The sequence below is a fragment of the Contarinia nasturtii genome, unplaced genomic scaffold (assembly GCF_009176525.2).
Source record: "Contarinia nasturtii isolate CC-2019 unplaced genomic scaffold, AAFC_CNas_1.1 Cnas_scaffold_78, whole genome shotgun sequence".
Taxonomy (NCBI): domain Eukaryota; kingdom Metazoa; phylum Arthropoda; class Insecta; order Diptera; family Cecidomyiidae; genus Contarinia; species Contarinia nasturtii.
In genome coordinates this window covers 4,622,931-4,695,019 of record NW_022197436.1, presented here as the reverse complement: position 1 = coordinate 4,695,019, position 72,089 = coordinate 4,622,931, and the positions used below count along the sequence as shown (strand labels likewise).

The following is a 72,089-nucleotide window of genomic DNA, read 5'->3' as shown; positions in this document are numbered from 1 at the left end:
TGTTTATTTAATTGAAAATACCAAATTTGTTACATCGAGAAACTTGTGGAAATTATGAAACCATTTTTTAGTTCAATTTACGGTCCTTTTAGCAACGAGCTCGAACATTTAAATACAAGTTAGACATAATAATTTTGAGGTAAACATTTCTGCATTACAAAAATGAAACTCAACCCTTATATGCCAACTAATATGAATCTTTTCGAACGTTACTTTTTTTCTTGGAGAAAATGATGTTAAAAGTGTAAAATATAAGGCTTATATAATTTTATTTCGATCGCTTCTCTTTTAATGCAGTGACATGAAATAAACAAAGGAATAACAAGTGGATAAATCGTATTGATATCAACATCTGTTCGTCTCTTGTACTCGTCTCCTCGTTCATATGATCCATATCAAACGATTGTGATTCATTACATTCCATTCCATCATATTAAAGTTTTGTTTCCCTTTTCAACTTTTGTTTGGTTCATAGAAAAGGGTACGACAGTTGAGTACGATTCGAATCGTTTATTTCGTTGAGTGCATTGATTTTTTCTTATCTCTATAATAAACAAAGTAAAAAAAAAATAGTCACCAAAGTTAAAAGTCAGATATCATGATACACTTCTTTTCCTGGTAAATTCGTAATGGACATGATACGGATATATAATCGCTTTCGATTTGGTGCATTCAATTGATATCAACTTCGGAAGAAGCCAATTTATGTCTTAACTTCTAAAGGTTAAAGACAAACATATTTTTTATTTCTATTATTTTAGTTTTTTAATTTTTTTCCCTGTTTTTTTTTTTTTTTAACTCGGAATCTGAATTAAGGAGATATCGTATTTTTGTTTTTACTTTGATATATTGTATATATTTTTCGATTAGTGAATGATATAGAATTCTATATGATAGTTTGTGCCTATTAAATTGTAAGAATATAAAGTGTTTTTGCTCTGAGACGTTCATATAACTATGTATAATGTTCAATGACATCAATAATCATTTGTTTTTAGCTCGCTGTGATGAAAGCAATGCATATATTTCCGATTCCGTACGACAAATGATCGGTTTTAAAATAGAGAGGCAACGAAATATGTTCACTGTATCACAATTATCACTTTTATGACTTCATTTGGTGTGTGTGTGTGTATTTAGTATGTGAGACGTACGTACGCGTCAGCGCTAAATGTTTGCAATCAATCTGCTTTAAAAAGGAAATTATGAAATGCCATCAACATTTACAACTAAAACGATTTGGATTTGAATCAACGATTTATGGATTTTTTTCGAAATTATCATTACGTAAGAGGGGAAAACATAAAACATATGTTACATGCACTTATGAGATTGTAAGTGAAATCCAGCCATATTCGAACATATTATTTGAATTTTTAAATTCATAAACGCATTATATGGGCATGAAGCGTTTTGTGCCAGGCAATATACATCAATTACACTAAATAACATAATTTAACACTTGAAACGCAATATGCAATTATTTACCATTCGAAAACAGTTTGAAGGATCTTGTTTAGAGTGTGTGTGCGTGCACGAGATCATCTCGATGGTGTTTATTTAGTTTCATAGTTGCCGAAATGCGTCTTGGTATTTGTTTAAGTTGTTGCGGCGTTTATCTTTTGAGTGCACGTCTGGTGTGTGTGCATTCGGATATAAATTGAATGGAGTTTTCTTTTGGGAGGGTGATGCGTGTGCGTTTGCTACCTTACTGCCGTATTTGTTTGGAATGTATTTGTGTGGCAAGCATAGACACCAGACAAACATAAATAAAATTGATTTTTGGCTTCTGCCACACAACAATAAATTAATACAGATACCTGGCTCAATAATCTTGACTCCGATCGAAGCATTACTACGCCGGCGTAATAAATTCGATAAAAAAGAGGATTTAATTAATCCCCCGCCAAAATACTTAAAATTTATAGGTTATGCAATGCTGCTTGTAATCACCTTTTAAAATAGACACATAATTACAATGCGCCATCACATATATTGAATAATTGATGATGACGATTTCTGAGTATGCGATGAATTTTGAACATACGGAATTATTTATATCAAATGAACTACTGATGCAGCAACGACTTCAAAAAAAATCAAGAAATGTTCAAATGAAGAAAGAAACTAAACCAAATGGAAAATTCGTTGCGATAAAAAAAATGAAAAACTTCTGATTTCCTCCTTTCATACCATTTGATTTTTTTCCTTCGTTGGAAAGGTTAATAATGCAACAAACATTTATCTTTGTTGACGACACAGTATTTTTTATCTGTGCGAGTCTGCACCAAAGTAAACATTCAATCTCGGCATTCTCTGGCATATTTGAATGCTTAGAATCGCTTACGAGTATCTTACTCTCGGATGAGAGCAGCAACATGGCCCAATCGATCCATTCGAAGAATGAAAACTCAATGCCATCAACATTTTACCCCCAAACAACACGCACAACATCAAACAAACACATGAAAATGGAATACAGAAGAAAGAGAGAGAGAGAGAGAGCGCACAAAAAACAAGGAAAAAATAATTTATCTTTTCAGATTGATTGTTTGAACGCAACCGTCTAATATCTACACATGCATGAGGTGAAAAGTGAAAATCTAATTTAAAAAGCAAGCATCATTTACGGAAGACCGTATTCGGATACTAAACATGCTCGTATTCCGGATCTTCTGAATTTTTCATAAATCTGTATTTTCTATTCGAAGCCGAAGGCGGCGACGGACTTACAATGAACACACATCTACGTACACAAGAAGCACGGGAAAACAGCGTTCGTAACCCGTTTTAAATTGAAATCCATCCATTTTCATTTTAGCCCCGAAAAAAGACGACCAGAAAATGTAGAAAAAGAAGAAGACAAAGATAAAGAGCGCTGTATGATGAAGAGTAAAAAAACAAACATAAATATATGAATGTATTTCCACTATTACGCACACTGAAATGTATCTGTCGTGTGCATCATTTGCTACAACTTTATAAATAAATCATTTATTTTTGTCGTGTTTTTGTACGCAATTTTCCGAGATCCTTTCGAAAAATCAGCGAACACGAACCGGTCATACTTAAATCGCTCCACGAAATAATATTATTGAGAAACGTTCATCAATGCAATGGATTTGTTCTCCTTTTTTGTTCGATTTTCGTTGAAATATAAGATGTAAAGTGAGACTGAAAAACCCTTTGGTCATTTGCAAGCAATTTTTTATAGCACATATACTTCACACCGTACAAGTGATTAATTTTTTTTTACTTTTCGAATCTAAAGTGCACGTATATGGTGTCATTAAACGAACCCGATCATTTTTCACATCGAAGAAAAATTCGAAAGAAAAATCAGCTGTCTATCTGACGCTGTTCATGTTCTATTTGATTTTGAATTTATCTATTCACACACGTTAACGTCATTCACACATGAACCAAGAATCGTATTATATGTGTTGCCATTCGAGTTTGAGTGGTGGCATCATGCTTCAGGGGTTGAAAAGAGCAGCAAAAAAACATGTAAGGAATATAGAACCTTCGGGTTGAACGATAAACGACAAACCGAAATGAAAACAGTGAAACAGAGTCGGAAAAAAATACATAAGAAATTACTTGACATTGATGAATGCTATTTCTTGACTCGTTCCACTCTTCTCTCTTTCTTTTTCCAATTTTACTTTCATTGGATGTTCGCATGCCAATCATATGTCTTTTGATTTTTCCATATTATTTATTTGTACTTTTGTTGAATGCTCAAAGTCCTTTAGCTGCCACATTCAATAGAAAAGTCGGCGTACGTCAAGAGAAAAATTGCCGGACATCAAAAACTTGTTATCTTCTTTATGATGGAATCAATCAGGTTTTGCACAGGTTTTTACTCTACGTCTGTTTATTTGGTGTTTTCATTGTACACACCATGATTGGAGCGCGCCTTTGAAATGGAATTGACTGGAGAAAATTGAACTGATTTAAATCATCTCTCAAAACCAATCGAATCAATGTCAATTCGATGTTCAAAGCTACTTTTCAATCGTTGTGCAAATATTTGATATGAAATCCTTTCACGCCAAACAAGATTTTAACATTTTTATCGTAGTTTTTGGAATTTGTGAATCTATTTTATACGTATAATTATTTATGCTTGCCAATTTCAAGCGATTCAGTCGAGCAGCCAACGTATTCGATGAAGTCGTACTAGAAAATGGGGAAAAAATATAAAAAAAATACTGTCGAACATATTCGTTTGCATAAACATTGACAAACGATCTCAATCATCAATCTATTTCTCTGACATTATCGATCGTCACAATGGAAAATTTGGTTGAACAAGTAAAATTTATTGTGAAAATGGTTAATAAACACATTTGTATAGGGTAAAACGAAGTTGAATCTCATTGCTAGTTTCTTGCATATTCCAGCTACTATTTCTACGATGAAAATGTACATTTCATTTTTTTAAAATATACAAGTGCACACTGCACAGATGGTATGCAAGTAATACACGTTACATATTTCATATGCAGCGGAAGTCATTTGTCGTCATGAAACATTACAACATATTTAAAACTCGCACAAATGTATCATTTTTCAAATTGTGAGAAATTTTTTTTGTATAATGGATAGAAATGTACGGCAACGACGATCTCGCGACTCGTCTCTAGTAATTGTAATGTTCGTTTTTGTTTGTGTTTATTAAAGGAATGCTGAATTGTATCGCTTGGAGACTGGCTTATAAATTACAATGGATACAGACAACAAAAGATTGACAATAAAAGTTCGAATCGCCAATTATTCGAAATTGAAAAATAAATCGTCGGATCGATTTTAATTTCGTTTTCTTTGCAACACATTTTCTGGAAGAATGATTATCGTACTACCTTTTAATTTATGCCAGTTAGAAACTAGGCCTTGAAATATCACGTTTTTTATTACTTATGACGTTTTAGCTTAATGAATTCAACATGTACGTGTACCACCAGTCAATTATCAAAAACATATTTTAGTGTGTTTGGTTCGGTTGTATGTGTATGGCGTTTCTTGTTAACAGTCATATGATTTACAACGGCGTATAAATTGTGTGTTGGTCGTATGATGTATAGTGCATTTTAATATTCATCCACTCAATTCATAAATGGGTGTTGAAATGCAGTGCATTCTGGCAGCATACAGTTAATTGCGCATTGCGCGCACACACACTATCAAACTCATATGATTGCAATATCCGTATTGAGGATTCGTATCATTTTCAAGGAATTGATATTATTATCTCTACCACAATTTCATTCTCTTCCAATAACATAACTCATCAATCAGTAGTAACAATAGAAACAATCATTTTCCGCCGTATAAATTTTCGTAAATTGCTGTGCAATATGATTTTAATGTTCATCAAGAAAATATGACAAAACAATAATTCAATATTCCGGAAATAGCTTTGCAGCGATCTATCAATTGAGATGAAAATACTTTTCATGCTTGCTGAATCTTCTTCCAGTTTTCTTACATTCGTCTCCCTCTATTTTTTCCGGTGATTTTATTACTATCTCTTGCTACTTAATTTCTGGGTATTATTAGAATGAACTGTGTCAACGGTGGCAAATTGCGATGTCAATGATTTGAAATCAAAACTTGACAGAAAGAAAAAAGCTTGCCCAATCACAATAATAATTTGGATAAGTTTTGTAAAGTACATAGTGAGGTGCATGCATATACAGTCTGAATTCATTGCGATTGCACGCAATTGCATTTCCGCTTTCCTAACGAATGGCTTGTATAAATCACTCAATTAAAATGTTTTCAACGAAAATTGTTTGCATCCTGTACGAATAATTTTTTTTTTATGTTCGCAAAACATGAGCTCGCTATATACATATAGACTTTCTAACAAATCCAATTGCTGTTTCCGTATAATAAATTCTAACAACCGCTCGGTCAATAATGTTTGAAGTGTATATTTGCAGGTGCAAAACAAATCAGAGCCACACTAAGGGGTGGAAAACGAACCACATAATTTATATCGATATAAAAAAAAGGTGGTTGTTCACATTTCCGAATAAAAGGCAATTATTTGCAAATTTTCTTTTTAATTTTTCTAATTGAAATTTTAATTGATATTGAAATGAAAATTATTTGTTACAACGTCGGGACATCGCAGCATCGAAAATAAACTTGTCGTCGGAACAGGCTCTGATCGATAATTAAGTGTGTGTTTCACTTACGCATTTAATTGCACTTTAATACACAATAATATCGTGCAAATTGTTTATGAATATTGCAAAACACGTTTCTACATGTATATGTACGAAGGTTAGCATGAAAAAGAGGGATCACATATATCGTAACCGGTTTGGTATTTCTCAGACAAACGAATTTTGGGAACAGTTTCATCGATTGGTTTCAGTTGTGTGTTTAGACTATAATCACACACACCGCTCTATTACTACTACTATATCAATGTGACAGTGCAAACAATTGTCGGGACGTTCCGTCTGCTTCGTGTCGTGCGGTAAAAGAAACCAATAAAAATGGTTTGATTTTGGTTCGCTTCTCTGATTGTTACATTTAGACATCTGACACATGGTGGTGCATGCACAACACAGGCACGTACTAATCCATTAAGTATTATTTTTGCATACAATATTAAAATGCACTCTTCAAGAAAAACACAAATTGCCCGAAAAAAAGTCCAAACCAAATAATTCTAGAAAGAAACTTACAACAGAAAAACGACTGGTTTTTTCTCTATTTAAAAAAAAAAATTGCAATTCGTAGTTAAATACAAAACTGTTTACTAACTTTTTCTTTCCTTTTGGAAAGTATAATGGTATGGCAAACGTTGTTACAACTTCATCGAAGGGCCAAGAAAACTATTTTCGAAATTTGAGCAAAATGTGAACTTTACCAGCAATTCGCTCAGCTTTCAATTCGCAAAGGAAACACAACAACAAAATGTTATTAGCAGTTGGCGCCACTACCATATTCATCAGTGTACTTCTTTTTTTCTTTCTCTCTCTCTGTGTATTCTTGTATTTCGAAAATTATGTTAAACGGGTTCGCATTCAATTTCAAGTTGGAAAATTCACACACAAGTATAAAGGCGCAATTGGAATTATCAATGTAAAATACAATAGTAGGCTGTCGAATGTCATTTTCCATGAGTTTTGCATCGAGAAGTCTTGTCAAGTTTCAAATTCAGAACCAAAAGATGTCCTTCTTTGTTGCTACAATAATTATAATCGCTTTAGTCAAACTAATTGTAATTTTCAACGTTGATAAATCGATTCAAAGTTAAATTTCAATATGTCTTGTTTTCTTATCACATTAAACTCAACTTGAGAATCAATAGAATCTCGCAGCAGAAAAAAAAGAAGAATTTCTCCAATTAATTAAAAGGAACAATATAATTGCATTCTAGTATGGTGACAACTGATCAATGTCTATTTTGTTGAATAAAATAAATGAGCCCGCACACAAATTTCCCAGCTGCACCTCACCACCAATTCCTTTTCTCTTTTAATCTTTTCTTTTTGAAATGCCCCGCAACTGACAATGCAAATTAAAGCCATGAGAAATTTCAACATAATTGAATTTCTTTAAATTACAACTGAATACCCATCGAGAAAGAGAGAAAGAGAGAGAAATTACAAAAAGAAAAAAAAATATTTCTCTCAGTGTCTGTCTTTAATGATCTCTTACATTTCAATGCGCCATTGCGTTTATTTTGCGACCAATAACCCTCCGAATCGAATGAAGTAGCAAGTAAAAGAAAAGAAAGCGCAGCGCACACAGAATTGAAATGAGCTACAATCAAAATCAGCAGACCAACTTTGGCACACTGGCGTCTAAAAAACCAGTCAAGCATAGTACGTGAATACCACGGAACACAAATGTCTACTTCATTTCATTAATTTTACACTAAAATGTAAATTTTCACAAAAGTGCACCATTATTTCCGTCCGGAATACGAAATTTTCTTCTCAATTAAAATGTGATGTGCAAAAGATCCACAGAGTTTCAATGAGATACGCTCACACACACACACACACACAACCATACACAGCCCCCAAAAAGAAATGGACCACCAATGGAATAATTGAAACGCACTCATACTCCAAGCTTATCACACCAAATGAATGGATTAGAACGTTGTTGCTGTATGAAAACGACCATCCGATCGTTTTCAAATTGGTTTGGTCTAATCGGAACGACGACCGTACAAAATAATCAATAGATTCATTCAAATTTTATGTACATATATGCATATGATCAGTAACTATTGTTCCTGTTTCTCATCTTTTATGCTCATCTCGAATACGAGCGAAAAGTCCATTATCAATTTGCTCGCTTTTCAATAGAAACCGAAAAAAAAATGAGAGAAACACGTATTGATGAAACAAATTGGATGAATTGGAAGATTTTCATATATGTATTGCAATGTTATTTCACCATTCTCAAAAGTTGTGCGAATATGACAAAATTCGTTACAATCATAGCGACGGAGTTACCGTTGTCAACTACTTTTTGTGCACCATCAAAATGCACTTTAGCGGTTCGCCATTGACCATTTAACACGATGCCAACATTTGCATACCTCAACATACTCCAAAAGCATAAATAGATTGTGGACGAGCATCCAATGAAAAAAAAAAGACGAATTCGTCGATTTGGATATACCTATAATAAAGTTGGGATAACGTGCACATACTCATGTAAAATGGCATTTCATGCGAACATTTTCGATTATTGGTTGACATCAGCTGGCATACACGCATCAAATACGATTAGGTTAATTTAATAAGACCATCGATGTGAATGCATGAATCGAAAAATTAGACATTAGCCGAAGTAATCTGGTGTTTGCGTTCTCATTTATTAATAGGATTGACGGACATCGGCTGCTGTCACTGGATTTGTGTTTCATTTTCACATCAATCAATTTTGTGAATGCGAATATTGAACATCAACACGAATTCAAAAGTGATTTTTTTTATCTATAATTCAATCCATTTCATTCATGATTTTAGATTGAGATAAATGTAATAATTGTAGACCTATTCAAAGAATTGAAAGGTGAGAAGTAAAAAAAAGTAAAAGGTAAAAAAGACGCATTGCGGTAAGGATGCTAACCACACCGAAATTATGCCCCATAAGAGACTGTATAAAATGCAAAACTGTAGCACTGCTAGCGCCACTACGGACAACTATGGAGCTCTAGTCCGTTGGTTGCAACTGAGCAAAAGTCTTTTCACTATTTGGCGGCAACTTAGTGTAGATTACATTGTAATCCGTCGTGGCGCTAGCAGTGTGACAGTTTGGGCATAATTTCGGTACGATGCTAACAGTTTAACATTATGTAATTAACCCTTTACCGGTCAGGTCAAATTTTTTTCAAATTTCATTGAATTTATACGACGAAAATTATTGTTTTAACATAAAAGATATTGAATTAAATATGTTTTTTGTAAAATATAACTGAAAAATTGAAAAAATAATCAATATTTATTCCGAATCGGATGAATTTAAGTTTCAGTTCAGTAGTTGTTTAGTACAAATTTATCACTTCATACATTTTGTATGGAAAACAGTCTATGTATTTCGGATGGATATCCATCCGAGGTATTTTAGAATATCTGGATATTCAACGCAACTGCACAGCGCCAGAGCTGTGTGCGTCGCAAATAGAATCTACGGTATGTCGCGACGTATATGTGTATCAAGTGTCGCACGTACACAGTCACACTGTGTCTGTATTTTACGTGTAGCGACATACCGTAGATTATATGTGCGACGCACACAGCTCTGGCTCTGTGCAGTTGCGTTAAATATCCAGATATCTAGATCCGAAATACATAGACTGATGGAAAATGTACGTCCGGTAGTTGTTCAAACCTCAATACAGCGCTACTTAGGAAACCAAATTCAAAACAACTTTTATCAACGATTAGTAGAAGAATGAAAGAATATATTACATAACAATTTGTTTGATTAAAATAATATTTTATGCGATTTTATGTATCTTTTTTTTTAAAAAAATTGCGCTTCCGGGCCCCTCTGAGACACGACCTGCCCGGTTAAGGGTTAAACGTTTATGTGTGAATATGTAGTTGTTATTCTCATATTTGCTTGCATTTATTTCGCACAAATCTTTTGATGTACTGAAAAGAATTTTGAATTAGTTTCAATCTGATGCGTACTTTCTGACCGTGAAGTCTAATTACCCACTCTCCTTCGTTCGGGTAAAAGTCTTTCCGGCATTCTATGTATGATAACACTGTATTAGAATTTAATTGATGGCGCTTTTCCTTAAATTCAATGATAGTATACATTTTGATATTCCTATAATTTACTTTTACCCTTCATTATGTTACCAATTGAGTTAAATAATTTTAATTTCGTTATAAATTCATGAACTATGTGACCACGAACACATAACGAACATTTAATCTCTCTTTCTTTAAGCTATTGGTCTTTTATTTCTCTCCCAATCACATGTTTTCAAATAAAAAGGCATAATTCATTATTCACTATCACGATACCCAAACTTGTCACTTGAATGCATGATAAATTAAGTACAAATATTCCATTTGAAAATTAAGAAGAAAAAAAATATCGTTCACGACAAAATCACATTGGCGTGTTCACATGCAAACCATTTATCAATATCGTTTATTTACAAATTTTCAAAAGAGTCCATTTCGATGTCGTTGCTCCACCACATTCTCGAGTCCATGCCAACCCAAGCAACGATATACCATTACGCGTGCTGCATGTTATCGAATTTGAATTTGAATAGCGAGAACACATATGAAAATTGCTGATCTGAATTACGATAATATTCTTATTTGAAAATTACTTCGAATATATATATTGACCAGTTTATCTTACACAGGAAGTCTGAAGCAATATTTATATACAATCGAAAAAATTAAAGAGTACAAAATTTAGTTATTCAAAGTAAATATTGAGACACTTCAAAAGAAACACATTTTCCAAGGCAATTTTCATAGTTTTTCCGGCTTTTAGTTGGTTATAACGCAGCAAAAAAAAGATCAATAATAATTTATTATTCTTTAACAAAGAGAAATTGGATTTGAAATAAATCGAAACTATAAATTATTTCTTTAAAATATAGCAACGCCATTAAAATACTCAATGGAGGCATAGGTTCGGGAGGGTTGTAATTTAACATTTTTAAATGACTTCTGGAGTGTAATTTTGTCAAACGAAAAAAGTCTTTCGGTTGAAAAACTAACATTTTAGCTAATACAAACATCATCTTTTCATGTGCAAGAGTTACAATTTTCAGAGAATCCTTTTTTCGGTGGGGGGAGGAAGTATTATGACCTCTGATCGGAAGCATAAAAATCGATTAAATAAAAGGAAATGTTGCATTTCAAATGTCCAATCATAATTTCACATTCAGTTAACATTCAGTTCGTCGCCAATGTAAAATTGCATGAATATTCAATTTGGTCGATATATTTCGAAGCATATGCTTTGTTCATGAGACCATATTTTACATTTTTACTCAATCGAGTTTTTTGGTTGAATGTCAAATAACGTCGCAATTGAAGTAACGCTTCGTTTGCAAAAATAACTTTGGCGACAAAAATTATCTAGGTGTACCTGCACTATGTGCTTCGAATCCTTTGGCAGACTAACGATGTGGCGACCAAAATAGAAGAGACATACACACGCATATACAAAAAAAAGTACGGTTTTTTCGACCGGCTTTTGTATGATACTGCAAGTATAGCTTTGAATATTTCAACAATAGTCTAACATATTCGTTTACATGCAAGAACCCAAACAAGAAAGTTTTCTTGTTGCGCTTGCTTCTTTTGTATAATGTTTGGATTTCAGGTCGCTGCTGCTGTTGCCGATTTCTTCTTCATTTTTTTGTTTTGTTCGAACACAGCAGACAGTCCATATTTGCCAGACGATTGTTAGCTGAAATATAAGAAAACCAAATCAGTTAACGCACATATCAGACGAACAATCTTTTGGGAACATTTTACATAGACTATGGCACGCAGCCGGAAATTCAAACCATATTTCTGTCAACATGCTACTATTTATCGAATCAATAATATCTTAATATTCTCTGCCGATGGCTTCGAAGAGACACTACAAACATGACGATAGAGAACAAACAGAAAAACTAAAGGAAAATTATAAGCATGTGTTTTTCACTTTCTCACTCAGAAGTGAATGTGTCATCGATTCGAACAAACCATCGATGTATTATTAAATATAATAGACATGCAGGCACTAAAAAGACATCATAACAAACATGTTATAAAAAAAATAGAGTTTCAGGTGAATAATATTGCACTTTTGGCTTTCCTAAGTATTCATATTCGGAATCCAAACGTTGACATTGTTTGTATTTTGAATATCCAAGTTGTTTTGAATCGATTTATTTAATTATCGTTTTATATTTAAAAAAATAAATAAGATTTCAAAAACTATTCAATTTAGGGCTGCATTGAAAATTCAATTTCGACCTTCCAAGAATATTTGTGTTTTTTTTTATTTTTTTTTGAGATAATTCACGTGTATTTTCGTAAATAATGTTTTTTTATTCATTTATTTATTGATAAATAATTTTAATAGTATTACTATATTTCATCATCAATTTTCTTCTTTAGCAATTGTTTATAAAAAAATTACCAGGCGCAATTTCAAAAAAATTTATTGGGCGCAATGGATCGGTAAACTATTGGGCTCCTCCATTTCTTAGCACATTCATACTCAAATTGTTTCTAAATATTTTCTTTTTAATTCAGATGTTTTCACAACAAGTCATTTTCAGTATATCCAACTGAAAACATATTGGGATTGTGTTCATTTTTGTGAACAAGACGAAACAGATATGAAAACTGGTGCTAATGAACTTATTACGTGTGTGTCTGACACAAACTGAATAAACAATCCAAACTTGAACAACATATTCAATTTTTTTTGTATACAAACCTATTTTTGAACACATAAACATTGTCCAATGCTTGTTGAAGGCTGAAAATGATAACGCCGGCGGTATTTTTTTTCCATAAGTTAATTTGTATTGTGTCTTTATTTGTAAATAAAAAAAATGCGTCTATAAAAAATGTGTGCGTTTGATGGATACATTCCAGAAAATATACGATTAAAGTTATAAAAGAATTCACAACCTTTTTCCGGTATATTATGCGATATTTAAGTACAATGTCAATGGTCGGTTCAATTTAAAGTCAAAATTGGAATTTTCACTTAACAAATTGAAATGATTGTTCACGTTTTTTTTTGTGTGGTTTCTGCAATAATTATTTAGGTCAATACTAACGAATAATTTGGCAAAAAATATTAAACGTTTTTTTTTGCAAATTAAACGCAAACGATTTTTTCTTTCAATATTTCAGTTCGTTTGTTTTTACCTCTTTCTTGAGACTATTGGAAGACTTTTCGCTGTTTGTTGCTCAAAAGTAGTGTTGCAATATAAAATATATATATATTATCGATATCAATCAGTACAAATATTTACACGTAGACAAAAAAGAGTAGAGGTAAAAACTAAATTTAATTTAGTTTCAATTAATGAGACACTCATTTGGTGTTGAGTGAAATTTGTTTCATTTCTATTGCCCGATAGTATATCAGATACGTGCCCGTCCATAGCCTCCTGTATTTATGTCAAATAATTTTCGCACAAAGTACACCTATTACAAAGTGAAAACAGTAAAAAAATAATGTATTGTTTGCAATAAAGCAATTAGAAAAAAAAACGAACGCAGGAAAATGCTCACCTGAATGGAACATGTCAATAAAATGACGAATATTTGTATTAGCGACCAGTTTTGCACATATGAATTGTTATCGACTAACAGCGCATAATCACGAGCTTCTGAACTACGTGTATGAGACTGAAACATAAGCATACTGTTTATGTTTCGTTCGACTATTCCAATTGCATGCTAAAATTGAGAAGAAAATCATATTTAGTACACACTTATAAAGTACATTAACAGCTTAACACACATACAGTAAAAAAAAATCATAACATGCGATTTAGCTTACCGTAAAATTTTGCATATTCAATTGTAATCCTTCGATTTCCTGAGCATATTTGGTCCATTGATCATATTTGATTACGGTGATATAAATGTTTACCAATTTGCTGGCAAAACGAGAGAATTGATTGTCTAAACAAATAGCATAATAACCGCCGGTTGACGACGGTTCCGAGTAATCGGATGATGGTAGCCATTCGTATGCTTTAACCAGTTGACCGTTTGGATGTCGTATCGCCAGGCCAGCATTACCATCACCGCCTCGAATAACCTGTGCATTATAATTGAAAAATCACGAAAATAATTAGATTTGTATTGCGTATGTGTGTGCCGGCGCATGTCGCTTCTATTTTTCCCAATCATGGTTAGCTGAACAGAGACGCGCACCGGCACTGTAAATTAGTTTCTTGGAGTCATGAGTGGACACATTTGAATGTGGATTAGATACATATGTTGTATGCGTAAACGATAAAATTCACATACAACACCACCGTGTACATATATGATAATAAATGGAATGGATGGTAAATAAAGGACAATGGTTCTATTAAATGAATTACCTGAAAGCTAACGTAGAGCGTTGCGCCTTGTTGGACGTATTGATAATAACAATCTTCTTTGCCAGCTGGTAAATGCACTTTATAATCCATGGCAACGGCTGGCAATGCTTCATACCATGGTTGGTTCTCAATTTGCGCGGTTACATTGTCAAATAAAAATATTGCCGACACAAAATAAATTATAAGAAAAACGATTGTTGTTCGCGAAGTGAATTGAATGTGCCACGTACTGTGCGCCATCATGAACACTAATGATTTTTTCAACGTTGAAGCTGTCAATTCCAATGTTGTATACAGACAACAGCAACAGCAACAATAATAACAACAACAAAGACAACCAGTATTTTAATCTATCTCTTGAATGCCGAACACATAGTACCACGTTCAAAGTGAAATGTCGACTCGATGGAATGGGCTGCGAGACGTGAAAGGCAACAAGACAAAAATAAATACAATCAAACATCAGTTTGCGGTTAAAACACACAAACGACACAAACGATTTTGATGTGAATGAAGTGAAACGTACATATGCATTGCTTATCTCAGCACATTCTCAAGAGTTTTCAAAAAACACTTTCACAACCATATACACACAGACGCACACTATTCTAACACAATCGAACGCGCGCTACACACTCTTCATCCGAATACCAAATGAAATGGAGTAAATGGAAGAAGATATGACAGAAGAATGCACACACACACATATATATATTCTCTATGCTTAAGTGTACACTGTACATAGTGCTTAAAAACAAGTGTCAAAAAGCGGTTTGAATGTGGTTGAAAAATCATTTCGAACGTTCAAAAGTGTTAAATTTTTATTCATCGACTTCGTTGTGAACATTTGTGTGTGATGTGTATTTATTATACATGATCTAGATGCGATTGTGTATGTTGCTAATGTTTACAGTTTAGGCTACTTGTTAAAAATTCATACTTACACGTACTTCAACTATCAATATTACGAGATGATTGTTTTGATTTTATTCGGTGAATATGTATGCTACACTTCTTGGAGGCAAATTTAAACTTTCTGAAATCAATTTTATACTTTCATTTTAATTACTGAAATGTATTCAAACGTATCGACTTTTGTGTCGATCCAAGTATTTGCATGATAAATGGAGTCGTATGAAACATAATATCGGAAATCTATTGCCTTCAGGACGTAAGGTGAAATGATCATGATACCCATATGAAGTATTTAATATTCGACAAATATTGTGGTTATGCTTAAAATTTAACCTAAAACAAACCGACAGATCATGAATAGATGGTTCAAAGGTAAGAAAAGGTGAAATGAAATTGAATCGGCCAAATCAATTTGACCAATTGGTATGCAATGCTGCAGCGACTTTCTCTTTTTTCCTTCAGTTTTATATCTGTATGTATGGTATCTGTATTATGATCACAATTTACGTAGCCAATTGATGTGAAAATCACCTCCACTTTAACTTTAAACTAGATTTAAATTTCAACATTTTCGGAAGAAGAATATATTTTACGTTCTCTCTTTATCTCTTTCTCAGCGTTTGTGTTTGCTTGATGGACATTTTTTGGCAAACAGAGACGTTTTGCATTGAAATGCGAACGTAGTCGTCGAAAGTAATTTAAATGGAAAACTTTGTGAACAACACAGAACATTGTAGTCACACAATGTGAATTTCACATCGAAGCAATTTCGAATGAGATGAGCATAGTTTGCCTTGTATGTTGGATATATTTATCAAATTGATTGCAAAAAGGAAAGATTTTGTGTTTGTGTGGGTGGAAGAGAGAGAGACAGAGACAGAGAGCAAAAATGTTGATGGCAATATACTAGGGGACATTCGTAGCAATTCTAGTAAGCTAGTTTTATTTACGTATTCGCTAATCGCTTACTAGTATTACTAGTGAGTACACTAGTGCTGCTAGTAGCTGCTAGTTTTTCTAGTGTTTTGAAATTACCTAGACGTATCGTATGATACATAAAAGAAACAACAGTAATGCTTAAGTCGCTTGTAAACGAACCAAGTGAATAGCGGAGACGCACGATAACGAAGTGAGTGTATTGCGGCAACGGATAGCAACGTTCGTTGTCGCTATTCACTCACTTCGTTTTCGTGCGTCTCCGCTATTCACTTGGTTCGTTTGCAAGCGACTTACGCATGCTACAATATATTTTACATGCCTCAATTCATTTGCTTTGGACTATAATACGCTAGTGCTTGCTAGTCGCTGCTAGTTGCTGCTAGTTTCACTAGTTTTTCTAGTATGAATGTCCCCTAGGCAATATATTTATACACACACTTCAATTGCATAATGGAATTCAAAATCCAAACAAAAATCGAAAGCGTAATTCATGCAAATTCTTTCTTATTATCTAACGATATATACGTATATTGAGACATTGTATCCAACCGAAAACTTTTCAGACGACGGCAAAACACTCAACTTTGTGCAAGCAACAACGAACAAAAAGATATGATAATGCATCGCCAAATGGAATAGAATCAAATTGCCTCAATGAAAACATACTTTTGCCAATAGACAGACGTAAATAAAAAAAAAATATACACTACAATATTTTTTGTTTGGGTCGATTTCATTTTATTTATTTTAAACATTTTTTGCCACTTTTCTTTTGTTTTGTTGCATCGTTTGAATGAGAAATGTTCAAAACTTAATCTAATCTTATGACGCAAATAATACAAGCCAAACGACATATTTTTTTTTTGTTTTTGGAAAATACAACGAGAGTAGACAACAATTCGTGAAGTCTAAGAAACTTAAACATACTGCTTTCCTCGACAGTGAAATCGAATCATGATTGCAATATGAATAAGATAATTAAATCAACTGCCAAACTAATTCTATTCTATGATGTATTTATTTTATTTTTTGTGTGTTTATGGTTTTAAGGCGAATGTTTATATGGTCAATATTAATCTTTGGTGATTTTGAGTTATCTCTCAACTTTGCAACTTCTTGTTTGAAAATTATAATGTTATTTATAGGATCTCGAAAAAGTTCAAAAGTTCGAATGAAAAATCTCAAAATGTAGATAATTATGTGCGTTATTCAAAAGTGGAGCTTGCGCTAGATTTGTAGTCTTTTTTTAGAAATGATTCCACATAAAATAACCACTTTACATGTCATATAATTTAAAATTCAAAAAGTTTTGTGAGAAACGCCAATTGAAGAGGTGAACAGAAGAAATAAGTGATAGAAAATGGTTTTTGTATCAATTCAAAGGTTGTAACATTCATTCGTTCGGATGGAGTAAATGTGTTCAACTGTTTTTGTCGTGGTCGATGTCATACACATGCATACAACACTTATATGTAAAGTAAATGCTGGTAAAATATTTAATAGCGATTTGGTGCATTGAACGTTGCTGATGATACGATTTTAAACGAATAAAATGAGCTGTAATTTGCAAGTTATCAAAATAAATGACTAGAACGTGGCTTAACATTCATGGTGGAAATTTAAATTTTCGAATTTGCAAAATGCTTAGACAAAACTGCGTATAACTATATCTATCTCACTCTCTCTCCTTTTCTTTCTATTCTTTCTAGAGCATGTATTATATGGAATTAAATTAGGATGTAAGCAAAAGTGAATGCGTGTTTCCATCCTTTTTATATTGAGATAGTAAATGGTGTTTTGGCATCGTATACAGAAGAAAGTCACACAAAAATGAATGATATCCATTCATTTGTGTACAACTCTCGTATTTATGGTGAGTATGTGTGTGTGTTCACAAATCCTAATGTCGGGATCAACATAGAGTCAGATCATGTATGGCTGTTTCTCTTCGTTCTATTTGAAGCGTTTGTAAGACGCAATTGACAATATTAGGAACAACGATGCGAATAAATGCACATTTGCTGGCAGTCTGAAGCCATTAATTCGTCATTCACACAAACGCTATTCAAATCACAAGAATGGTGTGTGTGTTTTTTCTTATTTAAATTCTTGTCGCCACTTCGATTTTCACTATGCAAAAAATCGTTCTTGTAGCGGATTGCGTACAGTTTCCGTTACATTTTTCCTCTTGAGAAAATAAGCAATGATTTTGTTGGGGTTGCCACACAATATCTTCTTGTGTATGTGCATCGTAATGGTGAACCGCGTTCCATCCCTCTTTGTTCTTCTTTTTTTAAGTGTATTTGAAACTCGTTTAACAATGAACCGTTGTTCGAGTGGAATGGCATAAGCCAATGAACGAAATCTATCTCCAAACAATTAAAAAATAAGGCAGAACTACACTTTAAATTCTTTCATTTTTCTCTTGCTCGTCCGCTGTACATTTCCATAAATGTTCATTCTCTGCCATCAAACGGATGGATATTTGTAAGATTTCATGAATCATATTCATTCATTATGTTTTTTTTATCATTCTGAATTTCCATCGGAAAGATATTCAGAGAATTTTTTAATATAGAAAACATTTATTATTTTTACTATTAAATTTATGGCATAACTTATTCATTTATTTGTATGTAAGTCAAAATGTTTCCTTCAACTTTTCGAGTTCGCCGGTGAAAAAAATACTGGCCCAATTGTTGGGTGTCCAAAATCTGGAAATATGAAAATCAACATTTTTTAACGAAAAAATGAACATTTCGATTGGCAAACACAATAAAGAGCTTGTATAAAAGAAACTAGACTTTCAATCATTCGCTCTTTTCTCTTTACTTCATCTCTCTTTTGCTTTGCTTATTGTTCGATTCATATGTGTGCATTCAGCTCTCAAGGGCCCCTAATAATCACCAACTCTCTCAAAAATAATATGAAAACGCAGGAAGATGCTACTTTTCAAGAGCTGATAATCTTATTTGCTCTTCAATTGCCCTGAGAGGGTGCTTTACGCTAGATAAAATTGATCGAAAAAAAAATCTTCAAGGCGGCCACTGTCATAGACAGCCACTCATTTTCACGAATTTGAAATATGTATGGTATTGTTTTTGTATATCGAAGTAGGAAACCGCTGTAAAAACAATAAAGAACTTAAAATTAAAACAAATTTGCATAAATCCGGTATTTGATTCTGGCAACTTCGTATACATCTACAATTCGCCAAGCATCAAATGATAAAGTGAAAGAACGTTTAAGACCACTTCCGTTACAAAGTACATACACTCGCTTGCTCACTCACTTCCTGCGGCCCGTTTATTGTTGGAACATTTTGTAAATTGTGTTAAAAGTACAATATATTTTGCATTTTATGCTGCGAATGTACCCAAATTGCAGATAAATACAATTTTCGATGATGAAATGTTTACTTTATGTAAAGATTTCAACGAACGTTCATATTCGTGTTCGTTCGCAGTAGCCGATACGAATAACATTGTTTTTCACATTTGGCTGTAACATCATTATTTAGAAACAACGGTAGCATTTTTTCATAGGTTTTTTTATTGAAATGGTTCACGCCTCCTGGTTATCATTTTCGAGTCAAACACCCGTTCATTTTTAAACTAGATAACATGGACTTTGGGAAAATAATTTCGATTGAACTTTTGCTTCTTCGAAAATATTCTTTAAAATGCTCGCCGCAACGATTCAGAGTTACAGTCCGTTGCAAGCATGAGAAGGAGTTGGACAGTTCCCAAGCGAACACGTATAAAATATGCATATTTCAAGTGAGAGTGTTCAAGAATTAACACTCATTCACTGTAGTAACAATGGAAAGCGTTTAATTTTTATCACCATCGAATGCTTAATTTATTTTACAAAAACTTAAACTAATATAAAAATAGATTTAAATTCAAGTGTGTCTTGCTCTGAAGCAGAAAAAAGAAAGAATGATTTATTTTGTTCATGCAATTTGCTTATTTACATTCGGTTGTATTCTAGATCATTGGCTTCTTTCTTACGCTCATTTCATTCCATTATTTCTTTGGAAAACAATCTTACACCCTTCTTCTTCTCCGAAGCACCACGTTTTCAACATTTCATCGACTTATTTGGTTTTAATTTGTAAAATGGACTTTCTTTCATAAGAATTTATCTCTTAAAATGGAAATAAAGTAGAAATTACATTGAAATCTTAGAAATTTATATTCGAATATTGAAAAATGAGGAGAACATAAAAATGAAAGAGAATTTTCACATGGATGGATCAATGGAAAGTGTTTCGTTAGCAAGATTTTAATTAATATTATATTCGAAGTAAATCCAAGTTGTTATTTTAAAATGGCACGTGTTCAAAGCGTTGTTGCTTTAATCTTTTACTTCAAAAACTTTCAAAATAAAGAAGAAAAAACCGTATTACATCGCTAACATATGATCGAATGCAGATGAAAGTAGCAGTATGTTGCGAGTCTTTTTTTGTATGATTTTAATTATTACACAAACCATACGGTTCCATTATAAACTGCATGATGTTTCCCAGTCTTTGTGTTTGTGTGTATGCATGTGAAGAACGAGATGTGTAACATCATCACGTAAAAGTGACTGTGTATTGAAAACTTTACAATTCTTCGAGACTAAATTCATTCATTTAAAATTGGCTCGTTGAATAGTTGTGAAAATTGCACCACTCACAATCAGACAAGAGAATAATATAATACAAAAATTACTTTGAAAAATTAAAATTTCTTCCATTTGGTGTGATTTTATTTTGATGCAGTCTTAATAATGGTATGTAGTAAGGACGAACGGAATGGATACGAGCGAAAAATTGAAAATGGAGAGAAAGAGTGAAAGACCGAGTCAGAAAAAGGAAGTGGTATTGGTTGAAAGCTCAACAAATTTGCACTCAATGCACTTTAAAATTTAATTTGAAGACGCGTGCAATGGATGGGTTACTTTCTTTCATCAAAGTTAATTAATAATAAAGCTTACAGATCGTAATCCATATGTATTGGTGGTGGTGGTGGCTACATATATGCAATTTGTTTGATGATACAACGTACTATACACATTCAACGATGCACAAACGAAAATCCATTCTTTTTTTGAAACCATTTCAATTTCTCTTACTCCATGCAAAGGCACTGACATTCATTACATCCCGTTGATGCTCCACACACACCGAATTATATTTCGAATAGAAAATTGAACAAAGGAACAACGCAAATGACGATAATGCATTTGAGACAATATATACAAACATGCAGTATATCTACTACGTGTTGATGGCAAGAAGTTTAAATTGCTGCTTCAGCTACTTTTGAAGAGCGATGATGATGATTTTGCATTTTGCACATATATTCAGTATATTTATATGTGAAAATTGATTGTTCTCAATGCATCTCATTGTGATTTGAGTTTAATTTTCTTGCCGAACCGTGTGTTTGTGTGTCAACTTTTCATTTTTGGCATATGATACCGAACAATTGTTTGCAGGCTAGATGAACGAATATTGGTAGAAGACAGAAAGGTTACTTTGCATATTTGATTACTTTATCGTGATAATAATGCTAGTTTTTGTGAATTTCTGGTGCCGAATGTGTTTTGTGTTTCTATTTGAAAACATGATTGTTGTTTTAGCAATAGTGTTTGTGGTGACATTTGACATATGGCAGACAGATCTCGTATGTATATGCTTATTTTCGAATGAATATGAGTATGTCATTTTATTCCCTTAGGTTGACACACTGTTTGACAATTGAATCCTTCGAAAATGAAATGTAAATTAATGTTTTAAAGAATTTTCGATTTGATTTCGAACAAAGACACATTTTCACGACAAAATCAAACGATTTGATTTTTGAGAATGGTATTTTAGTATGTTTTAGTGTGTATTGGTTGAAAAGTAAAGTAGGTTGTGCAAATCATCAAATGTTTCTGTTGTTGTGCAAATCATCTTTATAACCCAAAAACACAACGCTACACATAATGTAGTACCCATAATATGGAGAAAATGTTTATTTATTGTTAATTTCCAACGTACAATTGACTTTATAATACAAAAAAATGTTATCAACTAAGAATTGTATCAGTTTTCTATAATGGAAACATACTTGCGTACATATTATTTATCTTGAATAAATATTTTCGTGGAAAATAAACCGAATATAGTTTTAACAAATGTGAATGTGTCTTTAGCAGGAGAATACGATATTAAAATGTAATTTTCAAGCGTCTGAAGTAGGATTCTAGTTATCGAATATGATTTATTCCAAAATAAACATTTTTGTCGCCGTCAACATTGTTTACCATAATAATCGATAAATTTTAATTTAATCTCTGAGTTCAAATCAACAAACAATTCAAAACAGACTGTTTTTTTACATAAGATTGCTGGTTAATCACATTTTCTGTACAGATCGTATAAGTTGCTTCTATACCGGATTGGCTTTATATTACTGCAAATGAATGAAATCAAGAAGAAGAATAAAGAGAGACATCATAATGAAAATTGAATAAACAATATAACTTTTTGTATGCACAAAGTCCATAGTCCAGATTGTTCACTTTGTACATAACATATTTTCTTATAGTTGAACAGTTTAATCTCATACTGTTTCACTCTTCCTTTGTATATTTTTTTGCTTAATACGCAAATATCATTGGCGATATACAGTAGATTGCCAAATGTCGACACACGACCAAATGTCGGAATACCGAGAGGTGAATTGAAATTAAAAATTGAAAATTCATTTGAATTGCATTTTTAAAATTAAATTATGAAAGATCAATATCAAATCTCTTTATTATAATCCAAATTTTAATCAAAAATCTATTATTGCTTTCACAAATTACGTTCAAAAAAAATTCGGCATTTTTATCACTTTTTCACGTCAAAAGTTAAACTATGTCATTTTGAGACAAGCCGGTAAAATGCGTTTTTTTATATGAAAAAATAACTAGTTTGGAAAAAAAATTATATCGGCGAATTGTAGATAGTTTAATTTAATTATTGAACAGAAATTTTGAAAATATAAAGAAAAACAATTATATTTATTTTTCATTTTTCACTGTAATATTATTCCGGAATAAATCGTCCGATTGCAGACACATAAAGCACCGAAGTTTCAAGTGAAACACTTTGGATTTGACAGATGTGACAGTTAAAGTCGTATTTGGATCATTGTGAAATTCAAACCAAAAATATTCTAGATTAGTGAAATAACGTAATATTTTTAAATATTTTTGCCACTTTACTATAGAAAAATAAGTAAAATAAAATATGGAGCAAAAATATATCAATCTAATAATTTTAACTCCAATATTTTGTATTGTTTACCTCAATGTAAATAGTGCGTTCATGGGCTGTCAAAACTTAAAGTTTACAAGTTTCGTAGTGAAAATGCATGAAATATGTCGAGATTAGGGAGCCGAGAATTGGACGACGAATATCCGACATTTGGAATTTTCGATGTTATGACGAAAAAATGGAAAAAAATAATACATTTTTGGAAATTACTATCTTTTGAGAAACGTGAAATGAAGCACAATTAAATTCTGCATCGAATTGTGTATAAAGTGATATTTTTTCATGAAATCAAAAATGTTAAATATTAAATTGAAGTTGAAAATTCAAACAAATAGTCCGACATTTGGGCGAGTGTCCATACAAGGAATTCATTTCAGTTGTAGTCACGGACAATTTTATCCATCGAATATTCGAATCAATAACAAACGCATTTCATTCGTCTGTTAGCCATAGCAGTGACAACAATACTTTTGTGAACTAGATGAAAACATCTTAAAATTATTCAGCTTCTTATTAAATAAACATACACGCGCATTTAGTAAATATAAAAAGTTTTTAAAAAATAACTAAACTAAAAATCAAGGTGAATTATTTGTGAAAATGTTGTGGAAAAAAGAATCGAGCGATCAAAATGCAATGTACGTTGATTTATTCCAATCGACATCGCGTTATACTGAACCAGCGGAAACACTATATATTCTACATAAAATGGAGAAAATGCACCTCAATTCTAATGGTTTATATTATAAAAATGATATAATTGCAAATGGATTCCGACAACATGGCAATAGAACATTTGAAAAGCTTCAATTTATCAACGCAATTGAATGGTACAATAAATCACTGTGCTTTGCCGAAAACGGATCCGAAACAATTGGATTGGCGTATGCAAATCGTGCATCATGTTTTCTGAAATTGAAAATGTTTAAAAATTGCCTTGCTGATATTGAATTGGCCAAACAAAACGATTATCCAGCGCATCTGTTTGCCAAATTGGAAAAACGAAAAATTCAGTGCCTAAGTCGGATGGAAAACGAAGAAGATGATAGTGAAATTTGTGAGCCCAAACTGGATTTCGAGATCAACGAAAAATTCCCAAGCCTCGCAAATGTTCTGGACATTCAAATAAACGATGAATTTGGTCGTCATATCGTAGCAACAGAAGACATTGAAATCGGCAAAACAGTAATGGTCGATCAATGCTATATCGGTGTCACAAAATATGATCACTATAAATCATGTAAAATTTGCCTCAAACAAAACCAGAATCTCATTCCATGCAAGAAATGCATAAGCTCAATGTTTTGTTTTGACTGCAAAGAAAATGATTTACATGAAATTGAATGCAACATGAATTTTGGATGCCCAGCCGGTTACAAATTCATGGATGTGGTACGTTCAATTTCATTGGCAAAAAATGCATTTGCAAATGCCGATGAATTGATTACTTTTGTCGAAGATATGCTGCCGAGTAATACACTGGAATTGCCATCGAATCTTGTTGATTCACGATCAAAATATCGCACGTTTTTCAAACTTTGTCCTGATTTGCCGACAAACGAACTATATTTACAACAAGCATATCTATTCTATCAATTGCTTCTTGAACAAAAGGAAATGCAAACATTTTTTCACACAACCGCACACAAACGATTTCTAATGCAGTTGGTACATCATCATATCTGTGTGATTCTTCGGTACGTATAAAAATCAACTCCTACTTACATTTGACTTTTTGACAAAAGCTCTACTACTGGCGCCATCTCTTTACACGAAGTCTAAGTAATAGATTTTTTTGTGTATTTCTCAAGTTTGAGATAAACCGCACATTGAATTGCGTTGAATTGTAATTTAATAAATTGTTCATTTTTTTTTAAAAAACATTTAAGTAATAAATAATTTTTAAAATGATATTGAATTTAAAATACAATAGAATAAAATAAAATAAACTAAAAACAAAGAGAGAGAAAACAGTGGAATGACAACAATCAATGTTGTCACTCACACGAACTTTTTTCTACACGAACAGTATTAGAATGACAAAAACCGAAATGAAGTGCACATGTATTTGAACAATATTGATCGCTCACATTGAGCGTCTCTACATACATACATAGTGCGCATAAGCGAACGAATCAACGTTAAGAATTTTGAACATGTGATTCAATGAGAGCAATGTTATTCGCAAAAATACATGGGCATTTCACTTTGGTTTATGTCATCGCATATACCGGCTGTCAACGATGAGCATGTAAACAAATTGTCATTTTGTATGATGCTATGTTTTGAGATTTCATATTAAATTAAATTTTTTTCATCAAAAAAATTGCTAAGTGTGCTCGATTAATTTTAAGTGAAATTTGCAATCAAATTTTAAATGCTACGAAATTTCAAGTCGAAAGAAATATTGCTCTACGCTGTGTGTATATTTTTATTTTATTTTTTTGTAATGAAGAGAAGACCGAATAAAAAGGCGTTTCATATGACGTAGATTGGCGGCAGTAAACCATAAATATGTATATAATAACTGTTGTGACTTCTATAATTCTTCTCTTTGATTTCGTTGACATTTTTTATTACCAGTTATTAAATTACAATTCAACGCAACTAAATATGTATGTGAATATGCGATTTCTCTCAAACTTAAGAAATACACAAAAACTTTTATTACTTCAACTTCGTGTAAAGAGATGGCGCCACGTTGAGCGGAGTTCGGCACAATAACACAGAAGCCCATATGACGCAAGTCAGGGTTGATAAAAATTCATAAGAAAGAATTGCAATTTATTCCAATTTTAGTCATATAATCTTATTAATAAATTTTAATTATCGTAGCGGAGCCTATAATAAACGGACTGCAGCAATTGGTGGTGTAAACATTACTGATACGTATATTAACCTCATCGCCAAAAATTTAAAACATTCATGCATTCCGAATGTTTGTTACATTCTTAAAAACGGTTTTATCACTGGTATTACAACTCGACCGATCAAGAAAAATGAACAATTATTCATTTCATATACTATACTGGATACTTTTCACTCAGAGGCAGAACGACGAGCAACATTTAAAGACAGAAATATAAACTGCAAATGCGAACGTTGCAGTTTCAAAACGTTGCCATCCAATCTTCAAATGATATCTGACTCAAATTTTAAATTTATCGAAAAAAATTTCAAGATTCAAACTTTGTGTAATGGTTTCTATGTTCGACCACGAATCGAATTGATGAAAGAGAAATGTTTCAGTTTTTTGAAAATGTACGGACAAATGAAATGGTCTATCGAAATGGATCGCATTACAAATGTATTGTCTTATTTGCTAAACGAATGAATAATAACCTAAAACAAACAAATACAAATGATAAATTCAAATATTTGTCAATCAGAAATGACATTTCATAATTTTGTGAACAATTAACAAAAATTCATTTAACAAAAATGTATCAAATTGTAACTCAGAATATATTGGGTGTATCGATTAATTTTAAAGGATTGATAAGAGATGGCGTAACTTGAAATTGTGTGTAGCTTGACAGGTGAATCCCATTGCATTTTGTACATGTGACATTTGCCAATCTAATTCAGAGCAGAAAGATTTATTTTTGACACAGTGTCATTATTTTCTGATCGATTCAAAATGAGTGATGAAAAAGTGTTTTTCTGTCTGGCCCTCCTTTGGTTCAATTTTTTCACTTTAAATAAAGTGAAAATACATCTAAAGGTTATAAAATGTTGCAGGAGACGAGAACTCTCAATCGCCACAGAGAATGTTGAATTTGGTGAGAAAGAAGTGGTGAATTTGTTGAAAAACTGTGAAATCACCAAAAAAAATTGAATGTTGGGCTATTGGCGTTTTTTATTCGATAAAGATGCATGAAAATGCATCAGAAAAACATCAGAAGCATTAAATATATGCGAATCAATCGTTTTAAGATATTTGTAATGAGATAAGACCAAAGAAATTGTGTGCCACACCAGCTGAATCCAAAACTAGTTGTTAGATGTTTTTTCACATTTTGGCACAATGTTCCAAAAATAAGAAAGAAAGGAATTTTTGTATCGTATTGTAACTGGAAGTGAAGAGGGCATCTGCTACGATAACCCCAGGCATAAAAATAAGGGTTCAATCCCACACAATCATCAAAATCTACAGCATAGCAGGATTTTGATGATTTCTCGGTAATGCTCATTATTTGGTGGGGATAAGGTGGTTTGGTGTATAATGAGCTGCTGAAACAGGGTGAAACAGTCACGGGGGATCGGCTTCGATTACAACCAATACGTTTGAGCGGAGTACTGAGAGAAAAATTGAAAAAAACTGCGACAAGAAATAGTCGAAGGATTTATCAAAATTTGACATATTTCAAACATCGCAAAAAAAAGATAGGGGACTCTGGTCGGGATGAGCTTGATCAACCCGCGTACTCTCCAGACCTGGCTCCTTCTGATTGCCACTTGTTCCGATCGATGAAAATCAGCCTGTTCGATGAACACATTCAAAATTATGAAAAAGCGCGAAATTGGATCGATGAATGGATAGCTTCAAAAGATGAGGAATTCTTTCGACGCGGAATCGACAAGCTACCAAGAAGATGGGCGGAAGTCATAGCCAACGATGGGCAATACATTGGTTAAAAAATATTGTACAGTTGTTTTTAAATAAATGTATCTTTTCACACAAAAATCCTTTAAAATTAATCGATACACCCAATAAACAAACGAACATTTCACAAGTAAATAACTCGTGACACGAAACACTCCTATTATATTTAATAATAATATTTTTTATGGTGAAATAATTTAAATTTGATTTTAAAGCAATTGTTTATTCACATTGAATATTAATTTAAGCAAACAATATAGCTTGTAAAAAAAGTTTTTTATTTTAAAATACATTAAAAATACTATTAAGGCGAATGCTGATGAGATGTTTTTTTGCATGATTTCAATTACTACATAAACCAATCACACAAACCATACGGTTCGATTGCATGATGTTTCCCAGTCTTTGTGTGTGTGATATCAAGACAGTTACTTGACTGAAAACTTTACTATTCTTGAAGAGCAAAATCATTCTTTTAAAATTGGTTTGCAGGCTAGATGAACGAATATTGGTAGAAGACAGAAAGGTTACTTTGCATATTTGATTATTTTATCGTGATAATGATGCTAGTTTTTGTGAATTTCTGATGCAAAATCACCGAATTGTGTTTTGTGTTTCTATTTGATAACATGATTGTTGTTTTAGCAATACTGTTTGTGGTGATATTCGACATATGACAGCCAGATCTCGTGTGTATATGCTTATTTTCGTATGAATATGAGCATGTAATTGTATTCCCTTGGGTTGACACACTGTTTGACAATTGAATTCTTCGAAAATGAAATGTAAATTAATGTTTTTAAGAATTGTCGTTTTGATTTCTACTAAAGACACATTGCTACGACACAATCAAATTGATTCTTCAGAATGGTATTTTGGTATATTTTATTGTGTATTGTATGAAAAGTGAATGGTATTTTATCTAATGCGTGTTTATACCAAAATAAAACACACTTGTTTACATGGTAAATGTTCTGTTTCCGATGCAATAATATTGATACTATAACAAAAACAACAACATAACAGAAACAACAAATGTCGGTGAACCTTTTTCATTACCTATAGGTTATAATATGCAACGTGACTAATGTTTTTGTTATTGTGCAAATCATCTTTATAACCCAAAAACACAACGATACACATAATGCACCCATAATATGTAGAAAATGTTTATTTATTGTTAATTTCCAACGTACAATTGACTTTATAATACAAAAGTCATCCTATGGGCTTCAACAGCCAAAGTTCTACTTACCTACTTTTCTTTCTCTCTCTCTCTCTCTCTCTCTCTCTCTCTCTCTCTCTTGCTGAGATGGCAAACACAATTTATTTGGCGAATGGATCCATGTATTTGCCCTTTGATTTGTGTGAAATCCATTTGAACAAACGACAATGACGACGACAACGACGACGGAAACTACGATGTTGAAAGTATGGCAGCGAACATATGTGATTTTCCATTATGTGTTTGTATATCGAAGTGTATGTGGAAATTCAAGTGAAACACCAAGGAATAAATATTACTGTTGCACTCAAGGGGAAAAGTACTAAATCATTTCAATACCAGTAATACGATCTAGTACAAAAAAAACCAAGTAATACCGAAAAATACCAAGCTATATTGAAAAATACGATACAGTACTGAACCTTTATTTCGATCCGTCATAACTGGACAAAGGTACGTATGTTTACATCGATTTAATTAAATGTGTTGAAGTAAGTATGTGTTTCAATTTTGAAAGCATTTTGGATGACAAATTATTATTAAAATGCATGAAAATCTTTCAATTCGTTGGACAATTTATAATGTTTTTTCTACTTCTGTGAATATTTTAAAATTGAAAATCTTTACTTGAAAACATTCATAATCTTGTTTAAATAAATCGATGTCAATATACGTAATTTTGTCTAGTTGTAACAGATCGAAATAAATGTTCAGTATTGCATAGTATTTTTTTAAATAGCTTGGTATTTTTCGGTATTACTTGGTATTTTTTTGTACTAGATCGTATTACTGGCATTGAAATGATTTAGTACTTTCCCCCTTGGTTGCACTACATATACAGGGTGTCTCAAATAATAGGCTCGTTAGAAAAATTTGCAGAGGGGCATGTGAATTGAAATCATATTAGTTCGAAAGGTATTTATATGAAGGGTCAGCCAATTCTACGTACTAAAAGTCATTATTGAAAGTTATGCAAATGAGTGGAGACACTAAGAAGCCAGTGAGAGTGCTCTCTAATTACTCAAAACCTTCGAGACTTTGAAAAAATATTGAAAATTGTCGATTTGGCATGCGAATTGAAAAAAGATTAGTTCGAAATGTATTTATATAATAATAATAATAATAATAATAATGTATAGTCGCCACCAAAACTGGCTGGATAATAGATTGTGTTTGTACATAATGTTTATACATGTATTGGTGAGATAAAGGTATCTCCGTTAAAAACCACATCTTCTAAATGATAGGCTCACTGTTATAACTTATTACTATTCACAGATAAAATATTTATCCGTATCCGTGAACAATTTTTTTTTTGCTTTTATTCAACGTAAGTTTTTGTTAGTAAAAGAACTCTTCTCATAAGTGTACGATTTGGTAAATATAGAAAATGGCATTTGGCATACATTGCTTGAAAAGAAAAATTCGATGAAAATTTCCATCGACATTTCAACGATCTTTGAGTTCGAATTTGGCTAGTTACATTTTCAGTCTATTTATCGGTGGATTTAAATCCGAAATTATAATCACATTTCAAGCAATAATTAGTGCCGTTTAATGTCGTAAAAAACGGGACAAAAATCGAATTTTCTACTATATGTTTATTCGACCGAATTATTTTATTCGATTTAACATTTGAAACAATATCAAATTGTGGTTGCACCATTGATTTTCATGAATGGAATAAACGAGATGTAGAAAGACAAGTGAATGAGGGTATTATATGAATACAACCTCTATAACCTTAGCAATGTGCTCATGTTACGTCATATCACCATTTCTCTCTCTCTTCCTCTCTCTCTAACACGCATGCAAAAGTCAATTATGGTGTGTTTTGAAATTCGTTTTTCCACTTTTTGTTTTAAATCTGGATAGATCTGATCGAATATATGTGGCACGACACACATGCATACATACACAAACATATCGAATTAATTCACATAATTTGGGTTAGCAATAGATACAATGGTAAAGTTTTCCGTTCAATAAAATGAATTGAATGAATTGTAGGTGTAGGTGTGACACCAGTTTTTCGATTATTTGTCCACATCTATAAATATTTACAAGAATTGAAAGCGATAAAAGGCTTTTCGATTATCGTATAATCGAGCGCAATCCGAAGCAAGAGGAAACGGTGCCCAAGCGTATGAACGCACACGAGAACAGGACATCCGAACGAATATCAAATCGGGTAAATATATTCTTACATAAATATATATGTGTGTGTATATAAAGGTAACTTTAGCCAGTCATTCGCTCGATGTGCAGAACAGAAAGGAGATTAAGTCAATAAAATTGCTGTTTTATTCAAATTTTTCTCCGGTCGTATTTTGCATTTTGGTATTATGTTGGTGTGCACCATTCAATTCGATTGAAGTTTCTGTACTTTTTTGGGAAGGTGCAAACAAGAAGAGAGAGGGGAAGCAGGAGCTAAAATCCAATACAGTTCCGAAGCAATGAACAAACGTTATTTAAATGCAAATTAACGTCGTCTTATTCAGAGAAAGCAAATATTAACAATAATAATACAATAACGAAGTGTCTTAGTATTAATTACAACTCGTTCCGCAATGTGTTTGAGATTTTTCGTTTTATATTTTCTCCTGTCGCAACAATTAAGTTGTATGCGCGTTGTTTTATATATGAAAAGGTGACTATCGATTCGTTTGATTCATTCCAATCACATCCAGTTCGTATTGTTAATTCCAAAGTGTCTACCAATCGATTGGGGAGACACATGCGGAAGCACGAAGACGATTTCTTTCTCTCTCTCCCTCTCTCTCTCTCTACCATAGTTGTAGAAACAAGGCAATTCAATTAAACTTTTTTTCAAGTTGAATATGAAATGCACATATTAAGCGAAAGCTTCATGGAAATCCAATTTTCTTTCGGGTTAACGATTTTTCGATGTTATTTTCTTTATGATTTATTTATTGAAATGAAATTTCGTCAGCATTAAAGTCGCGCTACAACGTGGATGGCGAAAAATAGCGTTAACAGTCAAAAAGAACCAAATAATGCAGAACAGTGGTCGGAAAATCCACATTTTAATAAATAATTCAAAGGCGTCTTCATCTAAGAGTTTATAAATGTGTATGTTTATACTAATATCCACATGTGCTCGCATGTTTATTATTTGCCTTTCGAAATCCGAGACGAAATTGCGACAAATCACATCAGTAAATATGAAATGAGAGAAAAACTACTTTATACGACGACACGACGACCCCTGCCACACCGGTAGGTAATATATATAAAAGACCATTTGGAAAATTTATGATAAACTTGTGCTATTTACTGTAACTTGGTAACAAATAAATATTTGACTGCGTGAAGAAGACGTCGATGGTGAAAGTAACATCGAGAAAACGAAGAAAAAATATCCGGGGAAATACATTTCGGATATAGCACTGGCAATAGTTTTCAATGCGTACGGATTTGTATAAGAACAAAATCCTTGCCATTACCTTTCCTTCGTCAAATCGAGTCATGACATGGATTGGAACACAAATCGGTTATGTGACATATGAGATCATGATGTACTTGTACACGGTAAATGTAGAATCATTTTTACACGGCTTGGGAAAATGTTGAAGCTAACAATCTACAAATGATTGGCTTTCGAAGAAAATTTTATGTACCATCTATATCAGTAATGTGAGAAGGGAGTTTACCATCACCCCCCTCTTCTGTGATTTCGATGACTTTTTTTCCTCCGAGATATTGTTCGAATTTGTTGGGGTTTTTTGAAATTGAGAAAAATTATTCCGATTTGCTATGAATTTTCACCAAATTTTTCGAAAAAAAATTGAAATCTTCCCCTCAAAAAAAATATTCTCACACATTTCTGATCTATACAAAGAGAACGCCCAATAGTGTCGCCCATGAATCGAAAAATTAAAACAAAATCGGAAAATAATTGAAATTGTTTGTGCGAAATGGTTTTCGATTACAAATCTAATGTTTTCCAAAATTACATCTGCCACAAATGGCCAATGTGTTATTTGCCTTTTAAATTCCACAATTCTTTTTTCGGTTATTTTCTTTTTAAATTGTATTACATCCTTTGATTTCAATTAATTCAAAATAACTTTACCTAATGCCCTCTTATGTGCCGAGATGAAAATGAATTTTGTTGAACTTTCATTATTTACCGAGCTTTAATCTACTTCAAAAAGCAACACAGCCTTCTTTTTCATTTTCTACATAAAATTACATTCGATATGTTTCCGTAAGTTAAGTTTAAAGAACAAATGGGTTTTACCTTTGAATGTCTTCCATAAAGCGGGGGTTTGTTACTTGGCTAAAACGCTTTCGGTATACATTTATACAAACCGTTTCCATTCAGGCGAAGTTGACATTTGAAATGTCAAAACACATACATATCGTTCAGCTCAAATAAAGACTTCGATAACTAGAGGATTTTTTTTAAAATAGGTTTAATCTTTTTAATAGATTATACAAAATTCAGCAGCATACAAAATGCAATCAAAGGCATTTTGCCCGTTTTCAATAGTTATAGCTCTAAATTCATGCATCGCATCATGTCCATCTAATTACAATCCGGCACGGTTAAAAATTTGAACTTCAAATCCAACAAAAAAAGAGAAGAGAACTGTGACGATGAGGACGGAGATCACTTCAAAGAAGGAAACAGTTTATATCGGTATCTTACTCGTATTAAAATCAACGCCGTATTCGAATATCTAAAAAGTGAGATGAATGACATTTTTTGCACTTCAACTACTAAACATATTCAAATTTTTTTCAGGCAAAGCTATTTTACAGACTGGATGGTAAAAAAAGTCACGAAAAAACATGGACGTATGTATCAACATATTTCAATGATTTATTATTTACCAAATGTGTTGCTATTTTTTACTTTAGATTTTAATGAAAATGGTCAAAGGTCCAAGTCTCGAGTTTAGTGGTCAATCACACCGACATTCTTCAAGTGAAAGCAGAAGATTTTTTATCATTACAATTCGAACTAATCATAGAAAATTATGAAACCGAATCACGTAAACACGACAACTTCAAGATGTCTATATAGATGCATTTTGGTTGATCTGAATATGGTGTAATAAGTAGAAGATATAGACTAGATTATCAAAATTAATAAAATAATTATGAATCGTGAAAATTAAATTCAAGACCTTTCTTTGATCAATTGAAAAAAAATATATATTTTAAATTGGAAATAAATTTCGAAAAATATCTTTAAATCATGATGCTGCTAAAGTTGAAAAAAATGTTTAATAACTTCAAAAATGAGAACAAAACATTTTTTAATTAATCGGCGCACATTGAGTAAATATCTGTAAAGATATTTTCCTTGGCTGTCCTATCCAACATCTCTGGTGTTCTTCAAATATCAAAAGCAACAATTGCTCACTTATTATGAGCATAGTTCACACTCCCGTATAAAGTCGTACCTTCTTTACCTTACAATTACAGTATTAGTAAATTTTAGTATTATTGAAAATAAAATAAATGTTGTTTATTGCATTTTATTCAAGATTTTTTTGATTTTAGAACAATATATAATCAAAGTGTCTTTTTTTTGTGTATGATTCATTCAATTCATTGATTATATTCATTCATCCATTTTTTTCAATCAATATAACATTTGATTATATTTCAAATAAGGATTCTGCTACAATTTATATGAAGAAGTTTCAAAAATCATTCTAGTAAATTTAGCCATTGACAAGTTAATTAACATTATATCATAATACTACCTGTCAATAGGCTAACTTTTTCCCTCTTCATTCAAGAGATTATACATTTTTTTACAATTTTTTTCTCGTCAAAAAGCAATGAAATTTAATGTAAAAAAACAAAATTGCGATTATTAAACACCATTGAACAAATATTTACATTTTGTTTGGTTTTTTTTTTTTCTAAAACACTTATGGTCTCTATGGCGAGATCTCTAGACTTTGTTAAAATAATACATATATTTTCTAAGAGATCAATGACTTGGAAGTCGAAGATAAAGATGATGATAATGATGAAATGCTTGATGTTGCCGATGTTCGTGGCGATGTCATGTAATCATCCTCACTTCGATTACTAAAACAAAAAAAAAGAACAGAAAGATTTGAGAAACTAATTTCTTTTTCTTTTTCACACGAAAAAAAACTACACGAAATTGTTAAGATTTCAAAAAAAAAAAAAAAAAACAAATTTGTTAGTATTGAATTTTACCTTACTAATACAGTTAATAAGAGCAGCATGAAAAGAAAACACAAATATTTTTTTTATTAATAACAATTTGTTAAAAAAAACTTTCTGATACAAAAAAAAAATAAATAAATGAAATGTTGACAAACAACAAAACGTTAAATTTATTTAAATATGTTTTTTTTTCTCGATTTATTTGAATGAACCGCAATCCATCTGTTAAGTAATATTGATCCTAATTGCTTAGGTTTTAGCTCATTTCTACTTCAAATATATTGAATATAATTTTTATTGTTCGTTTGTTTTGATTCTCTTGCAACGGGTTGGTTAGCATTCATTAGAAAAAAAAGAACAGTTTTTTTGTTAAAGCATCACTATGAAATTCAAGTCTCATCAGGAATTTAATAATTATAACAGGTAAAAAAGCACCATCATGAATATATAGATTTTTTTAAATTTTGAAAATTCTAAAAAACACTAAATAATTTCCGTTCAATTTGATTATTTGAAATAACATTATAAATGGCACTGCATACAATTTTCTTTTAATTTTTTAAGGCTCTTTTGAATTGGTTGATGTTATAAAAAAAAATTCGCTGAATTAGCGACGAAGATTTTTTTTTTTGAATGGAATCAATTTAATTTTTCGAATCGTCTTTTTCGATCGATTTTAATTCAACCAATTTACAAAAATTATTTGGATTTTGCTATTTTTGTTACATTAGATGCCATAAACTGAGAGAATTGTGAATAATTTTTATGAGATTTATGAGTTGCATTCGCATTTGTGAGTAAAATAAGAAATTCGCTCAGTTAGTTTGTCATCATGATGATTGATTTGGAATTTAAAAAAAAAATGAATCTTAAGCGATATATGTAAATATATTGTGCGCACGCGAAATTTCAACAGTCTTTAAATTGTCTTGAATTGACACATGTTAGGCATAAGTACATAAAGCAAATGATATTAATCGAACATATCAATACAATTGATAGAATACAATCACAAAATAATACCTGTCCCGCATCATGTCTATTGCAAATGTCCGTTTGTTTGTTTTTATTTACAAAAGAGAAAAGAAACAAAACATTTTCAATACCCACATAATAATCCGTCGGTCATTTGTAGGTTCGTTAATATAGTTTTTATTTTGTTCGTTTAACCAGGCCAAATGCACGCACGCACGCACGCACACACACACACACAACAAAAATGCAGCGTGAAAAAAAAGAAATGAAAAGAATCATTGCCATTTTCGGAATTGATGTGTCCAAAAAAAATTAAATGTCTGTTTTGTAAAAATGTTTATTTACATGTGCTATAATAGAAAATTACAGTTGGTCGATGTGAATATTGATTGAATGGCAAACACAATATTGCTTAATAGATATGAATGATTTGTTGAACGGCCATTTATGTGAGAGTGAAAGACGTATGCAATTGATAATAGGCTAATGTTTGGCATGAATTTTCTGAATGCAAATGAACGGAAAATTGTGATGTGCTCATTGTATAATGGCATAGAAAGTCGGTTGACCATATTCATGGCTAGTGAATGAATTGATGTTGTTGACAATGGCAAAGAAAATGTTGATGGCAAAATTAAACGATAGTCAGTTGAATGCGGTAGAAGTTGAAAAATACGTTGCACATACGAACGAAATGTTTGATAAAAGTATTTACGATCGAATAACCAAAAATTGTTTAACGTAAAAAATATAGCGGTTGACAAATTTCTGGAAGAGAAAAATGCCAAAAACTCATTACTACGAAATGAAAAGAAAAATTAAATAATTAAATAAATATAATGTCTAGAAATGTTGTTTGGTGTTTAGGTGTTCAGTGATATAAACGGTTAAATGCTGTCAAATATGTTGGTATTTGTGTAAGGTAATTTATTGTGTGAGTGATAAAATTACCAAATCTTAAAAAGAAATAATAACCAAATGAATTTGTGACTCTTACCTATTCGATCCATCAAAATTCATTGAGAGTGGTCGCACCTGAAATCAAATTTTTGTCATATAGTTTCGTTCAGTAAAAACAAAATTCAATTCTATACGTACCCGATCGGTTTGTGTTGCCGTATTGACAGTATCAATCACTTGTTCGGTTTGTACACGATCTTTGCCATTATCCATTTCGGCTTCGAGTTTGTTTATCAAATTTTGCTGAATTCGAATTGTTCGATCCTTATCGTCGAGCTGACTCTGTTTTTGATCCAACAACCGCAAAAATACAGGCACACAAAAATTTAAGAATATTCAATTAATATACATTCATATAATTTTCCATCTAAAAAACTAAACAATGAAACTTTACTATCTTATATGATATGTTTAATGAAGCTAATTGTTTCTAAAAAAAATGTTCAGTTAATATTATGAAATTAATCGAAACAAATAAAGTATGAGCAAAAGTAATTGTGGAAAAATGCTTGTTCCACAAATTGGTTTGTTTATCAGCGTTCATTTTTTTTAAATATTAAATACATAGGAAAAAACTTCGCTATAGAGAATGGCATGCTACTATGATGTTTGTACAGAATTATTTTGAATTTAATTAAAGAAATAAATAAATAAGTACACCGAAGGAGACTTTCAAAATTTGAACAACATAAGGCTTTACAAAAAAAATGTGTGTTTTTTTTTACACAAAGAAAATGACATAAAAACTGAGAGTGAATTAAGAAACAGAAAAGGAAGAGATGGTTATTTATTGTAGCAAACCGCAATGACGTCAACTGACCACTTTTGTTGCATACATTTTATTTCATTTATCTTTTTTTTTTGTTCTTGTCGATCGATATTCGAATAGAATTGCATGCCAGCATTTTATTTATCCATAATGTAAATTAAATCATCTATATTTCGACAAGTTTGTTTGGCTTATTATAAAAAAGAATGGAAATAGATGTCACAAATGCAATTCGAGAAAAAAAATATATCAGTTTGTACGAAATAAAATTAAGTTGAAAACAAAAAAATTGGCAAACCAAAAATTAAAACCAAATCAATAGAAAAATGACAAAATTAAAAACAGGGAACGCGTGCTTAGTACCTGAAGATAAACCACCTGTCTACGTAGATCGACCAAATCATGCTTCGGATCGTCGGACAACGATGGTGAGTAATTATCACGTTCTACACTGTTCAGAATGCCTTCACCAGATGCATCGAAGAATTTCCCATTATTGCTTTCAAATGGGTTGAGAGAAGCCGTCTGCACATGAAAAATAAATGAAAAATTAATTTCAATTGGAAACCAGATGACTATTTTTTTTTCTAGAATATTAAATGAAAAAACAACACACAACTACAGATTGAATGAAAACAAGCAGAAAATTAAAACATACCCTCGTCATCAAATATTCCTCGTTCTGGTTCAACAATAATGTTATTAAATCAAGACAATCCACACAAACAAACAAAGAATTGCAGAAATGATATTTCCAAATGAAAATAAAAAATTAAACATGCGACAAAAACAATGCAATTAAATTAAATACAAAACAATACCGAAAATATGTAATTGAACACCTTCAACATGCCGAACATAAAAAACATGCAACACATAAACATTTTTTTAATTAATGCACTTACTTCCTGCAAAATGCTACGCAATTGTAGCAATTGCTGTTTACAGTATTGCACATCTTGTATCATAGAATTTCGCAGGGTTTTATCCAGCATAAAGAGTTGCTCATCCGGGGAACCATTGGCCGAGTCCCGTCCAAATTGTTGTGTTGTTACCGTTTTATTGATTGAATGTAAATTTTCGATCGAACGCGGACTCTCTAAACCATTCAAACTGGCATTATGTTGTAAACGAGATCGATTCAATAGTCGCGTTGATCGTGCTGGAAGTTGCGAGCTATTCAAATAAAAACCAACAAATTAAAATTATGTGGATGCATTAACGAAATAATCAGAATAAACATTTGAGCCACTTGTTGATTTAAAGAAGAAAAAAACAACAACATTTTATTGTTGAACGCACTTAATTGGCTTTAAATCAGTCTTTCGTACAATGAATGTGTCGGACGGTCTTAAGTCAGTCTTCAATCGCCTTGCACCAAGCGGCGAAAATAGATTCATCATGAAATTTCAATTGATTTTTTTTTTGTTATTGTCTTAAGCGTACACGCCGCAATTTTCGATTAAAAAAAATGATAATAATTCAATGATATATCACACAGCGATGGTGGGTCACAGTAAAATGAATCATTTGCACTGACTGATATGCGAGTGTCAAACAACTCATACGACCTGCTGTAACAATTCTTCAGTTTTTGTTTCTCTATCGCACAAACACCTAATCTATCTTTTTAAATAATTGTCTGGGTCGCAGGGAATCTATCATGACATCATGACACACAATTCAAATGTTTTCAACGGTACACAAATTTCGATTCGCAACGACAGAACCACACAAAAAAGAAGTAAATAAATATCCAAATGTCAATAGTCATTCACTGAAGAAAAAAATATTACAATATGGTGTGTTTTTGTGTTCTGTGCCTCATTTTCGTTAATATCATACAAAACAGACTGGGTCACACAATGATTCACATAGAAAACAAAAGCACACACGGCAATTCAATGTCAACGATAAAAAAAAACATTCAACGAAGTCGAATTTTATCGAACTAAAAGCACTATGCATTTGCGTTCGAACACACATTTTTCGCTGATAAAAATATTGACGATATATTTGCAAAAAAATTACGTAACAGAACAACACATAAGATGGCTTTACAATTAGGCACGTACACTTAACAAAAAGAAATAATATGGAACAGAAGTATTCTTCTTCTTTTTTGTCATATCACATACGTTTGCTGTCGTTCTGCTTCATGAATCGACCATTTCAAATGTGATCCACAACTTTCCATCAATTGAACATTTGAAATGTGGCCTCATAAAGTTTGTCACACTATCGTTTCATATGTTAAAAAGTGATCTTTTTTTAAATTTTTAAACGGTCAATAGCCAACCACATAAATAAACTGAACATAAACTGTAATGTAGATACAAAAATTCGTGTGGTTTGTTTTTGTTTTGACCGACACATATCATTCAAAAATGTGAAAAATTGAAACAAATAAATAAATGGAAATGGTAAAAATATGATTTGTCGGTAAAACGCACCAAAAACACTTCACTTCGATTCAAGCCAACTCACTTAAAATCCAATGTAAAGCCATCAAAATTAGTTCGTAGCCGCGTTAAAAAGCGAATATTGCGGCTACCGAATGCAGTGAAGTGTAAAAATCACAAAACATAGAAAAAGAAAAGAAAATTCCAATAAATGGCCACGCTTGCACACAACGCGGCAAAAAACGGCAAGTATTGTCTTCACTGAGTTATGTGTGTGTGAATTTATGTATATATGCTTTATGAGAGTATGCTTTGTGTGCATTTATGCAAGTGCAGCAAAACATGAAAATGCAAAATGAAGAGCATTGTAACTGTTTGGCTCATCGTTAGAATAATTTATATAATTTCTTCTTTTTTTTTTTAATTTTCGTGTGTTTTGTATTGTTGTTCAAACACATGGAAGTTGTATGGGAGAGGTGAAAGTAAACACATCGTGTATTGTATGGCTATAGATTTTTTTTTTTGAACAAAGCCAAACTCAAATTGTAATAAACGATCTAGTTTTTATTGCTGTGTTCCATTCCTCTCAATCGTCGATGCGGCAGTAGAATTTGATCAAACAATTTATATTGAACGCATTCTCGCGATCGATGGTGTGTTTTGTTCTTCGTGTCAAATTTAGTTACCGGAGCCACGTGCATGGAAAAAAATATTACCAACAACCAAAATTCCAATCGTGAATTTCGAAACAGCAAAAAAAAAAAAACTTTTTGTTTATTCTCATACTGTCATTCAAATTTTTCATTGATTTTTTTTTTCGTTTGACTTTTGCACAATTGTACAATGCACAAAGGAAATCACGATTATTAAGAATATTTGGCATTTAGAAGAAACGAAAAGAAAAAAAAACAAATGTTTATGAGAAATTGTCACGAATAAGGCGATAGAAGAATTCGAAGCCAAACAAGTGTATGTTGAGTTTGTTAATGTAATTTTCTCAGAATGCGCCACAGTTTATTTAAATCGTTTCGTTACCAGTCGAAAAGAAAACAATCACAATGGAAACCTCATTTAAAAGAAGCGAGCATTTTTTTCATACCGTACAGAGAAAGAAGAGACGAATTATAGACAATGTTGACCATAAATATCATTAATATACTTCGGAATTTAGTGTATTTTTTCGTTTTAGTTGAAAAAAAATCAACAAAAGTCATTATCATATTGAGGTTCGTTTCATTTCATCGCATTTCTTCTGTCAAATTGCACAGGAGCGAAAAAAATGTGTTCATTTGTTTATGAAATTCAGAAAGTATGACGAAAGTGCGAATTTTCATTAGTACAACGATTTTTATTAAGAAAACGATGAAAAAGGAACAGATTTATTTACCTAAAGATGAAGTTATTAGATGTTATTGGTCGATTTGGAGTCATGACGGTTACCGATGTTTCTTTGGTTATTGTTTTGAATTCCATATTGATGATAAACGTCAAATATAAGTCTACAATTTTCGCGTTATAAATCACACACACACACAGCTTCGAATGGAAGCCAATAATTTTCAAAAGATCACACAGCACATAAAAGAAGATTTTCTCTTTTTTGCATGCTTTTAATTCACATCAGAGTTTATTTCGACATTAAATCAGGTCAAATTACCACGATGCCGATCGAGAGAAAGGTGAAAGAACGCATTCCATCGCAGGTAAAAGAAGAAAAAACCGTACACAAACAATGGAATTTAAATGGAATGCAGCTGAACCGATCATTTGATCAAATTGTCATATTCACTTTATTATTATTCTTACTAGTTGCAAATTTTATTTATCCACAAATATAACTAGCACCATTCTGTCTATCTTCCAATTAGCCAAATTCATGTCAAATTTTTCTCACAACAAAAAAAAGAACAAATTTGGTTATAAACAAATGCACGAACAAATGAATTAAGAACTAAGAACTTTTAGTTAGTTTACATGGTTCTACACCGAGTTCGAATGAATCAAAACAAACGTTGATGTTATGCTTTGAGTTTAACGCATTGTAAGAGTCGCCCGCATCGCTGAACCGTCAACATCAAACCAACTGAGTCGAACAATATAAACATGAAAAGAAATGGTAAGAACTGAATGTACGCGTTACACAAGCACCGCAAACATTTCATTGTTGTTGCGCGGAACCAGCAAGCATACATGGACTGGTTGGTTTGAAGAAAGAAAGAAAAAGAGCAATATGTACGATTTCTGTGTACAAGCGATGGTCGGTCTTTTAATTTTGACTTTTGGGTCTCTTGAAACGACTGACTTTGGCTTTTGGAATCCGTTGCTGTCTCATGCAGTACATCGCATGCAGAAGCGTACACGCAACTTGCTACTAAACTATCGTCACAAAATATACGAAATACACTGTAGATTTTTTTCCCCCAACAATTACAAACACCGTTCATTTTTTGATACCTTTTTTTCGGTCGGTGTACTCAAAATGTGTTGGTATACGCGGAAACATGGAACATTGTTGTTATGGTATTGTTGAATATACTCATCTATTTCAAAAAAGTTGGATATGAATATGCAGAAACATAAACCATTTGACATGGATTTAGATTAGTACTTTACATACATTCGCTGGCTTATTTCGCTTTTCTTGCGTTGACATTTTTACAAGTTGACATACCGCGACCTAATGCCGCTCTGTTTTGGGATTAAATTTTATATATATTGTTGGTCTGGGGGGTATATGCTCAAATTACGCCAAAAACATCACTGTAATCACCAACGTTCGTTGGACGTTTTTAAATTGAAATTTTTATCGGTTTTGTCTAATTTCAAAGCCAGATCTATTACTATGCGACGAAATGTATGTTCTATTGTGGAAATGAGAATAAAAGACCGTTTGATATGTTGCTTAAGTTAATGACATCAACAAATTTCACAACTGAATTACGGTTTCTTGAACGTTTTTTTTTCGTCTTCCGACATTGTTAGTTTGTGAACACATTTAATTGCTTTTCCTCTTTCATTTGTGTATTTCACGTTTCTCTTTCATTCTATGTCTGTTTTTTATATCTTCTTCGCATTTAGTCAACTTGGTGAGAAACGCCGTATGCGATTTTTGTGCAAAACGATGAGTTGAACAAGTATCCGCGAAGCTAAAGAGATAACGGAATGCACTTGATATTTAATAATGTGTTGTTGAAATTAGCAAAAAAACCTCATTAGTATGTTTTTACCGTAAAAAAATCAATTTATTTGTTTATCACATTTTAAACTACTCTAACAATTATCTCTGTTTTTCTTTTAAATTGTTTCGGAGTAAATCAATGTTAAATGGAACTTTTTGTTTGATATATAATAATTTCGTCAGTTCAAATTGTATGATTTAAATATAAAAAATGAGACTTCATTCAAATCCAATTTTCTATCAAATCGTAACTACTTTATATTTCAAAAGTGTCGGCACAATGAATTTATCCATCATTTTGGAATTGAATGAGGTTTATCCAAATGCATTTTTTGATATATTGTTGAGCAGAGCACATTTTCCTTAGTGTCAAGAACACATATAAAGAACTTTCTGCAAGATAAGTATGAATTGCTCGAAAATTCAAATGAAGTTGAAGTAAGAAACTAAAGAATGAGGTTTTTCCGGCTCAAAAGCTATAAAAACCTCCTGCAGGTAGGCAAAATCGACTACCGCAACCGGTTGTTACCGTTGATTTATTTCATTTCGACGCGCGAATTTTCTCTCTTCTTTTTCTTTAGAAATTTGTGATTTTGGAGAAATGCATGTTTGCATGCGGTCTAATGATAATTCTGTGTTCTATTTTATGACTAGAGTAATGTGAATTCATTGCTGCGGCAGCGAAATAAGGTAAATATAAAAGTAAAAAGTATTACAACACCAATGGCATTTCTATTGTTCTTTTGTGCAAAAACCGCGTTCAAAATATCGATCGCATAATGCTTTTGTTTTGCTTTGTAATGGACACTGCATTTCTATTTTTTTGTCAATTTTTTAGGCTCAAATGGAAGGGGGAATTATCCAAGAAAAAAATAACTTACACAGAAATGTCTTGAAATTTATTCCTTGAAGTTTTCAATAGGTAGCTCCAATCCTTGAAATGTCCACCACCATTTTGTTCGAATTCAGTCCATAGTTGTGCTTCATCAAGTTTATTGACTTTTGTTGTACTGCCATTTATACTGTTAACATCACCAATGCCACTTCGATTCGATCGGGATGCACGATCAATTGAATCGATGCTGCTGTTGCATTCAAAGTCCATCATTAAATCATCCGAACAAATTGATTCGCATGGTGATAATGTGTCAAGCGATTCGGCTCTTGAAATTAACGATTGTCGCGGTCTTGCTTGTGGTGCATACGAATTTGTGGCACTGTTATTATTTGATGTTGTCGATGGCATACGTTTGATTGATGATTTTGCCGATGAATTTTCTTTCAACGTAGGCGTATCAACTAACGAATGCAATTGAGTATTTGATGCTGAAATGAAAAAAAAAAAAAAGAAATATGTTACAAATCGATTCAATTGAAATGTATGCATGTATTGATGTGGAATCTAGGTTACCCTGATTATCACCAAAACATAGTACAGGTTGATCGGCAATTTCGTCATCAATCAAAAAATCTCGGCCACCATCACAGTCCGAAAATGAAAATGAATTGGTTGCATGTGTTGGCGTTCCGTGCGATATAGGACTGGCCATCTCAAATATCGGTGACACTTCATTTATGTCCTTTTCATCACCATCTCTTATCGACTCAATCATTTTTTTCTTATTATTTTTTGGTTTTTTTGCTGCACTTAAATCGTCCGATGCGGTGCTACTGATTAAACTGTCCGATGGCGATGTTTCATCGTCGATTAAAATGTCATTCATTGCAGCGGTTATTGCTGCAAACTTTTGATCGGTTACCATAACGTCGTTTCCATTCATTGGTGATGACAATTCGTCGTACAATGGATCAAATTGCGATTGTGGCATTGTCGTTGAAGCTAAAATTTAAAAAAACAACTTCAAATAATAAAATGTTTTCGCACAAAATAAAATCAAAAACTCACAGATCGACGTGATTTTATTATCTGTAGATAATGTTATTGTACTGATATCATCATCATACTCATTTTGGTTATTATTTTGTCTGCTTGTATCCGTACTACTTAGGCTAATGCCATCTTTGCTTGCCAATTCTTCACCAATACACATTCCCTGTAATCGATTTTTTTTTTTACATTTAAAATTAGTTCAATCTATTTCACTGTGAAAATATATATAGCATGTACCGTTATTGAATTGGATGTTACCGATGGGCTTTTGCTTAGATAACCATATGCAGGAGTCAAAATGGTATGGTTTGTTAGTTTTTCCGTCGCCTTGTTGTCGATTTCAAGTTTTTCCTCTTCAATTGTTTCTTTACCATCTGAACTATGCGCCGTTTGTCGATTGCCCGGATCAAGTCGATTATTATAGCCGTCGAGTGAGTGTACAGAGATTTTTGCCTTATTACCATAATTATTGGTTGCTCTGATTAAACCACTGTAAAAGAGAATAAAATGAATTTTGAATATCATTTGATACAATTGCATACATGAATTTGCATACCTTATATTAGCGGGTTGAGCTCTTGCACTGAATGCGGTTGGTAATTGTGGCAATGCCAATGGTTGTACATTGTCATCGGAAAATGAATCTTCGGTTAAATCACGTACGTGGAATTTATTTCGTCCGCTGAACACCATTTCCAAATTTCTTGGTCGTCGTTGTCGCTGTGGTGATTTTTTCAAATCAATTCCACTGCCATGACTGCTGATGCTGCCAATACCCGAATCGGCCGAAATTTCACGTTGCGCTTGAAAGCCGCCACCGCTTTTTTTCGTCGTTGTATTGGCCGCTTGTTTTGCATTTTTCACATCCATTGAATGACGTGGAGCTAAACTAACTGGCACTGGGTACTGTGGCTTCGGTAAACTAGTTGTGTGCAATGTAAATTTCGAGACGATTGTCGTTGCCGCTTGTGGCGTCGGACGATGTCTGAAATTTGACAAGTTGAAAGAGAAAAAAAAAACACAACACAATTCCCAAAAAGTTAAAAACAACAACATTTCATCGGTAAAGCGCGACAAACAACATGACTTAATTGACACACGAAAATCGGTCGAGAAAGAGAGAATGTGTGCACAAAAGAGGCGCACATTTCAACGGATAAAATGCTTAAAGTGTTCCCTGTATATATCAAACGATAGCCCAACGGGTATATTTTTAGACACCATCATTGGAATTGTTTTATTTTGTTTTTTTTTATATATATATATTTTCATCTTGTGTTACACCTAATGCATTTCATCGCGTTGTATGTGTGTTTTGTTTGTTTTATTTTAATAAGATTCGAAAATTTCAATTTGTTTTTAGCACACTCACATTTCGTTTGTGTGCAGCTCTGTGTTGATGATCGTGTATGAACGTTTTCCGCTTGGTGGCTTATTCTGATTGAATGTATTTTGAATGGGATTTGATTGCATGAAAAACATTTTCCGTTGCATTTGTGTGGTTTGTCGACTATTTGCATAATTATTGACAGTTGTCGATTCGTTATCTATTTTTGGATCCGAGTTCTTCTTGAGCTGCTGCACATCAAATTGTTTTTGTGGAGATGAAGTTGGCGACGGCAATTGAAAATGTACAGTTGGATGTCTTTGATGCGATTCATTACTTGTTGTCGACGATGCAATCGAACGTCGAGAACCACATGCACTTTTTGAACGCGGTTTCACTAAAATTGAGGAAAAATTTGCTTTTTTAAATGAATATTTTCAACGACGACATCGACAAAAGTAGAAAAGGAAAAAAATCATTTCTTCTTTTTTTTCTCTTTAATTATCTAATTACCGTTTAGTTTAGCCTCTGAATGATTGTTGTTAATGACATTTTCGCAATTTTTTGATGATGCCGATATGCCAGTCGATGATGGTCTATTTATGCGAAATCCAAAGCGTGTACTTCGATATGGAGCACCTGCTGATTCCTTCTTTGGTGGCGTTAGTCGAGGCGTGGATCGACCAACCGTTGTACTGTCACTCAATGTCTCTATTGATTCCACTGAAATAGCCAATTTTTCGGATAATTCATTATTTTTTTCATTTTTTTGAATTGAATTTCAAAATCAGATAATTTGGTGATCAATCTTGCAACAAACCTGAATTTCCATTATCATCACCATTGATACAACATGCATTATCTGTTTTTAAATGATTTCCATTTATCGAATTTAATCCATTGTCCTTAACTCGACCATTATCGGTTAGTGTATTTCGTTTTTGTGGTGGCAATTTCTTTTTGAAGCCAAATGACATTGCCGTTCCCTTTGTCTCAACGGACCTGGAACGTTTTTTACTTTCTGTTTGACCCTTTTAACCAAAAAAAAAAAACATTAAATCAGTAATCAGAATCATAACTTGTATTTTTACGTCAATACGAAATCCAGTTCAGAAACAAACTCTTCATGTAAATATAAACACCAAACCAATTAAAACCAATTGAAATGAAATAAAAAATCAATAATTTTCTCTCTCACAGGGTTAATAGCAAATGAAAAATCTATATATCAAAAGAAATGTGCTTTGTTGTGTTCACCATTTTAAATCCAGTAGTTGCGTCATCAATATTAATTGTATCAAATTCACAAAAATTTATTACATTTTGGCATTCATCCATATTGGATATGCCAGATAAACGGCTGAATAAAATCAGTCACTTTGTCACTCAACAAATATGTTTCCGCAATAGATTTTGGACCATAAATATAAAACAAACACACACAATGGCCACTACAGTTATAGACGAAATCAAATGTATCGTCGAGAATGCATTTCTGCAGCGTACTTGTTTTTCTCGTGATTTCTTTTTTTTTTCTTCTCGCTTTTGTTCCTGTTTTGTACAATTTGTTGTTGTTGCTGCTTTTACTTGTCAATTTTAAGTTAAAACGCAATTTGCGCAAAAGATTTCATTGAAACTAACACCACCGACCATAGTTTTCAATGTCTGCTATTTGATTGTGTACACTTTTATCACTTGGAATGGATTTTTCTGTCTTTTTTAAAGGAATTATTGAATGAAATTTGAATATTCTTAGGTTTTTCATCGTTTTTGCGATGAAGTAATGATGATAGGATCTTTTTTAAGTTTATGGTTATACTGGAAAACTACGTTCGACGTACTACCCGATTGTGTGTACAGGCATGTTGTAAATTTGGTCTAGGGGAAAACAGCAAACAGATCCGTAATCGCGTGACTCAACTTATAATTTTTACGAAAGATATGTGGAAAACAGAGAAATAATGTATCTGCTCGGTGCCCTCGTGTATATTTCTTGTCCTCAAAATACGGCACTGTTCATACTACGATTGGCGTGTGTTGTTGAGGATACATGGCGCATGTGCACACCCCAGGGGTAGTTGTTTATTGGATCGATAAGTTCATTCGTATGCCATCTATAGCATTAAGAGAAGCTTTTATACCATTTTTTCGGAGAGAAAGCACGGAGAGAGAGACGATTTTTTTAGCTTTGTGCACATTTCAAAGCGTCATCAACATGCTTTAAGAACCATCTATTGACGAGAAAACGATACATGGTTATGGTTTGAAATATAAAGTTTTCAACGGTCGCATCAATTCAATATTTAAAAAAATAGAATATTATATGCATCCCATCATGAAGTCACAAAACAAAATGAACAATTGACTTATTTCATAATAATATAGAAAATATTGTAAAAAGTTATTGAACAAAATATAAAATTCATTGAATCGTCTTTAAACTTAAAACTTGCATGGATAAAAAGAGGAACGGAGCCATTGATTACGAGGGTCACTATCTAAGTTTTTTCAAAAACATATATAAGACAATGGGGTTTCATCGAAAATGGTTTTATTGTTTTTCAAAATATTCGCCATGATGATCAATACACTTTTGCATTCGCTCGAACCATTTGTCATAGCATTCATGCCACTCCGAAAGTGATATCTCCAAAACGTGTGTTTTGAACGCATCAACTGCTTCTTCGTTTGGAGTGAAAACAATAAAAGTGATTGTAGCAATATACACAGAAACAAATATCCAAGTACGGTTACTCGCACTCGCGGTGTTAGCAGTTCCAAGTGAACGCATCGTAGTGAAAGAAGAGATACATGTGTAGTCATATATGTACGTTGAACGCATGCGGCTATGACTACACATGTATATCTTCTTTCACTATGATGCATTCACTTGGATGAAATTAACACCAAAAATAGAGTAAAATAGAGTGCGTAACTCATTTTGAGGGGTAGACTCTCTGCTAACACCGCAAGTGCGAGTCACCGTACTCGGATATTTGTTTCTGTGTAAGTTTAATTATAGCCATAACAATCACTTCTATTGTTTTCACTCACATTCAGCGCCTGACGATATCAGGCGGAGCTGATTCATCTGGCTGAAAATATCTTAATATAATGTCTGAAGAAATTGATTTTCATTTTCAAAGATAGACTTTAATTAAATTTGGTTCTTTTTGAAGTTTTCTTTGATTTAATTGAGAAATTATGTTTGATTTAGAAGATATTCAAGAACCAATATAGTAAGTGAACATAAGTTTTCCAAAGCATTGATTGTACTTTTCACGGTAAACAATCTAAGATCAACAATGAAACTACTATTTCCACCATCAAATAACTTATAACAACATTTAAATATAGTTCAAAGAAACGTCCGACATTTAATTTAGCCACCTGGTTCTATGGCAGAGCAAAATTTCTCTTGGCTTTAAAATTGTTTACCATATCGAAAAAGTTCAGAGACTTTTTGAAAACACTTTGATTTAATCAATTTGAAGAAAAGGCGTAAAACATGTACGTTATCTATGCATTGGGAAATCAGAAATAAATTGCATGCATTCTTCCGTTTTTTATCAGGTTTATTTAACCTTTTCTGCCATTTGTCGTTCGTTGTCTTTTTATTTTCATGAATGAAAATTAGCGTCATAAAATTAGGTAGTGTATCTTGTTATTCGGTTATAATTGGAGAAAAAGTATTTTTTTTTTTCATTTTTCTCTTTCCTCTTCATATCCAGCTCAATGTGATTCATGCGATTGTACATAATCTACAATGTATATTCATTCAACGGATTATTTTTTTTCTCTCTGATTCATTGATGTGTATGCAATGTATGTGGGTTTCACAATGTCATAGAAACTGAATTATGTACTATTCAAGTAGATGGATCTGAGATATGTGATGTTTGCCGATGGTATGATGAGTTTTGATTTGTATTATAAATCTCATTATATGAATATGAGGATTTCGTTCGAATGAAAAGAATTTTGATTTGCACATAAAATCGTCATTGCAAATGACGAGAAAACACGATCTTAATATATAACTATCTAAATGAAAATGAAAGAAAACGCCGTACACATGTTCTCTCTCCCACATTAAATGATAATTTAATGTGACTGTTTCGTTTTGATGTGTTTTCTGATTTTCCCTTTATCATGTCGGTGTGTGTGTTTTTTTCTCGGGATTTTCGATTGTTCGTTTCTCATAAGCAGGATTTTAATTCAAACATTGCGAATAGATCTCTTTTGCTTTTAACGATTGTGTTAAAGTTAATCATTTTTCGGATGGAAATGTTTTATGCCAGTCGTTGAAGCTGTCGGCGTGCATGATGGGCGTGCGTGCGTGTGTATGCGTGCATCTCTTTGAAAGTGAAATCGAATTGTGTGTGTGTGTGTGTACTTTGTTTGGGATTTTAGCTAGGGGGTTCCGACTTAAACGAATGATCCATATGCGAGCGAATTTTTCCTATATATTTTGCAAATGTAAACGAATGGTCGCAAATGTTTCTTACAAATTGTACGAATGGTGGCGGATGTTTCATACAAATTTGCGGACGGTGTCGAATGTTTCATACACATTTTGCGGATGGCGCATATGAAAAGTCATATTTTTACATTCAAAAAGTCAAAGTGACAAATTAGGTGACAGAGATTCAAGCCGAATTGATATTTTTTTGGTAATATTGAGTGAAATTTTTCTAAAATGGTAAATAAATCCTTGCCACTCGTAATATTATCACTGTAAACGGTGCCTTGTGAAAGGTTTTTATTTTCATTGACGTAACTTTCAATTTCTTTTATATTATCTGAATTTATTTCTAAAATCTCACTTTTCGAATCGAATACGTCTTCTAAAATAATATTCAACAAATAATCTTGTATTTTTTTCTTTAACTGTTTTTCAAATTTAGTTGAGAACAATGACATTGTGTTTGAAACTTCCACGACAAACTGAACACAGCAATGTGTATGTACAAATGTCAGACGACAGTTTGTCGCATCTAGCAAGACGTATGCGGCATCCGCGAATGGTTGCGAATGAAATGTACGAATTTTCATAGATGTTGATGCGGATGAATATACTTTACTTCGTATATTTCATGTATGAATAGGAAAATTTTCATATATTCCGTATAAAATGGCATTCGCATATAGTAAAATGCCCCTTGGATTTTAGTATATTATTCATGTATGTAAACATTATATGTGAAAATAACGATGAAATTGTTGTGTTGGCAATGCCATCGATTAATGCTGTAATCCCCCAATTATTCGACTTTGATAGGAAACAATGAAAATTCCACCATTATACGAACGTACGGCCATATCAAAATGTACAACATAATTCATATATTATCATTGAATCATTTTATATCGGGTTTTGAAAGATTTTTGCCACGCAAAAGGATAAAGTGTGTATGAGATATATGTAGAGAGAGAGAGAGAGAATGATGACAGAGTGAAGAAATAAGCTTGTAATATAAACATCGCATTAGTACACGATTGTTAATGTCAATAAATCATGCTAAATGCGAAAATAATTAATTTCATTTGTGGGTTTCAAATCGAAAAATCGTTTAGTCTTTCTGATAGAGATATACATGCAGAAAATCATATTATGCGGCCCACATACAAATTGTACAAGTGCAAAAGTATTTCAATTGCCGTGTATTTTTGTCTCATTCAGTTAATCGGCGAGTTTGAAAATCGGATTTAATTTTAGTAAATGAGCCCGCGATTTATTCTCTTTACCCTGGATGTATAATGTCCCAAATCAATTTAATTTCCACACTGAAATAGACATAACATATAATCACATTCGCATTTGAACAGGGAGAAATCGGTCTTTTCTATGTCATCACCATCGTTGGCGTTGCCGCTGTCGTCATACATTCAAACACACCATTTAATTGGCTCATAATGAATTAAGGTTGTGCGCTGTTGTACATACTTATTTAAACGGGCATTGGAGAAAAACAATAAAAACGTAGAATGGAAAGAAATAAATTCCATTTATTGACGAGCATCAATTCTGTTTCGACATTTTTCGTGATTAGAACGAGATTGCAGACAACTAACTAATCGAATCGAAGCACATTGACGACAGGACACGACATAAGCGATACAATTCTTGATTCTTTAGTTTCGGACGCGTTTGAAAAATGTACTGTTTTTTTGACATTTTCATTCGACTTATTCACTGCAATGCGCGCTAGTGTGTGCGCCACTCTGAATGACGGAGAGATTTGCAGAGTGAACGACAAATAAACAATTACAATTGAGAATATATATATACGAGCTACTTGATAAAAATGGAATTACCTCATTTTCAATCAACAGAAAAATGCTTTGTTCGGATATCGATGATCTAGTTTTTTTTCCATTGACCGTCGTTCGTCCATTGCTCTTATCGCTCCAATTATATTTCGGTTGCAAAAACTCCCGATGATGCAATTGCTGTTTTGATGCACACTTTCCCATGAATTGAACTATTGATCGATTGTTGTATCTTTGGTTGGATGATGTTGGTGTGTGTGTGTGTGGTCGTTTCTTGGACACCGCTCACATTTAAAATCGATTGATGACTGAACTGAAAAGATAAAAACAAAAAAACAAATACGAGTTGAAAAACCGCAATTATGTTGTAAGTGATAAATTTACTTAATTGGATTTTTTTTAGCTTCCGATTTTTTTTTTGTTCATATTGTAATTGTTTATTTTTTCGGCGTGGTTGGTAACGGTTATAAGACAAATATGCTATATATATATTCTTCTTGTTCGTAGATAATTTTTTTAACTGTGTGGTTGAACAAATTACCGCATTCAATTCCGACAATAAACAACATTGTGTGGACATAATACGGTACTACATTCCCCTCCCACCCCTTGCCACTACGCGAACATTTGTTTGGGCGCTCTGGATGCTGTGCTGAAAAAAAAACCTCGTAGAACTTTTAATTCCATGAAATCCCCATTGGTTGCAATTTCATTTAACAGCATCAATTTTATCGTTAAATAATGCGGAATTAAAGCATTATGCAAAACGTGTTGCTTCGTTTATTAAAAATAAAAATTCAACTACTGCGCTCTTTTTACCCTACTGTTTTGTTTTATTTGTGCCATGTAGCAAAGTTGCTGCGGACGAGAGAAAAAAAAAAAACAGAAAAAAAAATTCAGCCGGAAGCAATCGAGTTAGGCATACCGTCAGCTAATGTTACGATGCGATGATGGATCCAGACGGACATTTAAAACTCGCATAAAGGGTGTTATTGTAATGCAAATCGTCGTCCTTACTACAGACAAACTGCAATAAAACCAGGGAAGAGACTCTTTATGCCAGTTTGCGTTCGATTTATCGCTGCATTTATCACTGACGGTATGCCCTGCATTCAAATGAGTAATTAAGTAAATATTTGTATGAACCATAAGAGAGTGACCAAAATCCGTAAATCGTTTGAACATTGATGAGAGTAACAAATCTATTTAAACACACTCTGACACACAGGCCTATCGTTCGGTGACACTGTCATCATTATCATTTTGTTTGGAAAGTGGAAAGACACAATTTGGGCGGGCATTTAAACTCAAAATTAATTTATAAGTCATAAAATTTGTTATATATTCATTTGCAATATGGATTTATTTATGGTTACTGGATTTTCGATGTGTAACAACATCAATGAGAAGCGGTAATTGCATTTCATGTTTATGATCGCTGATGTAATTTGAAAATCAATAAGAAATTGCAAAAGCACTAGTTCAATTTTGATGTACAAACAAATGCGAAGAGTGCGAGAGACAATGTAAATAGGAACTGTGCTGCCATCTATTAGCTCCAAAGGCTAAGATCTAGAAGAACGTCTTGAATAATTAATCATAGTCATCATGATTAACAATTTGCCTCACTCTGGATTGAGATCATTTAATAGTGATAAGGCAACATACGACATGCTCATTCATATAACAAGATATAATTTAAAAACAATCAATATCGATAACAAGAGTTATAATTTACAATAAAAAACTAATTGATTGGATTTTTAAAATCAAACTGTTGTTTCGTTTTTTAAGTTTTAATTTTTTTCTATCATCAAATTTTTCCTGTTTTAATGGTTTTAATTGATTTCATAATGAAGTTTCTGTTTGTGAGTATTTTAATTGTCACAATGTTGTTTATAACGGTGAATCTTTTCAGTGGGTTCGATGTCATCGTGTTGCACACATCAAACTAATTTATTTACCTGCTGAGCATCATCAAATACGCTTCAATGGCTGATGATTAAACAATCCGCACAAAATATGTTATGCCCTGTGAGAAAATTGAATAATCTTCAATCAGTCGTTTGCATCAATCCAAAGCGATCCAAAGTAATCAACATCGTTCGGTTTATCTTTCATAAAAAAAAAATGCTCATACGCTCTGTGCAAATAAGTCAAGGATGGTTTTTCTTTTCAGATGTGTGTGTGCTAAGTTTATTTTTTCACGTGAATCAAATGGAAGAAGTGAAGGAGAAAAACGCAACAACAACTTTGCTTGACTTAGTAAAGATGATGAAGCGCTACCGTTTGTTTTAATTTGGCCATCACACGCATAGTTATATTCATGTGCATCGAAAAACTTTTCTCGAATTTCGATTTTTCGCTGTTGCAGTACAGGTACACGGTAACGACAACAACAAAAAACAAATTAACTTGAGCACAATAACATCACAGCAAAAACCGATTAACTGATTGCCCGAAGTGCAGATACTTCGAGTGCATGGTTTGCATTGTTTTCATTTGTTATTTTGCTGGTGTATGTGTTTTCTCCCATATGAACAAACTTACGCGAAATATGTGTAGGTTGTGCACATGCTAACATTTCAATCTCCTTCTAATTTTCGTGCTTCTCACTACGATTGCAAATATGTGTAATTGAACAACAGCACATTTCTCATTCCATTCGATCACACTTGCTATCATTCGCAAACGAAAATTAATTGAATTACCATAAGACCGATAACCAGTTTATTGGTTTTCACCATTTTTCCAATGTTGAATGTATAAAATGGTGTGTATGTATTTGCTTGCGTTCACCGACTTTTGAATATAGCTAACTTTACCATTGTTTTCGTGCTGCATCGTGAGTCAACGATATATGTTATCGATATCGTTTTCTCAATGAGCAAGTTCAAATGCTTCCACCACGCATGGTGCACAGAAGAATGGTACAACATAAAAGGTTGCGAGAGTAGAGGTGAAATATACATACGCGCGGCGAAGAGCGCGCGCACGCGAGTAAAACATAATATGCACATCGTACATTCCGCAATGTTCATATACATTTTTATTCCGATGTTGAGTCCCATAATTACGGTTAACCAAGCGTGCAATGCAACGAACAAAAAAAAAGAAGATGCAAAAGAACCATTTTAAGCATAACCATTTTAGAATCAATTTTTAAGCAGAATCATTTTAGTTACAGCATACTCTCAACTATATATGTTTTTAAAAAAAAACCAAGCAACTCATTCCCGAAATGACAAGCACATTGATGGTATGTCACATGGAAATTCAACATAAAATGTCAACAGTGAAAGCATTCGCTTATTTTACTGGTAATTTGCAGAAATGTCCACTCACACATATTACCTCAGTTATTAAGAAGAATGCTATCGTCCTCCCTTCACACTGGAATGCTAATCAAAATCCACCATTTTCTAAGTATTTCACATATATATAGTGAACATAACCCAAACATTTTTGGCAAGAATATTCTATATATGGAATATTGATTTGAAGGCGAACAAAAATATGTTATGATTGCATTCTTTTTTGTCATTGTCTGTAATGTTCACATGCCCGCCATGCCCACATGTATTTCACAATTTCTCGATTGCCATTTTGTACTGTGGCTTTATCAAGGGGGTGCTTTCTATTTTGGTGTTTCGATGCTATATTCACCTAAAAGCAATTTAAGTTATTTGCATTTCTATGCATAAATTCTTTTGTGTTTATTTGAAATGTGGTTGTCCCTCGCAATTCTATCTCTTTGCCCATCTTTCTCCGTCACTCTATATGGAAATTTCAAGAAATAATAAGTGTATATACATTTACTAAACAATCCGTAAATCTCAATTCAGTCTACATTTCAGAGATTTAGTATGTGTGAACACATCGGAATTTGAATTTTTATTTAAATTTTTCGTATCCAATTTTTTTATTATTGATTAGCTTCAAATTATTTTTCGGCCTTCGAAAGGCGCTGAGAAATTCAATATGGCCAGGCGGCATACAATGTTGCTAAAATAATAATTATTATTACTATTTTGATATTGGGTTTGCTGCCATTTTAATAATATTATGATTACTATTTATGTCGATTCGATTTGCGTTTTCATTTTCTATTCATATTATTGAAGTTCAGTAATATTTCATAGAAATAATCAATCTTTCCGACAAATATTAAATATGTCATAATTAATAATTAAACCCAAAATTGATGGCGAAATATCGTGGCTATGCAACCACAACGGGGAATGATAATATATATATATACCGACAGACACGTTAGCTAATCAACAACGCATTTTTTGCATCATATGGGATCTACCACTTCATCATCATTAATTTATCTATGTGATATAAAATTTGTTGCACATTTTTTTTATATATTACTTTGCTGTTTATGTCAACATTTGCGAATATTGGAATATTTCACATCTGTCACGGTGGACAGATGATAGAGTTGAATGTGTTCTGCGCTCTCAGTAACATGTTATATTTAGAAATGATTTTGTTTTCAGTGCATTAACAAATTGATTTCACTTTTTTTAGATATATTTACAGATACATCTTCAAATTATCATAATAACAAACAAATGATTCACGTGATATAAAAATTTGTGATGTGATATATCATTGTATCGCATGTTAATTAGAATGTGCGTCAATGAGTTTGTTACGAGCTGAAAAAGTGTCATCACAATTTGAACACAATTTGAGAGATGGAATCATGATAAATAATTAGCCAGAAACATTTCGCAAAAAAAAAAAATTCCATCCAATTTTTCCACCGTTCATTTTGAAAATGAGTGAATATATAATTTTCAATCGGCGGTACGGTTACAAAAAATAATTCAACAATTTCAAGTGCAATTAGAAGGAAAGTACTTATTGATTATTATGTGCTTGCTGAACAATTTAGATATCTCAACTGAAAAATGATCCCAAAAAACGAACCCTAAATTAATGAAGACATTCGAATTGCTCGGAAAGACGAATGAGAAAAAAAGAGAAGAAGAAAAAAGAAGATGAATGAATGCGAGGGAAACAAGCTGAATAAAGAAATTCAAGTGGCCATCAAAGCTCAATTTGGTTTTTTTTATTGATTAGGATGAACTTTTGTTATTGTCGCCAAGTTTGAGATGTTCTTGTGATTCTTCAGTTAGGCCCATTCGAAAATTGGTTATGCAACAGCATAAAAATGAACGTGACAATAATCAATTTGCGTAAAATTGAGAAAAAGGGAGACAAGTGAAAAAAAAAAGATGACATAACAAACGAACAATTTCAACAACTTTATCTAATTGTTTATGCAGATGAATGTAAGGATAAATGAATGAATGGGCATTCACTTGAAATGGCAAGAAGTATGAAAAGAATGCACAAAATTCAAAAATTTTACCGAACTGACAAAAGGCAACACAATAGCCGACAAATTTTCGAAAATGAAAAGATGTACGCGGTCCCATCTAAACATCACTTCAGCCCAATTATACAATACAATACAATATATCTGAAAAGACGATAAAAGTCCATGCAATGTGAAATAGGCATAACCGAATATTAACGAGAAACATAGAAAGAATAGAAAGCAGATTCGAGAGATTTTCGCAGAGAGAGAGAGAGAATTTCGCAGCAAAAATTCATTTTTTGTATGGGGAGGCAGGATTTTGTGTCTGGGGCTTTGCATGACGGAAACGGGCAATTCAAAACTGAATTGAATAAAATGTCCAGTGAAGCCAGCTTTCAACTAAGCTAGCGCCTGTCTTATCTTATTTACAATGGTACGGTCAATGCGTAACTGTGTGTCATAAATTATGATTAATACAAGAGCAACAATTAATTTCGTTTGATTGTTCACATGAATATAATCAAAATAACTTTCTCCGCCACGACTGTTAGACACGTATACACCAAACTGACCTTTGTATTTTGAACTGTTGCGATGAACATTTTTTTGCATAAGTATAAAATAGAAACAAATGGCCTCCATTAGATAAAAAAAAGAAGAAGAACAACAACCCGTAGATTTTTCGATGTGCAATTTTCGGTTGCATGAAATGTAAAATGTTGGAAGTCAAATTAAGTGAAGAGAACCATATATATGCTAAACATTTTTCAGTTCGTGAGTAAATATTAATGGTTGTCACGCAATAATTTAATATTATGTCGGATATTCAATGAGTTTTTGTTCAAGCATTCGGCCATTGTAATGTTTCGACCATTTATAATTATACTTTTGCTTCGAATGAACAACATTTCAATGCACAAGAGAAAAATAATAATAAATTTTGAACATCTTTCAGAAAGATATATCTGTATTGTATTGTTATGCTAACAAAATAAACATGACATGAATCATTTTGTTCCAAAACTTTTATCAAGATTCAACATCGCAACAAAAAAAAAAACAACAAACGTTGATATGAATTTTTCAAATGAAAAAATAATTTCAAACAACTTTGCCTAAATCAGAGATCCAATTTCAGATGAATTCGGAGAGTAACGTAGGTCATCCCAAAATGCCACACCGTGTCTAGACAATTTCCAAAATCGAAACAAATCGTATCGTGGATTAATTAAGAATTTGAATCGAAACCACTAGAACTTACTGTCTTTTTTATACAAATGAAGTTAATTTATCAAGATCAATATTTTTCTTTTGTGTATGTATTTGGAATTATTTTTTCGTATTATATTGCTGCCAGAGGAAGGTTAGAGAATGTTCGGTTAAATTCGCCAAATCACCACAAAAGATGTTTGGTTCGGCTTTTTATTGAAACTTTCTGAACCAAAAAGAAAAATAGTATTTGGATCCTTGATTAGTCAACTTAAATGTTGAGTTCGCGTGGAATTTGAGACGAATCCAAAATCACAACCGACAAATTCATTCGCCTATTTGGTAATTTATTGATTTAGGCAAAAGTATAAGTTTCTTTTCTTTCGCTGCGTTTCTTCTTGTTTACAACTTCATTTCTTGTGGTGTATGTGTGCATGAATAATATATAAATATGATTGCGAATTCTGATTACTATTTGCGTATGCAGATTCAAAAACCGAATACAACAAACAGTAACGGAAATCATTTTGCTCGTCTGTTTTGTTTGTTTTCTTTTGATTTTAAATCGTTTTAAAGATTTGGTGCTCAGCCTAATTCCGTACTCCAAAAAATATTTTTTGCGGCTGGATTTTACTGTTGAATTTGAATAAGATCATTACCGATGAAGTTTTTTGAGCTGTTAATGAGATAAAGACTTGTGTGTGTGTCAGAGAAAGACAGCGAGAGCGAGAGAGAGCGAAACTGGAGTGAGAAAAAATAAACTCAAATTACTCAAATTGGCGAACAGTTATAAATTTTCGCTGGTCTTTGCGAATAACAAATTGGTAAAACAGTTTTATTCGCTTTCCAAAAGTCGGTGGAAAAAAAATCACGGATTTTATAAATGCGCTTTTGAAACATTCTATCTCAATTAACCACAATTTTAGAATTGGATTGCGACTTATTGTCGGAAATTTAAGAGAGTTGTACGTGTGTCTGCGTCAGAGGAAACAGAAAAGGCCTTTAATTTCTTCACAATTTACCACAAGGTAAATAACAACATCATTTATAATCGATGCCGGAACATGAGACCGTGTAGTTGTCAGGTTAATCAAATCCGATTCGTTTGCGCGTGGATTTTTTTTCATTTCAAGTTTAAAATAATTAAATAGTCAATTCGTCAAATAAATTAAAAGGTTCCGACCGAGGGTCACATTACGCCGAAACATTTTCGAGTTTTTTTTTGGTCAGCCGAATGGTGAATGTGCAAACAATAGGCTTATTCTCCCATTCTGATTTAATATGAATGGATGAGCTAGCGAATTCAGTTCCACTGTGATCGAATTTTTTTTTAGAAAGTTCCATATACATTCTATCTTTATTCAATCGAAAGATATGAAGATATTTTCAAAACATTTCATAGATTTCGTATATACATTCTATTTTACACTGAAATTTTGTTTTTGTATTGTGAGCGATTCAAAATCCAAGTGATAAGATCAAAGTGAATATCAAATGGCTTCTTTTGGCGCCCGATGTCTGTATGATTGCATCGGATGTATTTTGATTGGCATTGAACTTATTAGTTATGAATGATGCATGCAAATCGATCTTTCAGGCTACTTTAATTATGAATGTTATTTGCTTTGATATAACAATTTTCCCATCCCTCTCTCTCTCTCTCTCTCTCTCGCTCTATTCTCAGCTTATGGAGAAATAAGAAAAAAAATCCCTGTAATTGAGGAAGAAAAACGTAAAAATCATTGGCAAATAGTCGATGTTGAATGGTTTTATCGGTTAGTTAAATAATAAAAAAAAAATAAACAAAATAAATGATGGTGTCCATTTTCAATTCCTGCCCAATGATAGCATAATACCATTCGTTGTTCTCTTTTATTGATCTCGATATCTTTTGGAATGAGTTCAACTATTTAACGGTTTTATCACAAAATATGCACCTTATTGCTGTATGTGTGTGTGCATGGTGACTGTGTTGTTCTGTGAACAATAGAGAATACAAGACTACATAAATTGCATACAAGATGCTGTTGGAGCCAAATAACAAGCAAAACAAAGCGAACGCTATTAACTCCCCAATGAAGGGGCATTAAAGAGATTTACTCATTGATTTGGCATACATTCGAACCACGATCCAAAGAAAAGAAGAACAAAAAAAAATCGACAACTTCGTTTTATTATTGTTGGTTTTATTCGTATGCACATAAGTAATAGTGATAACGAAATCTGATCTTTTTCTCTTAAACGATGTTTGTCTGTGTGCGTGTTTTTTTTTCCTTTCCTTCTTGGTGCTCGACGGGATAAACACAAAAAAAGTGCCAATTTACTTATTGCTGTACCGATTCCGTTAGCTGCATTCCGTTAGCTATATATACATATCGAGTCCAAATTGTGGAGTTTATGTTCAATGCGGCATATCTGGGATATATGTATATTGTATATATGCATACGTTTCAGATAGTGTGAATGGGTATTGTTCCAATTGCACATAAGAAAATATCGACTTGAAACGAAATGTAGAGAAAAAAAAAAACACAATTCTGTTTACATCTAAAATAAATTGACTTTTAGTGAACGTTGAATGCGGCACAATGATTTTGTTTTTCGGTGTGTGTATATATGTTGCCACGTTTTCCAATTCCGATGATTATGTTATTCAGTGATGTTAGAATGCATGGCTGGATGGATGAATCTCGTAAGTTACGAGTTGGAACTGCATACAAATGCACAATAAAGAAGAGAAATGCATACGGCCATGTCAACAACTGTACAGGTTCATTCAAAACTCGTTTGCAGCAGCAACGGCATCGCCATCCAGCCAATAGAAACAACAAAATTGTATTCATTTCGTTCTAGGCTCGCTTCGATCAAGCTTCGTTTGCTACATGTAATTGTCTATTTCGATTCGTGTTTTCGTGTATATGCTCCTAGTTATACAATCTGGATGCGGTTGTGTGACGACGGCACAGGCAAATTGGCATTGGCGTTGTGTAAAATGGTATCGAATTCAAAATTAAAATGAATAACATTACCATGCTACTCATATACATGAGACTTTTTCTCTCTCTCTCTCTCGCTCTCACGAACTATCGCGTGTGCCTTTTTTTTCTTATTTCGATACATATATTTTTGATGCAACAAACGGTATTGCTCTTTCTCTAACGATTTTGTCAGCAAGTAGAACATGAAACACGCAGTCACACAACAACAGGTGAATGTAAATAGCAACGGAAAAAAATCAGCTGTGATCAGTGAACGCTATAAAGCTTTTCTTAAACAATACAACGGAAAAATACCTTTCCCATTTCTTCCTCTGGAAATACCAAAAAATGACATAAGATATACCAATGTATTAAAATTATTAGTGCTGCGCTATGGTTCTCTCACTCATTCGTATTTTTTTTTTTGGGTTCGTTTTGCGCTGCTGCACGAATAAATCTTTGATAAATCGAGTTTATAAAGTCAGCATGAGAAAATCAGAAAATCACAATCGAAATATCAGCCGAAATGAGAATGGCTCACATTGCTGAAAACCATGAATGAAAACGATGCAAACACATGAATCTATAATAGAATGTGAACATTCCCAAAGTTTCTTTTTTTTCGTGTGTATTTTTGCATGTGATTTTTTATGCATCAAATACCCGAATTTATCTCATACCGAATATTCAAGCATCGATTGAAAATACTTTTATAATGTGATCTATGTGGTGCTGCCATAGTTGTCTTCTTTACAGCTATCGTCGATTCGACTTTGGTGCCAGTGCGTGAGCGAGCAACTACGAATAATTCTCAAACCGCATTTTTCCTCTCTCTCTCTCGCTCGACTCTTTTGAATTGCAATCTAGCGGAAATGCTCTATGGTATTTATTTTAATTATTCTCATTGTTGAAGCGAACTGGTTTTTTATTAATACATTACAATTTCTGTGTATGCTGACACCGGCCATTCGTAATTTTTTTTTTTCATTTATAATTATTATCATTCACATTATCGGCATTGTGCAAAATTACAATAATCGTTCAATCAGTCGTTTCTCTCTTTCTCTCTCATTCGATTGGAATGCATTATGAAAATGAAATTTGACATAATAATAAACTACAACCGCACCGGCCACCCCAAAAAATTAAATGAAACGCATTTTATTCGCATCGATTTACCGTTTTATTTCTGGACGGGTGTCTCTCACTCTCTCTCTCTCTCTCTCTCTCTCTCTCTCTCGGTGTCTCACTTTCTACCGTGTATAACAACAGCGAAACGCACGCACTCAATGTTTTATTTACATGAAACAACAACAATTCTTTTATTGTGTATGACATGAAAAATACGAGCTGTTTTATTGTCGAAAATGTCGGACGTTTTTTTTTGTTTCGCGTAATTTTTATCGTAATTTATGAGAAAATGACAACACTGTGTTACTGAAATACGGAATATTTTTTTTGATTCATATGTGTCAATAAACCGGCATATATGCGGTAAAATAACAACTGCTTTTTAAAAAAATGTATCACTTATTAACAATATATTAAATTTACTCAAAAGAATAACTGCATAACATTCGTTGTTTCACCAGAGGATGTTCAAAACAAAAAAATATATATTCCCGCATAAAATGATTGAACAAAAACACTGTTCATCAACCGCATTTGACGATGAAAATGAAGATAAAAGCTGATTAAAGCCGAAGCTAAAAAAATATCAACGTCAATTAATGTGCAGAATAGTTTTGCATCTCTCACACAAGAAAACTACGCGAATACTGACACTGTGAGATCTTTTACGTTTGTTACCTCCGCAGAATCCGGTGCGCTCTGCAACAACAAAAACAACAACATTAATAACAAACGGCGAGAGAAAAAAAAAACACACACACACACACCTACATAAAGACAGAAAGAGCGTATGCACAGCAAAAACCGCAAACGAAACGAAAAGCAAAAGAATTTATAACTCGTCTATTAGATTGTACTGTGTGTACCTGTGAGTATTATGTCAATACACTTTTGTAAGATACCATTGTATTCTTGTCAGAGTGAGCGAGAAAGATACGAAATAAATTATTAAAAAAAAATGATAAATAGCGAGCGAATGGAAGTGAAATAGACACACACACAAGTAAAAGACAGAGAGAACGGGTGAGCGGGCATACAAATGACAAGCGGGCAACACATCCGATATAATTTATCTGGTGTTGAACGTAAGCAGTAAAATGGATAAAAATGGATTGTAATATTGATGATGATGAAGAAGACGAAGACAAAAATGAAAAGAAGAGAAAATGCCGCACAATATAAAGCAAGTACAATAAAAAAAGAGTTGAATTGTATAAAAATTCGTGCATAGTTTATTCTCAGTACACACTAAAAAAAAAATCACGCCGTGAACCTCTCGTCGTTTGAGTTTTTGTTCTTTCTCTTTCTTTCTCGCTCAGACGCTATTTTTCGTCTTCATTCGCCACAAACGCTCACACTCTCTTTGTATGATATAAGACACTTTGATTGTGTTTGTTCTTTTTTTCTTCTCCTTTGGTTTTATTGTATACAAAACCAATTACATGTATTTGATAGAGAAGAATTTAATGCCGGCAAATAATATGTTCGGCAATATGGACCTATATTGGTAGCATATTTATCAACATTTATGCATTGTCGTTGTTGATAGCGATGAGAACTTCAACAAAACACAACGACGAAATCACTCTTAAATCATCGCATTTAATTTCGATGTTTTTTTCTTCGTTCCATTTTGGATTTGAGAAAATGTGCACTCAACAAGAAGTATGTCTGTGTATGAATGTATTTATTTGATAGAAGCAAGAATGGCAGCGATATCGTTTGGAAAATTTGTTGAAACAGTTAAAATGTGTATGTAGAATGCATGTTCACATGACTGGTCCTGCAAGCAATACCATTCAAATTATTCCGAATAGCTAATTTATATTACAAATGTAAAATCACTGACTGTATACCTCTTGAAATTCGTTTCATGTTTTGCATCGCAGTTTCTTTCACCCGCAGAGTTCATTCTCTCTTTTTTTTTAACGTTTCCACTTGCGAGAGAGTCATAAATGCTTATATATATTTTTTTTTGTGAACGAATTCACCAACCATTCGACACAAAAATCGACATAACAAGAAATTCAATCCTCTAAAAAGTCGCTGAATCGAGTTATTTGGTCGAATTACAAGAGCATTACCAGTCTGGTAATACCAGATCGGCGGTGACACCCACGATGACCACGTACCAAATATCATTAACATTCTGCAATGCAAATTGCGTATAATTTAATCGCGTACAATTGATGAACTACTCAAAAGTGTAGAAGCAAAAAAAATACACGATAGAGAGTCTTTATCGTTTTCGGTCTTTTCTAGTAAATTTATTCACATCAAAGCAACGAGAGAGAACGAGTGTACACAAAGACACCGTCGCGACAGTAGTCGACCGATTTTTTTTTCTCTTCTCAGATCAAAATTAAGTGGCGCACTAAGTGACTTATAATACGAAATTCAACGTTGATTAATTGTCTGCACACATATTCGCACATATATTCACATAGCTTCACCATGCGTGTCACATTTGAAGTGCGTTTGAAACATTCTTTCAAAGCCTATTCATGTAAAATGAACACCAAATTAAAAAAAAGGTGCAGTTTAGAGAGCGAGAGAAAAAAACAGTATTGGGTTCTGGTTTCGTGTAAGATACGAGTGTTGTGTGTATTCAGTGCAAATTTGATAAGCCCCCCGTTTCATTTAAATGATTTTGATAACGGGACTGTACGACAGACAAATTATGCAAATATTATAGCATTTTTGAAACGGTAACTGTGCAAACCAAAATTGCGGTAACAATTTAACAACATTCCCACAAATTTCCAAAGCATATTTCTCACAAAACGGCACCAGTGCTAATGCGGAAAAATTAGCGACAAATAAATACAAATCAAAACAATGCCAGATAACCAACCACAATTATCGATCGATCGGCATAATTTATCTGATAAATTGATACATTTCGGTTTTGTGACATTTATTGAAAATGGTATGACACATTACGTACTATTTTAGATGCGCTCAATAAATGTCACAAATTCGAAATGTATCAATTTAGCTGATAAATTATTCGGATGTATCGAATATAAGCCCTGCTAAAAACAGATTCGCAATTTGTGAGCATCTGGAACGAAAATTACAATAAAAAAAACACTTGTTATGCAAATTGATAATTTTGCGTGCGTTCTTCTTCATTCTCATTCGAAAACTACCGATGTTAATCTGTAAGTTGCAAGTTTTCTTGGTTCTTAATTTCTTTAATTTTCTGCAATCAGCATTAGAATCACTTAGTTGAAACGATCGACTGACTCTTATGAAGAAATTCATGGTTCTTTATTGTGTAGAAGAAAAAAAAATAGCGACCATGGTTAAAATTTGAGTAATATTTATTATGTCGAGTTTAAATTGTTTTAGAGTTTCTTTTATTTCATTTATTTGATGATTCAATATGAATGAGCATATCATTTAATCGTTTGTTTTTTCATGTTTTAATTGGAGCTCCAAGTGAGGTAAATATCAGACAATATATTGAATTAACTGGTCAGTTGAGCTGACAGTACGTTAGCCAGCTAAATGGGCTAAGACAATAGACGTTATTGTTTTAATGATGAATCACTTTTCTTGTTTTAATAGAAGTGATTGTTCATTAAAACAATAACTTCTATTGTTTTAGTCCATTTAGCTGGCTAACGTACTGTCAGCTCAACTGACCAGTTAGTTCAAGATATTGTCTGGTAAATATAGAGAAAGTATTGTGGTATTGGTCATTTTACGAAATAGTAATATGAAGCTGTGATAGAACTGAATTTATATTTGGCCGCCTATGTCTGTGATTTAAAAATGCATAGACCTCATATTTTCAGAAGTAATTAGCACACATAAGATTAGATTAGATTAAATTTATTTCTCCGCAAATTACTGGTTGAACTTTGGTTTTTTTACAACAAATATTGTTTTGTAAATTTAATTAACCCTTAACCGGGCAGCTCAAAATACTAACGTTATTGGGCAAGTGGGGCCTCTGAGGCTCCATGCAAATTCAATAAAAAAAACTTTTTTTTTCTTTATTGAAATTTAAAATGAATTTATACGACGAAAATTATAATAGATATTGAATTAAATATGTTTTTTTGTAAACTATAACTGAAAAAATGAAAAAATAATCAATATTTATTCCGAATCGGATAAATTTAAGTTTCAGTTCAGTAGTTGTTTAGTACAAATTTTGCACTTCATTTAAAAATGTTGTATTTGCACTTCATTTGTATGGAAAATGTACGTCCGTTAGTTGTTCAAACCTCAATACAACGCTACTTAGGGAACCAAATTCAAAAAAACTTTTATCAACGATTAGTAGAAGAATGAAAGTATATTACAAAACAATTTGTTTGATCAAAATAATATTTTATGCGATTTTATGTATCTTTTTTTTTAAATGCGCTACCGGGCCCCAGAGGCGTGACCTCCTCGGTTAAGGTTTATAATAAGTGTAACTTCATTTAAAGTTAAAAGCTGTAGAAAAATTATTAATCTCAATTAAATAGGTGAAAAAAAATAGTTGGATAGGTATAAATATTTAAATATAATAAGAATTTTTTTTTCATATGTATTCTTGAAGTATTTTTTCTCAATTTACTAGATGAATTTGCGAATCTCCAATTATCATTGGGTCATCAAAATGGTAAAGCCAAGAGATCACCCGGTCGTTTTCATCATCCCAAGAGCAAAGCGATTGCAATAGAATTGCACCGATTATCGGAGAAATGTAATCTCCAAAAGAACCATTCACAATAGCATGGAACAATATGCACGCTTTGGATCTCACATCGGTTCGTGCGGTTGACAAAACAGCCTTTTAAAATGGTTCGTAATCAAGCAGTTATGGTAACTCGGCGAATCAACGCTATCCAATTCGACGATGAAAATCACGAAACATGTGTGATGTCCAGACACTCACAAACTGATTGCGGTTATCATGAAACGTCCCCTATCTTTCATACAAATCACAAAGAACTCGAGGCGATCGATACAAAAAGCATGTAGGTTGCATACCAAAACCAATTGTTAGATCGTTTTTTCACTGATTTCTTCAACTCATCATTTTGAAGTTAAGTTAGTTAGTCAATTTAATTCAAATTCTCATCTCTTTTTTGTTTCATTGTGAATACGACTGAAACTACGCAAAAATACAGCCTCAAATTCAATCGTGAATTGGATAACATCAACAAAAGTTCGCGAAAAATAAACAAATTCGGTGGATAAAATGGAGTTGTCAAAGTTTGTCATCATTTTCACACAACCGCAAATTTTTGACCATAATTCGGTCAACATTTTCTGCTGATGCAATAAAAACTATGACTGCCATCAGACTCCTTAATTGCGATAACGAATTTTGTTTTTCATTTTTGTTGCACACTGTTTGGGAAACACTTTCCGAAAGATCCATTCAACTGACTGTATTGATGATGTTTTCCTTAGCTCAAGAGATTATTCATGAATTTCCATCACCAGCGAAAGAAATAATAATAAACGCAATCATATAATTAATTCATGGTTTTTAAGTCATGCCATGTTCAGCGCAATGTGTCGAAAATGGTGAAAGTGAGAAAGCACACGAATACGAATGAGACAGTTACATTTCGTGTATAATTTGTTCTGAGATGCGTTTTCGAATTTCAAAGTGTCTTAATCAAAGTTGTGTTTGCATTTAATTTTCACATTCTCTTTTTAACAACAACCCGAGTGGAATGGGAATCAACGATAAATCAACGACTTTCTAACATTCAAGTCTTCTCACTTGGTAATTTTTCAAACGGTTTGATAGTAGATTTTATTTCGATATTTGTTGTCTTGTGTGTTGTTATTTGAGAACATCAGAACTAAAACAAGATCAAATAATTCTTTTCGCATTAAAAACCATTTTCACATCTTCCAATCTCGAAAGTGTCTTGTTTTTCCGAAAAAGAACTTCTTATTTTCTTTTTTATCTAAGGCTTTCATTTGTTCGAAATTCATTTTCTTTGCATTTTAGCAATTTGCGCGAGCTATATTGCATCGCATATAACTAGGTGCTATATCCAGCAATTGGTTCGAGTAAATCATCAAACTGTGTCTTATCAGCAAATAGATGAAAAATAAGGAGCGAAAAAAAGCCGTCTTCTGCTCAAATATTGGTCTTTTAAAAGTACAATATTAATTAAAATCTCAAAAAGTCTTATTGAAAATGTAATTTCGAGTCGAATCAAGTACCTTGTTTGAACTTGTACCAGCAAATATATTTCTTTTTGCCATGGTTTTTTCCCGTCTCTAGTTTCCTGATACATTTTTTTCCTTCCATCTTGGATGAGAGAAAAAACATCCAAAATGAAATGCATCTCTCTCAGAATTGGTACGGACTGGATATGCTTTTTCTTCAGTTCCATCTTTTTTCCTACACTATTTTCATTGCGAAACCATCAGCTAAGATTGCTGAAATATTTTTCACATTGGTGAAGCACTTTTTGTGGCGAAGCATTTCAAATTGCAACGTTTGCACTGCATCCGAACTTTGCGCTCGATCCAAGTTCTATTTTAAAATTACTCCACCACTCCGATGGTGTACATGTGTATGTGTTCACTTGTAAACGGTATTTTTTTTCTTCTCATTTTGGAGTTTTACTAGCGTTATCTTATTATGTACCGGAAAATAAACAAAACCCAATCGTTAATTAAACTTGATATCATTACTGCAAATGGTAGAAGGATAGATGAACAAGAAAAAAAGCGAACTGAAAAAATGACAAAACAAGAGTTTAAGAACAACAACAACAACATGAATGCGACAACAAATTCATAAGGAAAGACACCAAAACGAAAAAATCGAGATAAATAATTGAATTTTAAATGTCAAAGGAATTGAATTTAGTATATTTGACTTGGTGACACTTCGATAAAATTGTGTCAATGCAATTATATGAGCACAATTTATAAATAGTGTTTTTCTTTTAAAATCTGGAGCAATTTGGTGACATCAAACTGCCAAAGAAAGACTTTTGGATCAAATCATAAACGGCGTATGGAATAAAATGTCGTAAAATGAGAAGCTACTTAAATTTCTCGTTCAACGTTAATCTCATTATCATTCTAGACAATACACGATCTTAAATTAACTCCGTTTAGTTGCAGTGCTCTCTGTATGTAAGTATCTCAGACCAAAGTGAAAAAGAGATATGTGAAGTAATTTCTCGCTTTTGAATATTTTTGAACTATTTCAAGATTATTTTGCCAAATATTCTCATGTGAATGTCACAATCACTCTATTATTCTTTATAATACTTTTATGGTTGTCACAATGTGTAAACAAATTATGTAGTGAAAAATGTTGTTTGTGAACTTCGGATGGTAAGAATAATAAGACCTATAAGAAAATTTGTTGCAGAAGAGCATAACAGAACATGTCACGCAACTCGGTGTTGCCACACACCTATATGAGCCGTTAACTACACATTTTGTCTAGTAAGATTGATACAGCTAGCAAACATTTAACAATATGAATGAAGACGAAGAGAAACATACGGAGGAAAGAAAAATGAGAGAAGATCAGTACACTTTGTTTGAACCGATAAAAAATGCATATTTTCATCCATTTTTTGTTGTTGAACTTTTCGCGATATCGAATGAATAAGTTCGTTGTTCGGAATTTTATCAAGGAATTTCACATTAAAACTGTTTCAAATCTAAACGCCAAAGTACCAGTTGCGTCCATCGAAGGTAAGGCGAACGCAGCAAACTTGTTATACAATGAAGCAACTCTTTCAAATTTAACAGTAATCAGGGATTTTTTCTCTGATGAGGAGGAAAAAAAGCGGCAAATTTTTCAATTTTTTTTAATTTTTCTCCTCACCGCTTCTTTTTCCTCCTCGCCATTTCTCCTAACCAAACGAACAATTCAGTATCAAACTTGAAATTCACAAAAAAA

General features: G+C 32.6%; 3 protein-coding genes and 1 long non-coding RNA gene across 15 annotated transcripts; 2 read left to right on the top strand and 2 right to left on the bottom strand.

Annotated features, from left to right (window-relative positions):
* Window positions 1-13,135: 13,135 nt before the first annotated feature.
* Window positions 13,136-15,036, bottom strand: LOC116352212 (transmembrane emp24 domain-containing protein 5). The gene is made up of 4 exons (XM_031784622.1): window positions 14,597-15,036; window positions 14,044-14,307; window positions 13,773-13,940; window positions 13,136-13,685 (listed from the first exon to the last, which is right to left on the bottom strand). The coding sequence occupies exons 1-4, from the start codon at window positions 14,837-14,839 to the stop codon at window positions 13,623-13,625; spliced, it is 738 nt and encodes a 245-aa protein (XP_031640482.1). The 5' UTR covers window positions 14,840-15,036; the 3' UTR covers window positions 13,136-13,622.
* A 9,314-nt stretch (window positions 15,037-24,350) lies between these two features.
* Window positions 24,351-27,084, top strand: LOC116337683 (SET and MYND domain-containing protein 4-like). Its single transcript, XM_031762450.1, has 2 exons — window positions 24,351-25,447; window positions 26,586-27,084. Exons 1-2 carry the CDS (start codon window positions 24,351-24,353, stop codon window positions 27,082-27,084), a joined length of 1,596 nt encoding a protein of 531 aa, XP_031618310.1.
* A 6,895-nt stretch (window positions 27,085-33,979) lies between these two features.
* On the top strand, window positions 33,980-34,729 carry LOC116338114. The gene is made up of 3 exons (XR_004200852.1): window positions 33,980-34,294; window positions 34,353-34,405; window positions 34,469-34,729. It is a non-coding gene; the product is annotated as an uncharacterized LOC116338114 (long non-coding RNA).
* A 412-nt stretch (window positions 34,730-35,141) lies between these two features.
* LOC116344361 lies at window positions 35,142-64,828 on the bottom strand. Of its 12 annotated transcripts, none has more exons than XM_031773705.1 (18): window positions 64,241-64,570; window positions 53,582-53,849; window positions 48,084-48,294; window positions 47,777-47,986; window positions 47,309-47,660; window positions 46,493-46,921; window positions 46,174-46,426; window positions 45,952-46,099; window positions 45,457-45,885; window positions 44,927-45,371; window positions 39,371-39,641; window positions 39,124-39,147; window positions 38,829-38,990; window positions 37,835-37,978; window positions 37,734-37,771; window positions 36,785-36,800; window positions 35,792-35,795; window positions 35,556-35,656 (listed from the first exon to the last, which is right to left on the bottom strand). In XM_031773705.1, exons 2-17 carry the CDS (start codon window positions 53,738-53,740, stop codon window positions 35,793-35,795), a joined length of 3,294 nt encoding a protein of 1,097 aa, XP_031629565.1. In that variant the 5' UTR covers window positions 53,741-53,849; window positions 64,241-64,570; the 3' UTR covers window positions 35,556-35,656; window position 35,792. The 12 variants fall into 12 exon arrangements, with proteins under 12 accessions (XP_031629392.1, XP_031629646.1, XP_031629565.1 ...); XM_031773620.1 differs by having other exon boundaries at window positions 36,785-36,805; window positions 37,739-37,771; XM_031773786.1 differs by lacking the exon at window positions 36,785-36,800 and having other exon boundaries at window positions 35,540-35,656.
* Window positions 64,829-72,089: the final 7,261 nt, after the last annotated feature.

Coding starts and splice junctions, on each gene's coding strand:
- LOC116352212 (XM_031784622.1), bottom strand. CDS start 14,839: ATGATGGCGCACAGTACGTGGCACATTCAATTCACTTCGCGAACAACA. Junction 14,308..14,596: donor CGCTCTACGTTAGCTTTCAG/GTAATTCATTTA, acceptor TATAATGCACAG/GTTATTCGAGGCGGTGATGG. Junction 13,686..13,772: donor TATTGACATGTTCCATTCAG/GTGAGCATTTTC, acceptor ACTTTGTAATAG/GTGTACTTTGTGCGAAAATT.
- LOC116337683 (XM_031762450.1), top strand. CDS start 24,351: ATGTTGTGGAAAAAAGAATCGAGCGATCAAAATGCAATGTACGTTGAT. Junction 25,448..26,585: donor CATATCTGTGTGATTCTTCG/GTACGTATAAAA, acceptor TAATTATCGTAG/CGGAGCCTATAATAAACGGA.
- LOC116344361 (XM_031772981.1), bottom strand. CDS start 53,740: ATGGGAAAGTGTGCATCAAAACAGCAATTGCATCATCGGGAGTTTTTG. Junction 46,100..46,173: donor TAACATCCAATTCAATAACG/GTACATGCTATA, acceptor AATCGATTACAG/GGAATGTGTATTGGTGAAGA. Junction 37,505..37,733: donor AATTTTGATGGATCGAATAG/GTAAGAGTCACA, acceptor TTTCTCTTCCAG/AAATTTGTCAACCGCTATAT.